Source organism: Coenobita brevimanus, chromosome 12, assembly GCF_032717465.1.
Source record: "Coenobita brevimanus isolate Jiangsu-jjx chromosome 12, ASM3271746v2, whole genome shotgun sequence".
NCBI lineage: Eukaryota > Metazoa > Arthropoda > Malacostraca > Decapoda > Coenobitidae > Coenobita > Coenobita brevimanus.
The window spans coordinates 6,758,310-6,825,000 of record NC_136965.1 but is presented as its reverse complement, the minus strand read 5'-3'; the positions used below and the strand labels follow the sequence as shown (position 1 = coordinate 6,825,000).

Here is a 66,691-nt window from a genome sequence, read left to right as displayed (position 1 = left end):
CGTAATCATAAAACTTCTTGAGCTAAAAGCATACGTAAGATCGTTTATTTATCATCGTACCCTCAACCACACAGCTACTACACACCTCACAACCGAACCAGAGAGACAATGACGCCTAATATACCCACTCTGCTAAATGGTTCTCGATGATATATAAATGCTGTGGATGTTTATGGTAAGAAATGGCCAGGATACATTCTGAATTCGTGCTCTCTTGTTTGACCCGTACACTGCCGGTCATTCAAGGGTGGCGCAGTGCACTTACCGGTAGTTCATCCAGTGTTTGTTAAGCGGTTTGGAAGGATCTTGACCCTTTCACCCCGAGCCAGACCTCTTCACTATACGCCATTTACTCTAACGTGGCCTAAAATTGTCACCTCCCTATCATGAATGCTGAGTTGTAACAGTAGATTAACGCAGTATATGATGTTAGTCACGAAGAAGTTATGTTGGAAAGATGCAGAGCCGTAGTATTGTCTTTTTCTGCCACTGAGCTCTATGAAGGTAGCTGCAGAAGTACGAGAATCTTGGCCAAGTTAAGATGAAAAGGGTAGAGTAGTGTCATTAAGCACTTCACTTTGGACACGTTCTTTGCTATTTTTTTCTTGCCATCTCCAGACGATTTTATGAAACTTAAGGAAACGGTCATACAGTGAAGGGGTTAATGAAGGCCATATCAACCCCTCCAGTTCGAAAGGCCTCACCAAACCGACCTAAAAATCGTCTGGAGGTGGTATGAATAAATGAAAACTGACTTATCTTTTTGAAGGAATTAAGATGAATACAGCGTTAGGAGAAACACACTGAGGTGGTTTGGCCATGTAGAGAGGATGGAGAGCGAGAGACTGACGAGGAGAGTGTGTGTGAATGAGGTGGAGGGGGGGAGAGAGGGGGGGAGGCCAAGGATGAGATGGAGGGATGGAGTGGAGAGGTATATGAGAGAGGGATGTGTGGGTTGGGAGCAGGGCAGTGAAATGGCGGGGGACAGGGCGACCTGGAGGCAATTTGTGTGTGGCCACCCCAAATAAATTAAGGCGTTTGGCAATAGATAGATAGATAGATTGATAGATAGACATGTAGCGCCAAGCAAACTAGGGTAAATGTACATCTTTGGGCTGAAGGGGTTAATGGACATCTTTACCCCCTTCAATTGTGGGTTTGATTTTACCCTTACGACCTTCTTACAATTCAGTCCCTTTTACGAACCAAAAACTAAGGTTCAGAAGAGATCAATCCAGTCTTCTCGTAAATCAAGCCCTCCAGTTCGAAAAATCTGTTGAAGCTTAATAGAATTGTCAGGTATGTTTAATTTAACCTGGCCTAAAATTGACGTCTCTATCACGATTGCCGAGCAGTAGTAAGAGTTTAACAAAAGAATTTCATGCTAGTTACGAAGAAGTGCTATGGAAAGGATGTAGAGCCACAGCATTATCTATTCACGCCACTGAGGTATGTGAAATAAGCTGCAAATCGACAAGAATCAGGGCCAAGTTAAGGTGAAGGAAGTATCGTAACAGAAATAATATCTAAAGTATGTCAGTATAGCACCGTGGTACTTGTTATGGCGTGTGACTTTAGATGCGGGACCTATTTGGGCGGCTCTAGGGACTGCGTAACATGTCTTTCTTAGCGATTTATTCTGCACATTATACCTTATGTGACCTCAGTATCCTTTTATATCTGGTAACTGCAAGCGATGTCGATACCACGGAAGAAAATATTTAGATGTCTTCGGCGCCGACTCCCACCGTCATCTGGTCAGTTTCTTTGTCTGTTAGGTAGGGGGTAAGATGGAAGAAAAGTAGAGTTTACTTATCATTCTGAAATTTTGCACATAGGTAGCTGGGGACCAAGGCGATTTGATTCAAACTAAGTCGAGCCAATTCGAGAGTCGCGCTATATCAGACACTTGTATCTAAATCTGCCAAGTGAAACGTGGCATGAACTTACCCAAGACTTTCATAATTGAGCTCTTGTTTTCTTTCAACATATCAAAACGAAGCAAAACAAGTGGCGATGAAACTAAGCCCTGTATTTTTTTTAATGTTGGGCGACTGACTTCGTTTAACCAACCTTTTCAGTTTTCAGGAATCAACCATTTCCATGCAGGATCACATCACTGTTGAATAAAAATGATTCTTCAAGTGATATGCATTGTGAGCAGCGGCGATTCCCACCTTCTTATTTTCAGGGAGTATGACTTTACTTCGTATGCGGAATAAATCGCTAAGGATGATTTGCTACGAAGCCTCCCATGCCGCCTTGAATACAACCCTGTGTCCTGTCTCAAAGGGAAATGGCATATGCCCTAAAAATGTCGCTGGTGATGTGTACAAAACCGATCTGTCTATCTGTCTATCTGCCCGTCTATATATCTATTATTTGTCTACCTATCTGTCTGTTTACCTGTCTGTCTGTTTACCCGTCTGTCTATCTATCTATCTATATCTATCTATCTGTCTGTCTGTCTATCTATTTATCTGTGTCTGTCTATCTATCTTTGTTTCTTTTTTCATTCTATCCACTTATCCGTCTATCTATCGAGGAAGGATGGGAAATATAATTGTTAGAGCACAATGCTGGCATGGGATTGTCAGCACACTTTTGCTTGTGACAACACAGTAAAAGTGGGTACTCACTCGTTGTCCAGCTGTCCAGTTATGATTGCTGTTAGATTAGATCAGCAGCGTCGCCCACTACATCAACTAAAGCAGCACCGTCAGGCTGTGGGAAACTTTAGCGGGGTAACACAAACTTTCTGGACTCTTCAAGGGACCCCGCTGTTCGTCCCAACAAACTTTAGTCTCTTCAATGGAACAGCCTCACGGGATGCGTATGACCCTTTCAAACTTGAGTCTCTTCCCTCTAAAGAAGCTTATTGTCCCTCCAAACACGAGATTTCGCAGTAATAGATGTGTGGGACGGTTATAATCCCTCCAAAGTCGGGTCTTTCTTTCCAGGTCCGGACTTTCAGGTAGTAGTGTGAGGGAAACTTATGGTTCCTCCAAACTCGAGTCTCTCCGCCCTAACAATTTCACGGGAAGCTTACGGTGTCTGGCCCCGATGTGAGGGAGAAGCGAAGCAGACGTAGTGTGGGAACCAGCTGCACCGTGAGACACACTGACCAACTATGCGGCGTCCCAGGCCCATCTGATTTATACAACTGGGAAAAATGGTGAGGTTAGAGCGGGAAGGCGGGAAGGGAAAGGACGGCCTTGACTCGGCTCCTCCTCAGGCCTCACCCCCCTCGGTCCCTGCAGCACTGGACGGCGAATCTTCCTGTTTTTGCCCCCGATGTAATTATCCAGGAAGAGTGGGGTGCTCTGCGGCAACCTCCAATCAAGAGAAGTGAATAACCACACAACCTTGGCCGTGTTCGCTAAATGTCTTTCCAATGAGTACTTCAGCATCTTGTTCCCCCGTCCTGTGTGTGCCCCTGAAGCTAGAGTTCGAGTTCTGAGCCATGGGGTAGTGTGTCCTTTCGTGAACTAAGTCATCCACCTGAACTTTACCCAGATTTTCATTCTTTTGCATCTTATTTAACGTAGTTCAGTTGCAGCAGAAGACAGTACCACTGCTTTCCATCATTTCCATAGCACTTCTTCGTGACTAGTATCATATTCGTGTTAATCTATTGCAACAACTAGGCATTCAAAGCGGAGAGATGGCAATTTTAGGTTAAGTTATGGGAGAAAGAAAGAGTATAGCATACTGTATTTTGTAGGTGGTGGCGACCATCATCCACTCACTTGATGTAGTGCTACCTAGTTCTTCCTTTACCTTCATCATTCTTTTGTTGTGCCTGCTCTCCTCTCTTCCTGTTTCTCTATATTTCCTGTAACTTCTTATTACTCTTCGTTCCTATTCAGGTGGCATTACATTGAGTGACCAGCCTAATGGTTTCCTTTAAGCCAGGAAACCATTTACAGCGCTGGTTGGTAACCATATAATCAACACATACTCGTACGTGTTCCCTACGTGTCAGCAAATGGGGCGGAGGGTTAGTGCCCCATCACGTAAAGCAACTAACCCAGAGTCAAACGGTCATTCCTTACGGGTTATGGCGTCTGGCTATAGATAGATGGATAGATTTTCCGCACCCTGTCGACTCATAGCGATAACCGACACACGCAGGCAGGGTTGCCAGATCCAAAGCCACAAATACCGTACACTTGCTGTGGAAAGCCGCTAGAATAACGCTAAATATAAAAATCTCTAGAAACTCGCTGGAAAGATATCAGAATCTCTAGAATATCGCTAAATCTTTATTATATCTGTAGAATTTGGCTTTTTTCTTCGCTAAATGTTAAAAATTCCCGCCAAATGGAGGTTAATATCTCTAGGCCTGGCAGAAAAAAAAAAAAACGCTAAATTGGCTGCACATGACACAAACAACCACAACGACACATCACCAGCCACATGCACTGCTCCACGACAAACACTCCTTCGCCATTCGTACTTTGTCAGCATTGGAAAGAGTAGTAGTAGTAGTAGTAGTAGCAGTAACTCATCTAGTCGTAAAACTGTTGGACTGTAGGCTAAATTTTCCTTTTTCCAGCAGTCCATCCTTCTTCTTTTGGTGGATAGAGATGGAGTTGAGCAGAGTTTAGGGACGTTTGCATAACCGTGGCTTGGAGTTGCCCGGCCATATCGTTGCCACCACGCGAAGGCCTCCCACACTAACCCCTTCGTTGTCTATGTTTCGGATCAGTGGTATTGTGTGTTCACCTTAACTTGGCCAAATTTTCGTCATGTTACTGTATATTTCACGTTGCCTAGTAGGAGAACAGTGCTACGGCTCCACATCCTTACCTTTAGCACTTCTTCGTGATTAGCACTATATTCCAGCGTTGCAGCTCCACATCCATTCCATAGCACTTCTTCGTGACTAGCACCATATTCTAGCGTTACTCTATTGCTACAACTACGCATTTAAGGTGGAAAGACGGCAATATTGGGCCGAGATAGAGTAGAGTGCGTTCGTCTTGTGGTTCGTGTTTGGCTCGAGTCTGAAGTTCGAAGCAAGGGCAGTGACGGACGTATGGAGTGGCTGTGGGTGTGTCATTTCGTATACTTGGTTATGTTTGGACTGTTTTTTGTATTGATGGTATGTTTGGACACTCTCTCTCTCTCTCTCTCTCTCTCTACACACACACACACACACACACACACACACACACACACACACACACACACACACACACACACACACACACACACACATTCCGATTCACCCGCCTTCACATGAACTGCCTTCACTCCATCACCCCTTCCCCAATCGTACTTGACGGCATGGGAAAGGATTAATTCTGGCCGTCACTCTCCCTGCGAGGAAGGTCTGGTCTTGCAGTGAATTTGTTACAGAAAAAGGGGGACATTATTGTAAAAGCGTTATAGTTGTCGTCATTTTTTTTTTTTATTGTTTTTTCTGTCGGTGTCACTTTTAATAAATTTCTAAACTTGCCTTGAAAATCCACTACCTTGAGGGGGATTTTCATCAGTGATGTAGGGGATTAATCAAGTCTGGATCCAACATAATCCGAAAAATCCCATCTAAGCTGAAGACATTTTGGTGGTGTTCGGAGTGGAGTACAAAGGGCGTCATCTCTGGAAGGGTTTGGTCAGTGGACGTGGGTGCCGAAAACATTACTTTCAAGATTTACTCTCACCTCCTTAATGGGTGGGTACAATTTTCAGGACACCGAGTGCTTTCTTCACGTTCCCAAACACTGTGCTCTTAAAATGCTTGGAAGACGTGGGGTGATCCTAGCCTGAATAATCATCTGAAGCGAGAATACAGGAGTGAAGTTGGCGTCGCCCTGAAAGAGTGAATTAAGACAGATTTAGAGGGATCTTTTTTAAACCCTAGGAAGGTCAGAGGTCATCCCCAAAGTAAATAAAATCGCCTGAATAAGATAAGCATTTTTTTTTTTATATGTGTCTCTAAAAAGATCAAGTCCTGCAGTGCATATTTTTTTTCTTACGACCCCAGAAGGCTGTATTTTGCTCAAGAGAGATTTTTAGAACTGGAGGGGTTTTATATGGTCTTCAGCAGCCTCTTCACTACTAGGGTGCACTCCTAAGCTTAATAAAATCATCTGGTAGTAGGGAGAAAACATGAGTAAGAAGGAAGTATAGATAAATGATGATCTGTACCGTATATTAATTTGCAACAGAGAGGTAAAAAGGTGAATGAGCCAAGAGACAGGTAGCGTGCATAGAAGTGTTATGGCGAAGGGGTCAGCGTGATTTCAGATGCAAATGTCAGCGTGCAGGATGAGTGTGGATACCGTTGCCTTGCCCATGAAGCCTGACGGAGCTGCGATATGGTTGAAGGCGCTTGAATACACACACTCGTCCTCCCCACCGTTTTGTGAACTGTGAGGACGTCTCGCAAAAATGGGGATTCTAGTGCTGGAATTTGGCTGCAAGGAAAGATGTGTTTTTCGTGTTACTTTCTTTTTTTCTTTTCTACCGCTGCTACGTACACATCAGATACATCCATTATCTTAAAAATTTGCCTCGACGCTTTGCTGTATGGCGGGATTATTTCGTGAGGCGGCACCGATATGCGCTTCTGTTGCCTCGCCGATGCTCATTCAGTGCGTATTTAGGATGTTTGTCTGCCGGTTCTTACTTCGCCATTAAAATTGATTGGATTTATGTATTCACCCGTGTCTGTCTGTCTGTTTATGTGTGTACCAGATGTCTTTAAAAAAGAATCGAATTTCAGTGGAATGTGGTGGATAGATGAGCAGTGGGTCAAGAAACAGTTGATTAGATTTTGAGTCGGATCCATGTCTTGATGAAGGAATAAATCGTGAATTGTATTAGCGTTGGTGGAGGTCTGCGCTCTGTAAATTGTTTCAAGTTATTCTCAGGATCATAGACTTTATAATATTTAGATGGAGAAGCAAGTTTATATTATTTTCTGTATTCATATTTACCAGGTATATACAGTATGCTTATATGACCAGGTTTGTCAGCGTGGAGAAAAAAAATCATGAAGCATTTTGCAATAGGCAGCGTTTGTGGTGTCGCAGTGTTTCATTCCAAGTGTGCACCAATACTTTTTTGATCAATTGTACACTGCTGATACGAATATAAACGACAGATCTCCAGTATATAATTGTGGGAATATAATTTTCTGTATCATGTGACGCTAATATTCCAGAATTGCTCACTGCAGCTGTTCGATCCTGAAGCTTGGCCATCCTTCGTACTGGGTCATCCATTACGCTGCGGTGCTTGTGTTGTAATTAGTAGATCTACTGAACGTTTATTTTTACATTTTGAAGAGTTTGGCCATGTATGTACTTGTCATGTATTTTTCACCTGTACACAGCACCTAACAGTGATGCTGGTGCCATGAAGCCGCAGTACCGCCTGTGTACAGAAACAAGCATTGTGTGCAAAATTGTTAATGGCCGTAGCTGTTACTGATTTTGCATTCTTCTCGGTGATCGGCCACCCAAGATTCACGAGTTGAGCCTACCCTCGGGTAGAGCGTGTAATTGTGCCTTATCTTTGACCAGAGTGACTGTGTAAGTGTGGTTGAATTCCCCGCCTGGGAGTGTTGCGCTGGGCAAGCTATATCGGTCTTGGCCCCACACGTCTCCCGTGGTAGTACCTCCTAGGGGGCAGTGGTAACCAGCCACCTCCTGTCTTCATTGATATATAACTCTGTCAAGTGCAGTGGTGTCATGCACTGGGAATTTCCTTTCAGGTGATTAAACTTTAGCGGTAGTCGGATGAAACTAGTGAAGTTGGAAAGGGTCCTCAGTGAGGTGTACCATGTTCCACTAGGTTAATCAGTGTAATGGCAAGGTATGTACCTGGTGATTGCAGAGGCGACAGGACATGACGGTACGGTGAAGACGAGTGTTCCCTCCCTCCTTTATCTACACCCCGTCCATCCCATTGGCCAGCACCCGAGGCCAGTTACCTCACCGCTGTATTGTGCCTGCCACACAGGACCCTCTGTCCCTGGCTATTGTGTCCACAGCCATGACACACAACTGCACAATGGCAGTTTACTGACCCAACATTATCAACAACATACTGGTCCACTTCCAAAACCCATAACTGTTTATCCTGGCGCCATTTATCATTACAACCGGTGGACACAAAGCTTTCTGTGCCAATACCAGTGAAAGGAAGAGTTAAAGGTGAAGACATCTTTATGTACTTACCGAGAATCAGCCTTATGCACAATCCGCTGGACACAGATTTCCAGCTTTAAGTTAGAACCGACGAAGGTATTCAAAGGATGCAAGAGTACTGCTACTACTACTACTACCACCACCACCACCACCACCGCCACCACTACTGCTGCTGCTGCTGCTGCTACTACTACTACTACTACTATTATTGGTAGTAGTAGTAGCAGTAGTGCTAGTTGCAACTCCAGACTCATTTGAATGTGAACCCAGTGTTTTGCACGCTAAAGCTGTCCTCCTCCAGCACTCAACCATCCTCCTTTCAGAGGGATAGTGAGGAAGCTGAGGGACGTTTGTATAACAGGGCAGTGGAGCCGACCGGTTATATCTGTGCCACCACATGAAGGCGTCCCTCTCCAGCACAGGGAGCAAGAGTAAAAGGAAAAAAGTGAAAGTGCAGTTACGTATCAACAAGTAATCATTTCGTTACGGGTGACGCGAGAACTTCCGGTGTAATGTTAGACGTATAAGTGCCATAGCAGGCTTCGTAGCACCTCCACCTGAGAGATTTATTTGCCTATTATATATTAACAGTCTCAGGGGGATGCTGAGTAGGTGTTATGAAAGACCCCGAAGACACCAAAAATAAAACCCAGTAAAGCTTCAGCACGAGAACCTACACAGTAAAATTTAGTCTTACTCTCTCCACACGATTTTATTCACGTCGGGAAGGATCTGTAGGTGTGTGTGTGTGTGTGTGTGTGTGTGTGTGTGTGTGTGTGTGTGTGTGTGTGGTCCGTAAGTAGCGCTCCACTATAGTCTGACAAATCTAAACATAGGGTTTGGGTGGAGTCACCCCCTCCCTACACTATTGCCATGTTTCCTAACCCTACGATGTATAACGCCTGTGGTTTGTGTAGTAGGAATGATACATAAACATAACTCATACTAATATAACTGTAATGAAAGTGCTGACATGTATCAAGGAAGAATAAAACTATTCTGCATACTATATTATACGATAATAGAGAAACGTGGCATAAAAATTTGGCAATGTTGCTCTAAAAATATTCTAATTATTATTTACTTCCCCAACACTTCTAACATTGCTAATTAATTTAGCAAGTATAATTGCAAGAAAATTTGAAGGGATAAAAGTGGGAAGAGGCGATCCTTTCATAATTAAAATAAATATATCAAACAGCTCTGGGGTGGCAGCACTCACGCGACACGTGTTTGTGTGTACGCTATGGGAGGTCACCAACCCCCTACAGGATTTAGGCCTATTGGGGAAACCTCTATAAAAAAAACGCGCCGTGACTTTTACCTCAAGGGTGGTGCGGAAATAAAGTCAAAATTATAATCCATACATAAAAATGGAAGTAAAAAACCATGGATGACACATAACAAAATCTAGCGAGAGAGAGAGAGAGAGAGAGAGAGAGAGAGAGAGAGAGAGAGAGAGAGAGAAATAATAATAATAAAACTTTATTTCCACTAAACAGTGGGTATTCTTATACATTATACAGTAGTACAGCATACAGTATGAAAGTTCTATACACAATATAATACAAGTTGATACATATGGTGGAGAATAGTGACAGAGAGGTAAATGGTTTAAAAGGTGTGGGGACACTTAGGTTAAAAATAGATCAATTAAGGGATTTAGGAACGAAGGCAGTGGGAAGGATTAAGACAGATGGGATTGTAAGATTAGGGAGTTTGAGCAATAGGGTAGAATGTATGCTCTCAATAAAAGTATAGCAATTATCAACGGCTAATTATTATACAGGTGTTGATGGTGGGGGTCTATATTTATAGGAGGTGTTGGTGGTGGAGGTATAGCGGGTGTTGTTGATGGGGGTGTTGTTGGGGGTAGGGGTATAGGGGGTGTTGGTGGCAGGGGTATAGGGGGTATTAGAAAAACGGAGATCACAAGAGGGAAACAGTGTCAAGGTCATCGCTGATGGAGAGGTCAGCTCGGAAACGTGGCAACAGTGCAGGGAGGGGGTGACTCCACCAAAACCCTACGTTTAGATTTGTCAGACTATAGAAACTCACTGAGTGTAATTTGTGTGCTGCAAGGAAGGCTAAGTCTGCTGGTGTGGGCGTGGGTGTGACAATGGGAGTAGGAAATGAAGAACTGGTGTAAGGTAGACATTGATAACGCTGACAGCCGTCCCCGCAACACACGAGACATCGCCTGGCGGAGTGGAAGCAGTGCGCTATATATGAACCACCCTGTATGGCCCCGCTGGATCGAAGAGTACCGTATCTCCAAAGCTGAATAAAATCGTCTGGAGATAACAAGACTAAACTAAAGAGTATGTCGCCGAATTCAAGAGGCAAAACACAAGGCATGGGGCCACTGCCATAAATGGTTAATTATCTCCATGAATGTATGTATGTATATATGTCCGTATGTACAGTATGTATGTATGGCCTTATGTATGTATTGTAACTGATGGACACACTGGTATCATCCCTATCGTTGCATAAAATACCAAAAATATTCATAGGAGTGAAATTTAATAGTAGTACTCGAAGTAGTGTTTGCATCCCCAGACTGATCTGAACGTGATCCCCGTGGGCTGCATGCCGAAGTTGTTTTTCTGCAGTCCACCATCCTTCTTTCGGGAGATGGGGAGCGACTGAGGAACGGTTACAGAACCGGACAGCTCCGACGTCCGGTCAGTTTAGCGTCACTTCATGAAAACGTCCTCAGTGAAAAGTAGAATTCCTTAGATGACATTTGGTTCAGGGCCTTGATTCTGGTTCTCTTTTGTTAAACTCTCTCTGGAAGGGACAAGATTGCAGCCACTCAGCCTCTGGTTCGTTCTTATTTGGAAAAAAAAAAAAGTAACATGCAAGAGAATACTAACTTGTATTATGTAAAATAAATAGCTATGGAAAAGGTAGTACGCAGTGCATTAATAGATAGAGCAAGCACTTAGCGGCCCTATCGGGCTGCTAAGTGCTTGCTTCTGCCAAGGATATTTGGGCTTTGCCCTTCATTTTAACTCTTAAATAGTTATCATATAGGTTTACATACACCAGACTTGACATGGACCTGCCTGGCATACCGGGCATGCCCAGGCAAAATTTCAGCTCATTCCACCCAGCGGTATGTCCTTTTGAGGGTTCCCAATGTCTGGTCAAAAATTAGGCACAAAAGTGCGCTTTGCTCTCGCGCAACTGACACCCTCGCCGTCAGGTGGTCGTTCCGCGTCTTTTAATGTACGGCAATGGAAATCCGCGAGAGGCTGATGTGGATCGGCACACACATAAACAACGCTTATTTGCAAAGCATTATTGATAAATCGCTATTGTAAATGTGCTCCGAAATCACACAGGAAAAGGTGTTACGAAGGTGCCTGCTGAGCAAATCAGATCACTAAAGAAGAAATATGACGAAACCTCCTGCATAAATCGCTCAGAAAGAAGTGTTACGAATTCCCATACTCTGCAATAACTGGGTAAGGAATATGTGGTCCGGAATCACCAAATACGGGGCTACGAGAAATCTAACATGTATGATAACCCGCTAAAGAAGAAGTGCTGCGAGGTCTCCTGCATAAATCACTAGGGAAAAGGTGTTACGAAATCTAGGGAAACAGTTATTTAAGCCTGACACTGATATGCTAATTAACGCTAGACGGTTTAAAGGGCAGATGGTGAGTCATAAAAGCCTGAGAAAGTAAGCCACTGACTGTTCTCCCCAGACGGTTTTATAGAGCTGAGGGTGTCATAGAGAGAGTAAAACACTGACTCTCTTCTCTTCAGACGGTTTTATAGAGCTGAGGGTGTCATAGAGAGAGTAAAATACTGACTCTTCTCTTCAGACGGTTTTATAGAGCTGAGGGTGAGCCAGAGGAGCCTGAGAGAGTAAGACACTGACTCTATTCTTTCCAGACGGTTTTATGGAGCTGAGGGTGAGCCATAGGAGCCTGGGAATGTGAGGAGGGGGGCGGTGTTTGCCAGGAAGAGCTTGAGCGTGTTTGCCTGCCTGCGTGTCGAGGGAGGGTAGAGCGTGGGACCCAGATACTCTCCCTAGGGCTAACGGGCAGCCAGGGAGAATGACCTTACCCTCATGCACACCCTCCCTGCGTGTTCTAGGAGAAGATTTGGACTTGGCATAAAACTGAGTGGCCATTTTAAGGACCTCCACCGTCGCTCTGCGTTGCGGGTCTTGTTCTAGAGGAAGGTGTGGACTTAGAAAAAAGCCTAATCGTCTCCCTTCGCATCTTGAATCCATTAACTTCCTTATTCCATTTTTCATGTTTATATTCACTCGGAAAGGTTATTCAGACTGTAAGGGTTAGTAATATTCTTCATTTACTCCGTCAATAGGTGCTGGAGACGCCTTCGTGTGGTGGCACTGATATAACTGGTCGGTGGAGCTGCCCTAGTATACAAACGTCCCTTACCTCCCTCCCTATCCCCTTGGAAGGAGGATGATGGACTGCAGGAGAGGGGGAACTTCAGCCTGCAGTCCACTGGGTTCACATGCAGATGAACTGGGGTTGGAACTGCTACTACCCCTTCAATATGAGGTGTTTCCAAAGTTTAATAATAATAATAATAATAATAGTAATAATAATCGTGGGACTCAGATGCTGTCCATCGGGGTAACGGGAAGCTAGAGAGAGTTAAATAATAATAATAATAATAATAATAATAATAATAATAATAATAGCAAATAAAGTAGTAGTAGTAATAATAATAATAATAATAATAATAATAATAATAATAATCGTGGGACTCAGATGCAGTCCTGGGTAACGTGGAGCTAGGGAGAGTCACCGTATCTTGAGGCACACTCTCCTGTCGTGTTCTAGGGGAAGGTTTAGACTTTGAAGAAAACGGAATGTCTGCTCGTACTCCTTGAATGAGGTGACGAATTCTAATGGTGAATTCTTGCTGCCTTCAGACTGTTTTTTTAGTTTGAGGGGGAAGTGATGATGATGGTGGTGATGGTGGTGGTGACGATAATAATGATGATGGAAATTATGGTGGTGGTGGTGGTGGTGACGAGAATGATGATGATGAAGATGATAATGATGATGGCGAAGATTATACCGATGTTGATGATGATGATGGTGGTGATGACGATGGGTGTGGTGACGATAAGGATGATGATGGTGATGATGGTCGTGGTGGCAGTGACGGTAACGATGATGATGATGATGATAATACTGATGATGATTATGATGATGGTAATGGTGGTCTGGCTTGGATGAGTTAGTAATTATAATCGATTTTTTTTTACAAAATTTTAAGTAACTGTATTGATGTAGTGCTGCCTGTTCTTCCTTCATCTTTTATCATTCATTTTCTGTGTCTGCCCTCCTCTCTTCCTATTATTCCTATCTTTCCTGTCACTTTTTATTACTCTTCTTGCCTTCTCAGGTGGCTTTACATTGGGTGGCAAGCCTAACGGTTTCCTGTAGGCCAGGAAACCATTCACAGCGCTGGGTGGTAATCATATAACCAACCCATACGTGTTCCCTGCGTGTCAACAAGTGGGTTTGCGGAGGGTTAGTGCCCCTCTACGTAAAATAACAAAATCAAAGTCAAACGGCCACCCCTTACGGGATTATGGCGTCTGGCTGTACTAGCAATAGTAGTGGTAGTAGGCTGGGTACCCTTACACTATGCACACATTAATAAACCGAAATTTCAAACCTCTCCCCGTGGCAACCCCAGAATAAAAGCAGCAGCAGTAATTAGGTTTTCTCTGGGTGTTGATAAATAGCTATTTATTACTGGATCAAATAAGTTAAAACATGTACGCTATAGTTGCAGCACAGTATATACGGTATACGTTATTTAAGTGGGCACCAAATATATTAGGCTCGTAAAAGGAACAAAACTGCTGCCAAAATAAACGTTTTTCACTCGATCTACAGATAATCACCGCAATTTAGCATCAGTTTTTAAACATTAAGCGGGAAGTAATCAAACAAAGAAGTTTTTATACAATTTTACAATTGTTGTAGATATCTTAGCACATTTTATGACGATCTTGCGGGAGTTTATGTATTTAGCGAGTCTAGTGTGTTTGGTAGCAAGTTTAGCGATATTTGTGACTTGGCAATACTACAACGCAAGGCATTGTGGGAGCAATACAAGTTTGAGGTTGTGCTGGTGGGAAGGATTTGTTTATTTACCATCTTACGGCGTTGTTACGAGCTTAATAAGGTAAGTTTACTCTATGCATTTGTATGAATAAATGTAGCTAATTTTGAGGAGAAAATGTAGATATGCTTATATAAATATATATAGCACAGGAATAAAGTTGTGGATCAACCCCATTCTGTCGAGACAAGCATGCCCATCAACCACAGGCAAGCATCCGCCACTGCAGGGTTGTCCCGGTCAATGAGCCGATATTCCCTTGCGACTGACAGCGTCTTATCACAGCGAGGCGCGGAGAATAATGTGGAGTAATGGTTCCCGGATGAAAGCCGCATTTGCGTTCCCTTCCTGTTGTCATGGGCACCATAGCAGGCTCCACTCCACCTCGTAAATTGGTTATATGGTTACCACCCAGCGTTGTAAATGGTTTCCTGGGTTACAGAAGCCATTAGCTTTGTCACTCAGTTTAGAGCCACCTGAAGGGGAATGAAGAGTAGCAAAAAGTGACAGGAAGGAAAGGAAGTAGGGTGAGAGGAGGGCAGACATAGAATGAGAAAATGGAAGGAAGAAGTAGGCAGCACTACATCAAGTAAGTGGATGATGGAATATATGTAATCCTCTGATAGCAGATTATCAAAACACGAAGAGAGAGCGTAGCTCGTCTCAGCCATCACACAGATAGCCACGAGGAAAGCATAAAGCATAAACAGTAACATGGAACACAAATTGTCTACAATCTACAGTACATACACAGTACATCAGTAATTCATTTTTACTTTCATGTACAGTCATTTAAATTGAATTTGTAATTTAAGAACATTCTGAACCATATAACTGTAATTATATTTGTAATCTAAGCCTAATGGTTTCCTGTAAGCCAAGAAACCATTTACAACGCTGGGTGGTAACCATATAACCAAACCATACGTGTTCCCTACGTGTCAACAAGTGGGTTGGTGGAGGGTTAGTGCCCCTCCCCGTAAAACAACTAACTCAAAGTCAAATGGCCACCCCTTACGGGATTGTGGTGTCTGGCAGTAGGTAGGTAGGTAAACTTTCATATTTAATCTTCTTTTAACCATAGGTGGAGATCATTGTATCCGTCATTATTTTTTCTGTTATTATTATTATTATTATTATTATTATTATTATTATTATGTCACTATTTGTTTCCGATTTTCATCATACACGTTACGGTATACAGCATCATGACGCTATTACACTGACCCAGTTTCAGTGACCCTGACCTTTTCAAGGTCACAGGTACAAGAAATTCCAAAAATCATGGATTTTCTACCGTGGTTTACTCCAGATCTGTTATAGGTACATGAATTTGAAAGGAAATCCCGTGATTAAATTATTTTTCATATATTTGTATGGAAAAGAAATGTGAAGGTCATTGATGCGTGCCATTACGATATTTCCGACACCCCACTGACCAGTTGTTCTTCCATACAGGACAAACCAAACCATAAACGAGGCACTTGCTGGACTCATGAGTTTTGCGTGGTCCTGGGCCAGGTCTGTGTACTTTTTGGGTGGCAGTTTGATCAACGGCTCTTGAGTTATTACGAAAAGACGACAGTTATGTCAGTCACCGGTATTCTCGTAGGTGGAGATCAGTAACTGTCTCTGACAGTTACATTCTTCTAGTTGTAACTGAAATTGTAATTGGCCTTGAGTAGTGTAATTAATCCCCGTGATGGTGGTGTGTTGGTGACCGTAATAACAACGGAGGTGATGATAATACTGGTGGTAATTATACTTGTGACAGTGATGATAACCCGCCAGTAACACAAAATCGACAGCCCTGCTGCCTACAGCGACGTCTTTTCATCTAGCTCTTCTCGACGCCACCAGACGATTTTATTCAGCTGACGAGAGACGCCTGGCGGGGGGAATGGGGCTACGAACAACCTCCCTTAACCCCTCCACGCCAATGGCGTGTGTTTAAAAATTTATCTTTGCTGCAGCCGGACGATTTTCCTCAGCTCACGGGAGGCCTCTGGTGGCGATGCCGTTACTGGAGGTTAATTCTTACTTCAATTCAAAAAGCCTCCAAAGTTGAATAAATCGTATGGAGAGACGAAGATGATGATGATGAGGAGGATAATGGTGATGATGATGGTGATGGTAATGGTGATGATGACGATGATGGTGATGGAACTGGTGATGGTAATGATGATGATGATGGTGATGGAATTGGTGATGGTAATGATGATGATGGTAATGGTAATAATGGTGATAATGATGATGGTAATAATGATAGTGATGGTAATAATAATGATAATGACGGTGATGGTAATGATGATGATGATGATGGATAAATGGGAGAAAACAAGGCTTATATTATTTTTCCTTTCAACTACATGAGACTCAGAAAGGCAGACATTCAATTTTTCCAAGTCCAAGTTTTCGCCAAGAACACGACCCGCAGAAACCTACTCATTTTACCTCCATGTCCCTAACTGTACTACTTAATGAGGGGGAGACAAACTGAGCACTAGAGTCTGACCGGCATGGGGGATTTATTTTAGTTATATTCACCTTTATAGCGAAATTAATTGTCTCAGATGGCAAAAATGTACACACACACACACACACACACACACACACACACACACACACACACACACACACACACACACACACACACACACACAACGAGAGAGAGAGAGAGAGAGAGAGAGAGAGAGAGAGAGAGAGAGAGAGAGAGAGAGAGAGAGAGAAGCAGCTTTCCACACACAACTGATCACACACAATACCAAAAACACACCTCCCTTCCCGCCAGTCATTCATCAAAACAACACAGTCAGAGTGCCAGTTAGCTAGGGCTCAGGCAGCATTTGGAGCCAACAGATCGCACAGTTATCGTGAACCCAACAAACAATACGATCAGATTCTCTAAGTCAACCATCACCAAACCGCTAAGAGCAATTTTGACTTCTGTGTCGCGAAATTTGGATGATACGGCTATGCTTTTATTACACGAAAATTATATCAGACACTCGAATAGGAAACTGCACGTGAAAATAATTACTATAGTTTTTTCACCTTAATTTAGCCCGGGTTTTCGTCCTTTTGCAGCTTATTTCACGTAGCTCAGTGACAGAAAAGATAGTGCCATGGCTCTACATCCTTTCCGTAGCACTTCTTTGTGACTAACACCGTAGAGTTAATTTATTGTTACATCTCAGCATTCATGATAGAGGCAGGGTAATTTAAGGCCAAGTTAGAGTGAAAAGAGTATAGCTGTATGAAGAGTATGACCGGAGTTCCTTTTCTATATAACTGGTATACCCGTTTCACTTGAACTTGGCCCAGATTTTCGTCCTCTCTCAGATTATTCCACATATCTAAGCGAAATAAAGAAAGAAAAAGATTGCTACGGCTCTTATCTTTTCCACAACACTTCTTCGTGGCTAGCATCATATTCTAGTGTTAATCCCTACCTACAGCTGAACATTCAAGGTGGAGAGATGGTAATTTTAGGCCAAGTTAAAGTAAAAGGGGTATAGAGCCTCGTGACTTGGTATTACTAGGCTAATCTTCCTGAAACCGATGTATGCACGGAGTTAGGTACACACTGATAGGCCAAAAACACACGATCCTACACCCTGGGAGGCGAGTTTGGATGTGTGTGTGTGTGTGTGTGTGTGTGTGTGTGTGTGTGTGTGTGCAGAATTCTGAGTAGCATAGGCATCTTCGCGGTACCTCTTCCTTAGCGATTTATTATACATATTACACCTAAAAATTCTCCTGGGGGGAGTGAGTTGGGGGAGGGCAGTCAAATGGTGGGTGACAGAGCGACTTGGAGGCGTTTTGTCTGCGGCCACCCTTAGCGGGATGAGGGCGTCGGGCTGTAGAAAGATAGATAGATAGACGTTATTTAAATCGCTCTAGTATCGACATAATTCTAATCACTGACGTACAAAGAGATACTGAGGCGATGCAGGATAAATCACCACGGAAAAAGTGTTACCCTCCAAATCGCTTAAAATACTGCCATGGTGGGTGTGTGGCGGTGTGTGTGGTCAGTGTTCTTGTTAGTTATGGAGACTCCCTATCGGCTCTTCTTGTCAGTCTCTTTTTGTAGTCTGGTAGGTCATGTTCTTGTACGCTACTTATGCAGTCTGTGTCAATAGATAGATAGATAGATAGATGAATAAATAGATACACAATATAAACATACGATCAGTTCCCATTCCTAACTCATTCAATTTGCAGGAAGTAGAAGAGATATCCATGGAATTTCTTTAGGCTCCTTCCCTCGTTCTTATTGCAAAAAAAAAAAAAAAAAAATTGGTTGATTTTTTAATGCAAGGAAGAAAGAACCAAAGGCCAGGATCCCGTTTTTTTTTTTTTTTTTTTTTTTTTTTTTTTTTTTTTAATAGGTTTCCTCTCAAAACTAAGATTATTTTTTTGCAGGAATGACAACAGACATGGGAAGAATTATCAGTCTTCTTTCCTCGTCTTTCCTACAAAAAGTAATTCCCCAAGTCTAAGTTTGTGCCCTTTTGCGCGGTTGGACCACGGCGGGATTTTTCTGTGTGTTGGTTCGCTTGGGTTTGTCAGCGCTCCAGATGGCGCAATATGGACCGATTTTGACGATTGGGGTGTTGAATCCTCTCCAGAGTTAAATTAATCCTCTCCAGTGTTAAATTAATCCTCTCCAGTGTTGAATTAATCCTCCCCAGTGTTAAATTAATCCTCCCCAGTGTTAAATTAATCCTCTCCAGTGTTAAATTAATCCTCTCCAGTGTTAAATTAATCCTCTCCAGTGTTAAATTAATCCTCTCCAGTGTTAATCCTCTCCAGTGTTGAATTAATCCTCTCCAGTGTTGAATTAATCCTCTCCAGTGTTAATCCTCTCCAGTGTCAAATTAATCCTCTCCAGTGTTGAATTAATCCTCTCCAGTGTTAATCCTCTCCAGTGTTAATCCTCTCCAGTGTTGAATTAATCCTCTCCAGTGTTAATCCTCTCCAGTGTTAATCCTCTCCAGTGTCAAATTAATCCTCTCCAGTGTTAAATTAATCCTCGCCAGTGTTAATCCTCTCCAGTGTCAAATTAATCCTCTCCAGTGTTAAATTAATCCTCGCCAGTGTTAATCCTCTCCATTGTCAAATTAATCCTCTCCAGAGTCAAATTAATCCTCTCCAGTGTCAAATTAATCCTCCAGTGTTAAAGTAATCCCCTTCAGAGTTAAATTAATCCTCCAGTGTCAAATTAATCCTCTCCAGTGTTAAATTAATCCTCTCCAGTATTAATTTAATCCCCTTCAGTGTTAAATTATTCCTCTCCATCTGGCGGTGTGTTGTCGGAGAGGCCAACACGCACAGAGCAACTTCAAGACGACAACAGCCCCATACATCCCTATTAAAAGGAATATAAGCTTAATATTGGTATCATTGGAAAGGACGCTCATATGTGTTACTTTACGCCCTACTGTTTTGAGACAACCCACTGGCAGCTGGTGGAGACAGGTAGAGAGGTAAGTAGGTAGGGAAGTAGGTAGGGAGATGAGTAAGAGGGACGGTAGGTAGGTAGGTAAGTAGGTAGAGAGGTAGGTAGGTAGGGAGGTCGACAGAGAAGCATGTATACCCTTTTTACTTTAACTTGGCCTAAAACTTCCCTCTGTCGTGAATGCTGAGTTGTACCAGGAGATTCACCCTAGGACTTTTTACTAGTCATGAAGAAGTGCTATGGAATGGAAGTAGAGCCACAGTATTTTCTTATTCTGCCACTGAGCTGTGAAAAGAGAGCAACAACAGGAGAAAAATCTGGGCCAAGTTAAGGTAAAAGGACTATACAGTAGTTGGGTAAGCAGGGAGGTAGAGGTGGGTAGGGAGGTAGGTAAGCAGGTAGGTAAATAGGTAAGGAGACAAGCAGGGCCGGAAGAGAAGCAGCTAGTTAGGTAGACAGCAGGGAGGTGGGTAGGGAGGTAGGTAAGCAGGAAGGTAAGCATGGACGTGGGTAGGTAGGCCAGCAGGGAGGTGAAGAGGTCGGAAGGGAGGTAGGCAGTTAAATAGATAGGTAGGTAAGCAGGAAGGTAGGCAGGGAGGTAGGCAGAAAAGCAGGAAGGCACTTAGGCAGGAAGGTAGGTAGGGACGTAGGTAGGAAGGTAGGTAGGTAGCCAGCGAGGTATGGTAGGTGGGAAGGTGTACAGGTAGTGAAGTAGCAAGTATGGAACATCAACAAGAATTTCAATGTATTCCTTTAAATGAGAGAGAAATTAATTGCACCGTAATGTCCACCTTCCTCGATTACTTAGGCTAGTTTTCTTACCGGCTAAAAAGCTCGCAAACACCTTCCTTTTAGCGATTATTTTTCCAAACTAAGTCGAACTGTTGTCTTATATGGTGTTTACGTCTTTTTAACGCCAACATAGAGGATGAAGTAACACAGAGAGGATTAGTAATGAGCTGAATGCAAATAATAATAATAATAATAATAATAATAATGATGATGATGATGATAATAATAATAATAATAATAATAATAATAATAATAAAATCATAATAAATAAATAGATAAATAACAAAATGAATAAATCTGTAAGGGAAAGGTGCTAGGGATAATACAACCAGTACACCAAAGACCAGACCATCGCATTGAAGGGGCAACAGCTGGATCTATAAATACGCATTTTTTTTTTCAAGGTATTTCCCCAGTACCTTTTCCCTACCACCTCATTTCTGCATCTGGTAAGGAAATATTATCTTCAAGGAAATATTATCTTCAGGGAAATATTATATTCAAGGAAATGTATTCAAGGAAATATTATCTTCAGGGAAATATTATCTTCTAGGAAATATGTTCAAGGAAATATTATCTTCAGGGAAATATTGTCTTCTAGGAAATATTGTCTCAAGGAAATATTATCGTTCAGAAAATACTGTGTTCATGGAAGTATTATCTTCAAGGAAATAATTACCTTCAAGGAAATATTATCTTCTAGGAAATATTTTCAAGGAAATATTATCTTCAAGGAGGTATTACCTTCTAGGAAAAATCTTCAAGGAAATATTATCTTCAAGGAAATATTATCGTCAAGGAAATATTATCTTCAAGGAAATATTATCTTCAAGGAAATATTATCTTCAAGGAGATATTACCTTCTAGGAAATATCTTCAAGGAAATATCTTCAAGGAAATATGATCTTCTAGGAAATATTATCGTCAAGGAAATATCTTCAAGGAAATATTATCTTCAAGGAAATATTATCGTCAAGGAAATTTTACCTTGTGTCATAGTTACGCAATTTACATCTTTTTAAATGACGTAAATAATAAGAGGAAAGTCAGGTGTAGAAAGTAATAATAGAGAGAAAAATAAAGGATGAAAAGCATAATAAATCGCTAAAGAAGAGGAATTAGGAAGCCCTGGTGTTCTCTGTGTCCTGGTATTTTAAAGCATTGCCCTGGTGTTCTGTCCTGGTATTTTAAGGCATTGTCGTGGTGTTTTGTCCTGGTATTTTAAAGCGTTGTCCTGGTGTTCTCTCTCTTCAAATCTGTTACTGGTCGAGCTGTACATTCCTCTCTTCGAATATGTACAGTTTCGGACAAAAGTAATGACTCAGTTCACAACGACAAATAACGAGACAGTGAACAGTAACTTTTGACACCCCCTGAAGAACTCCTCGCGGCCCAATACACTCTTCAAAAATTCAGTAAGAGTTTCAATACTGTTCGCCTAATATGTATACCGATTTTGCCCTCTTCTGTATCTAAAGTGGTCCACGGAGATCCTATTTCACGCAGAAGGCACGAAATCAAATCCTCGTGAGAACAGTAACAGCACTGGCGAAGATTAATGGGATTGGAACCAGTTTGTGACATTGTAAAGCTCTGAAATGTTAAGCAGGGGTATCCAGAACTCTTAAACGTTAACAGTAGTCATGGCATGTAAATTCCGAATGTGAGTGTGTGTGTGTGTGTGTGTGTGTGTGTGTGTGTGTGTGTGTGTGTGGCGTAGGTCAAACACCGCGGGTGTTATGGTAGCGGCACCTCAACTCCCACCACCTGCTTCCCTCACTCCTTCCCTCCCTCCCTCTCTCCTTCGTACCTCTCACCCTTCTTCCCTCCCTCCTTGCATCCATCCTTCGTACCTCTCACCCTTCTTCCCTCTCTCCCTGCATCCATCCTTCGTACCTCTCACCCTTCTTCCCTCCCTGCCTGCATCCATCCTTCGTACCTCTCACCCTTTTTCCCTCCCTCCCTGCATCCATCCTTCGTACCTCTCACCCTTCTTCCCTCCCTCCTTCCCTCCCTCACCAACAGTATCACTACAGGCCAACTCACTAGACTACCTCCTTTTCTCGTCATCTCTAATGTACTTTCCTCACCCTCCATCCGATGCAGTATTTTTCCATAATATTACTGCTATTTACAAACAGTTTTATTCAGTTTAGGACACACCTCTTAGTGAAGGGGTTAATAAAGGGTAATGTCCAATCACTCCAGTTCCAACAGTTTCTCGTAAGTTAAATAAAATCGTCTAAAATTAGCAAGGATAAACTTCAGTACACGATATCGGAGTGAAGATGTTAATGGGTGAACGTTTGCAACCCTGTCTAGGTAAGGTAGACGAAGACCCACGTGTTATGCATCTACACTACACTGTGGTCATCATGGCAGATGTTCTATTTATTCAAAGTTCAAATCTTCCTCTAAACACGCCCCACAACCATCGATGTTACACCAAAGTTCCTAATTTTACTACTGGGTGGACTGGGGCAAGAGGGATACAAACAGTGCCCAGGAGTGTGATCGGCCTGAGAATTAAACTCGGATTCTTTCAGTTACAAGCTGGACATCCCAACCACTACACCACCGACTGCCCCTGAGTGTGGTGGTGGCGGGTGTCAAGTACCACTACACCACCGACTGCCCCTGAGTGTGGTGGTGGCGGGTGTCAACTGAAGATGTATTGCCAAGAGGGGGCACAGGGAAGCACGTGCACCCATATAGTACTTATTTGCTTGTAATGCAGAATACGTTAGCTGATACACGTCTTTCTGGCCTAAAATTATGAAATGGCTCGTGATTATATTGTGCTGGATCACAAGTATGACTGGAAAAATATGGGTCTCCAATTCATATACGTGGTGTGTGTGTGTGTGTGTGTGTGTGTGTGTGTGTGTGTGTGTGTGTGTGTGTGTGTGTGTGCTTAAAATTCTGTTCCATAGGGTCCAGTAATTTTACGTACCACCTTCCTCCACACATCACCACTTCAGCGCAAAGATCCACTGTCCGTACTGAATACATGTTAAGGCTGTCTCATACAGATATTAGGGAGGGTGCTTTTATGACCTGTCGGTGGGCCTTTTGATTGGTCAGTAAAGTATGTTTTAACGAAATTCAGATACTTAAACAGTTCCCTGCCCCATCCAGGAATCGTACACGCGTCCATTAGAAAACACAGCACACTCGAAACTTAATTGAGATCAGCTCCTACCGTACGAATATATACGGCTTGTTGCACCAGTGTCACCCGTCAGTGATATGGTGGTGCCTCCCTCTGTGAGAAACGTTTATCCACACCTACTGGAAAAAGTCGTGTGGTTTATGCATTGATGACGTCACTGCTGATACACATAACCCATGGTTGTTGTTGTTGTTGTTGTTGCTGCTGCTGCTGCCGCTGTTGTTGTTGTGACACTAGGCTTATCCGGACGTGACCACAGTGGACTGCAGGATAAAGTTGCCCTTCTGCGATCCAGCATCCTTCGGGGGATAGAAAGGGGAATGTTAGCATGTTTGTATAAATAGGTATCAGCGCCACTTGGTTATATCGGTACGTGAAGGCGTCCCTCTCCGGCACAACACAACCCACACAAATCAACAATACGTACGTCCTGTCTGTGATTAACTTCCACAAATAATGTTACTGTAGATACTGGAAACATTTCATAATTATTTAGCCCATTTTTTTCAGATAGTATCCCTGTGGTAAGAAAATCGTGATATAAACCAAAGTATAAGTGTTGAGTCATCACCAGAAGATGAAGGGTTAACTGAAATTATTTATAACCTTCAGAAGCAGGAGGTTGCCCAGTGGTGAGTACAGTCGTGTGGCGTTAAAGAAAGTAAATCACCTGCCGAGGCTTGGGAGTAAACCTGGAAAACACAGCAACAGAACGAACAGCCTAATTAACCAGTACGAACCATCTAATTAACGTTTGCAGGTAAATAAGGCAACGGTAGTGTAGTACATCGACACTGTAGCTGTGTTGGCGTTAAGTAGGTACTTAAGGAGCTCATCGATACGCAACGAATGGTTAACTCTCAAAGGCAGGAAACACCCCGGAAATTCTGGTGCCGTAAGGAGGAAGTTGGCAGCGAGAACTGTTAACTAAATTTGTCTTTATCAGCACCTTGAGGGATCACGACGAGAGGCCGGAACGGAGAAGGGGGTGGGGCTGGGGAATGAGTGACAAGGCCTGTCATCACACGCACAGGGATGAAGGAGATGGCTTACGGCCGTATACTTAAACCCTTTATTATAATGCACTGCCGGCTGTAGTCCTTATTACCTAAAATTGTCTTTATCAGCAACGTGAAGGGCGGGGGTGAAGGGAGAGGAGGGAACACAAAGCCAGGCTGGTTAGGGTTGATGATAGGGAGTCCCCACCAGCACACGCACAAGGCCGAGCTGGGTGTATATATATATATGTGTGTGTGTGTGTGTGTGTGCCATCCATGAATCAAGCCTCAAAAGTGGAAGGAGCAGAAGGTCAGAAACTCTAGCAAAATATTGCGTGGGTTTCAGTTGTTTGCACACTTCACTCCAACAATGTATTTTTTTTAAATTAAATTCTTGTTATCGCGAGCATATTGTATTTAGTTCAGGAATCATCTCTTGTAGTGACGAGGTTAATGGAGATACAATTAACCCGTATCGCTTGAAAATATATGTATCCTGAGTACATGAAATCGTGCGGAGAAAGCATCATCAAAGGGAAATGAAATCCCGGTGACGAATAGATTTAAAGTAACGACAGACTGCAGGTGATAGCCTAATAATATTGATGATGATCCATCCATCAATCATCCAGTCCTACGTTGCCCCATGAGGAGCGTAGGAGCCCGGGACTAGGCAGTTGGTCCTGACATTTAAGATGAGAGTGACCAGCCTCACTTATCGCTGAGTGGCATTACGTGAGTAACAAACCCCAAGCACAGAATAATAATAATAATAATAATAATAATAATAATAATAATAACAATAATAACTAGAATGAGAACCCCACGTTACAGATGCTAATGCCACATTCCAGATTAAAATGGCAAAAGAAATCATCGCTTGTACATCGGGTATGGTGTACAGTTGTTGAAATATACACAGTATCAAGAGTGGTTGTGGTGAATGGTGCATTACTACTAATACATCATAAATTGAATGTGCAGAGATAAGTGACATGATTTTTGTTCTAACCAGGCTCTATATATATGTGAGAATCTATAATTTCGTGTAAATCATTAAATATAATTATATGGCTGCTAAGTCTTGGTAAATTATGTTCACACAAAATAGGCATTTTTAGCATTTAGAGCCACTTTTTGATGGTAGGTCCAAAAATCGCCAAAAAGCGTCAAAAAATACTGATTCGTCGTAATTGCTGTTGTGAAATCTTAAAAAGTAGACACTCTTGGGATTCAGAAAATACTTGTGTTATCATTGCAGACCCAGTATTAAGGGACTTTTGCTATGGCTCAAAAACTTTTACGAATTTTGATCTGTAACCGAAGGCCAAGGATGAGATGGAGGGGTGGAGTAGAGGTATATGAGAGAGGAGTGTGTGAGCTGGGAGCAGGGCAGTGAAATGGCGGGGGACAGGGCGACATGGAGGCGATTTGTTTGTGGCCACCTCTTACGGGATTAAGGCATCTGGCAATAGATAGATAGATAGATAGATAGATCTGTGACCTTGAGATCAAGGTCAGTGTCATTCATACTATGCAAATCATGTTCACTCATGACCCACTACATTTCCACCGAGTTTGGTCAAAATCAGCAAAATACTTTCCGATTTAGCACGTTCAGGCGTTAGGCGGCCATTTTGATTTTCCTCAGTATCTCAAAAAGTATCTGTTGGATCTCAGTACCCAGGTGCACCAGTATATGCTGACGACTACAGACTGCAACATTTGCAAAGCATTCGATTCAGTAGTTTTAGCAGCGCAGGAGAGCAAAAATTGACCAAAAAGCAAGAGGGCGCTAGTGTAGTGCTAGTGCTAGGAGAAAAAATGTGCCAAAAGAAGCCTGCAGCCAAGATACATCACTCCTGAAAATTTCAAGTCTATCGAACGGTCTTGGAATGCCAGCCTTCTAGATCCCCCTCCCCCCGTCCAAAAAAAGAAAAAAAGAAAAAGAAAAAAGAAATTAAATACATAAAGAATATTACAATATCAAAAAACTCCAGAGAAGGTGGAGTTCATAATAATAATAATAATAATAATAATAATAATAATAATAATAATAATAATTAGTCTTTCATTTCTCAAAAGCGCCAGTTCTTACTGCTGAATTCACTAGCGTTCGACACCCATTTACACATTTACAATTACAAGATTTTTAACGTCACTCGTACACAACACAGACTTCATCAGTAAACAAGCGACAGCAGTGTGGGAGAAGGGGGGCGTTTCAGTAATCACAGGGCGTGGTGGCACAGTGGTTAGAAGGCCCCGGTAGGAGTGACGGCCGCGCATAAGTTCAAAAAGTGACTGGGTATTTTTCTTGCGTGCTTCTTGCCTTTGGTTCCTTCTTCCTTGCATTAAAACACACACACACACACACACACACACACACACACACACACACACACACACACACACACACACACACACACGAAGGAAATGATACTGAATTTGCTTTTAATATAAACATCATTAGCCATTTCTCAAACTCTCAAGGGCTGGGGGTTGGCGAGCAGGTGGAGGGGTGGGTGGGTGAAGTGGTGTGCAGACAGGGTGGCTTGTGTGGGTGGGAGTGGATTTATGAGTGGGTGGGAGTGGGCTAGTGAGTGGGTTAGTGAGTGGGTGGGAGTGCGTTAGTGAGTGGGTGGGAGTGGGTTAGTGAGTGGGTGGGAGTGGCTGGACTGGACGACAATCTAGGTAGTGTTATACTGTGCTCAAAGGAACGAAGTCAGGTAATTTTCCACAGTACTACACATGGACATCGACAGACAGACAGATAGATAGACAGATAGATAAATGGGTGGACTGAGAGAGAGAGAGAGAGAGCTATACAGGCAGATAGTAATAGGTATATATATATATATATATATATATATATATATATATATATATATATTTCCACATATTCCACCTGTATTATGTAGTTTTCACCATCGTTAGGCAGGTCCGTGACTTCTGGTTTTGTTACTGTTTCCAATGCACTTTTTCCTCCTGTTTTCATATTCCTTCCCAAATATCCCCTTAGTAAATATTAAACAAGATATCACAGTTTTAAGGGAGTGGCAGGTCATGCTACGGTCCTCTCATGGATGAAGGAACACAAATAAATGCAACCAAGGCATATCCAATCACTACCTTGATATAGATATATATAAATAGATAGATTGATATTTTGTGTTTATAGATTGATAGATAAGATAGATAAATAAAAATAGATGCTGGTACAGTAAATAAAAGTGAGGTAATTTAATGTCAGGATGGCACACGTTGTTTAAGTTGTTGTTGTGACCACAGGCTCCTCTGAGATAGAACCTGATGAACTACAGGCTGAAGCTGCCTTCTCCTGCAGTTCTCCGTCCTCCTCTCGGGGAGTTTGGGAGTTAGCTGAGGAACTGAAGAGTGTTTGAGGTTGAGAGTGGGAGTTGCTGGATCCAGGGTACATATTGTGCAGTAGGGGTGTGTTGGGTGTGGCGGATGAAGTGTAGCAAAGCCTGTGCTCACACCACCACCCTTCCGCACTGCCATTAGGCTTACTTCCGCTCAGGCTTACATTCCGAGGCAGTCATTAGGCTTCTTAACGCGTAAATCATCCTGCCCAGGTGAGAGGGGAAGATATTTACCTAACTGTCGAAGCACCTGTGCCGGAAAGGGTCGAGTTGCCACACGCTGGTAGCTTTAGTAATAATTGCCGTACTGTCGTTGGCGTAGGCCTTTGGTGCTTCGCAAAACCTGTTCATCTTTACATACCTTGAAATTCTTACAGTACGTCATGGATGTATACAGATGCAGGTGCTGTAATTGGTGTCAGATAATATAATTTACCTACTCCATTATACTGTGTTTTTTATGACTCATTTTATTTCGAGTCTCCGACAGTCGGATCTGCCAATCATCCTGACGTTAGTTCACTGCACCTAAGATGGACGTTTAAGAGGGTGACGTCCTTACATGCGTTCACACATTCACACCTGTCAGGCCTACCTTGAAGACTTAGAAAATTACAAACTCACTCACAAAAGCATCCGCTCCAATGGCACAAGTTTCCACGAGTTCTTTTCACCTTGCACTCAAGTAGTGGACGGGATTTTTTTTTTTTTTTTTTATGTATCCGATTATAGGCAAAGGCCTCAGGGCCGATACCAAGACCCAGTAGTCCTCCACATGTCACCACTTCGACTCTAACATCCACCGTCCATATTGACTACATGCTAGGGCTGTCTCATACAGGACTGGTGTACTGGTATTAGTGGGGGTAATTTTACGACACTTCGGCGGGTCATCTGGTAGATCAGTAAAGTCGGCGTCTGTGAAATTCAAATCATTAAACTGTTCCCTGCTCCAGCCGGGATTCGATCCTGGGTCCATTAGGACTGCAGACTGACTGCCTACCGAGTCAGCCACCGCCTCCATTAACATAATATCATTTGCCCCTCGGAAACCGCAAAACATGGCGTGAACGTGTACAGTAAAGATGACACTCCTGTCAGGTGTGTGCAAGGTGCCCACTACACTACACACCACACATATTTCGCGTATATATATATATATATATATATATATATATATATATATATATATATAGATAGATAGATAGATAGATATACAGTAGATATATATAGATATATAGATAGATATAGATATAGATAGATATAGATAGATAGATAGATGGATAGTATGGTACAGTAGGTATAGTTGTGTTCCTGTAGACGCTCGTTGGTGTTCCCTCGATGGCCCTCAGCAGTGTGGGTGGTATAGGTGGGACAGGAGTGAGTCGGAGGGAGTGAAGTGTGGATAGACGAGAAGATATGAAAGTGAGTAATACTTTTCGGGAATAACGAGAAATAGAAATAAACTCACGTGCTGACGTGTGTGTGTGTGTGTGTGTGTGTGTGTGTGAATAAGCAGTTTTAGCCAACATGGTCTGTCGTCAAGTAAAGAGAGTCCAGGTCAAGTCAGGCTAAAACTGCCATATCTCCACAGTGAACACAATTTAGTGTATGGATACGCTATTGGTCTTCCATATAACCAAGCCATACCACAGAGATCAAGACATCTAAGAGAGAGAGAGAGAGAGACTTATAACCTCTTCAGTCCTACTCTGATGTCGTATCTTGTATTCTTGCAACCTTCATAATTAATCAAACTTAATTAAACTCAGTAAGGGTATTAATGAAGCCTCTATCTGACTCCTCCATATACACAAATCTTTCCAAAACTGAACAGTCTGGAGAGAGCGAGAAAAATAATAAAAATACATCCTTCCAATTAATATCTTAGCCAAAAAAAATCGTAACATATATATAAATCAGGATATTCTTAAAGTAGAGCAGGTTGTTAGGGATATCTGTTACTGTGAAGAAAAGGGTACAAGAAAAGGTGATTGCTCTCTCTCCGTCTGCCCGCCCACTAAAGCCTCAGTCCCAAAGTAACATGAAAAAGTACTCATATTGCTTGTCATTATTATTATCATCGTTTTCATTCATCATCATCATCATCATCATTATTATCACATCATCATCATCATTCAACATCATTATCATCATCATCATCATCATCACTACCATATCATCATCTCTATCATCTCCCAATCATCGTCATCATCATCATCATCATCATCATTATCATCATCACCACCACCACCATATCATCATCATCATCATCTCCCAAGCATCTTCATCTTCATCATTATCATAATAATAATCATCGTCATCATCTTCATCATCATCATCATCATCGTCATCATCAAACTCTTTTTTTCTCATGTAAAGACCAGGTGAGGTAAGATCCACAAAAGGGAAAGTAAAGGCACACAAGTGGGAGAATTAAGAATAGCCTACCTTTACCTGGTGTGTCTTCATCTGAGCAAAATGAGCCACTTCCACAACATGCATACAAAGTCGAGGGTGCATGAAATTGGATGGACTTAGATATGGGGCAGGAATGAGTCTCTTTGGTTACTAGTCCAATCAACCCTCCAGTCTGACTACACGTGGCCATCAACTGAGCCAAAAGGGATTACAGATATTTGTCAGATGGATGCAGACTATAGAAATATGGGTCACACAATCATTCACTAATTATTCAAGCCCACGGAATCCTGGCTTCACCTCACAGTCCTGACCATCTGTGCATATTTTTTTCATTTTCTTTATTTATAGATGCTCTTCGAAAACACCTATGAGACTGACATGTATCTTTCTACTTGTCTATAACCAAACGTCTTTGTGCAAGAATGGGGAGAAATGGGAGAAATGGAGTTCCCCCGAGCTAAGCCCTGTATTGGACTATATAGCCCCGCTAGGGTTACAGGAGCGAGCTACCACTCCCGGCACGGCAGCCCGGGCGAGGCTCGAACTTGCAATCCCCCGATTACGAGTCCGGCGCGCTACCACTGTGCTACCGCGTCCCCCTATGTAGTATGTGCAAGAATGGGGTAGCCACAAACAAATCACCTCCATGTCACCCTGTCCTCTGCCATCAGGCTGTCCTTCCTGCAACTCATACCACCCTCATATACCTCTCCACTCGATTCCCGCATTTCATCTTTGGTCTCCTCCTCCCTCACACCTTCTCACTCATACACTGTTCTAGCCAGACTCTCATTTTCCGTTTTCTTCACATGGCCCAAACATCCTTCCAACACGTCAACATCAACATCACAACGTTACTTTTCTTCCTCATTTGCCTCTCTGCCTCTCCACGTAACTCCTCATACTTCTTTCAAACACCTCGTTACCACACCTCACATTTTTAACTTTATTCTGTGCTCCACTTCCTTACTTTACAATAAGGACAATAGTACTATCATCAACGCCATTTTCTTACTTCCATGCATACTTCTCGTGTCCATACTACTGCCCTCAGAGTACCTACAATCTTTGTTCCCTTCTGTAGGCTGCTCGATCTTGCAGTTCATCCTCTCAATTTCCATTCTTGCTCATCAACTACCTAAATATTTGAAGGCACTATCGTTCTCCATTTCCTTACTAGCATCCTCATTTTGCACTCCAAGGCTTCATTCCCCTCAAAGTCCTTAACTTTACTCTTTGTTACTTTCACTTTAAGATTTCGTTTTTTACGCACACTTCCACATTAAGATACCTGGAGTATGACACTCAACTCATTTTCAAGGACTAGATACAAGACATTAAGAGACAGTCTACTTCCAGACTCAAAGCACACGGGGTACTTGGAGACAGACATTGAGCAACAAAAATCTGTTCTCTACGAACAATAATTATTAGACCAGTGATATCCTGTCTCCCCGGCATGGCATCCTATCCAACGTCTATCACCTTGCAGTCCATACAGAACAATGTTCCGCCCATCATCATTGGCTGCACCAAAACCATTCCCGCAGATCAACCACACTTTAAAACTAAAGTCCTTCCTGTTAGAAAATAGCCTGACATGAGAGGTTCTATGCGGCAGCCTGTACTGACGGACAACACGCCTGTCATTACACGTATATGACGGCCACCCAACATTCCCAGACCCTCTTCAACAACATCTTACCTCCAGACATTCCGACATCGTAAGTAAACACCTATATACCTATTCCACACACAGGGGAATACAGCATATCAGTCAGAACACTACAAGCCCCCCCCCCCAGAAATACGCTAATCAGAAATATTCTTAAATGGAGCTGATCGAGTACACCCTGCCAGGCTTAGATCAGAACATCACCCAGCTTTCCTCAGTTACCAGTGTAGATTTGGGATGGGTGGATTCACAGATGACACGTGCCCCACTTGTAGAACAGGTACGTACATTCATAATGAGCCACTGCACGACACATGCCACATTAGGACACAGACACGATAACAGCGGTGTAGGGAACTAATTGAACTACCCCGTAGTGGCAGTTGCTTACCTGCACTTTATGGGTCTGGTCAGTTAGACAGCCCGGGGCTAAACAACAACAACTTCCAAATTCAGTCGCCAAGCCTTGCAACTCCCACTGACCTTCACTAAAAGGAAGAATATCATCAACAAACAGTACAGGCAATTTCGAAATCTTACCCTCTCTCACTAAGGACATTTCAACATCCACTGTCCTCTTTTGAGGCGGAGCCTACACGTGGTGGTGCTGTGCACCCTGGGTGGTGCAGCTACAGCATCCACCTGGGAACCCTCTCCATATATCCCTGCACCTTGCTGTTGAAAGGGCCCTGGTCAGATTCTGGTGAAATACTGTCGACCGCAAGGGGACGCCAGATCCCTGCACGGTGTATGTACAGGACTGTACCTGAAGGACGGTCCTCAGAAGCAGTTGCGTACATGTAGTTGGTGGGTCTGCTCGGCCTGACAGACTGGGGTTAAATGACAACAGAAACTACAACTGTGGAGCCATGACACATCCCTGTTTCAGTCCTGTCTAAATAAAAGATTTCAGTTGATTTTCCACACCCACCGCCATCCTTGAAACTTTGTACATACCTGTACTCTTACTTTCATTTAACAGTACTTAAATGTACTTTTCCTTGCCTATTGACAGATATGCATTTTGCATCTCACAGTGAATACCTGGTCAGCACATCCTTTTCCCTTCCTGAATCCCCATGTTCCTTTCTTCAGCTTTCTCGCCAACTCTGTCGACAAGTATCCTAGTGTCTTTCCTACTAAACTGAAATGACCAGTATCGTTATGACTGCTGCACACTTCACTTTTCCCTTTACCATTTTACAGGGAAACTATTATACATCTGATGTCAAAAATTCTTATTTGAGACTGGTTTGCCCCAGATCCATAAACAAACAGATCTGCAAGATGGTGGACTACAGTACAAATGTCACCTGGATTGTTTATCATGCCATGTACAGTACAGTCTACATAATTAAGAGGACCGCTCCCTATTAACTTCTTAATTTATTTATATCCCTTTAGCCTCATCTTCAGACAATCGCCTCTTTCCATATAATACTATTTGTACTCAGGGATGAGTGAGGCTGGTCACTCTCATCTTAAATGTCAGGACCAACTTGCTTACCCCCGGGCTCTTACACTTCTCATGGGGCAACGTAGGATTGGATGATGAATGGATGGATGGATGGACCACATTCATCAGATTGCCATATTTATAACTCACTTCAGCTGCTCCCTTCCCTACCGCTGCCTGCCCAGTCATACGAACATTGAGCTCTCCCTCCACCATGCCAAAGAGGTTGTCCACACCTCCACCAAAACACTTCATTAAAATAATCAACACCACCAACCCAACATTGACAGCCTCGTGCTACAAGATGCGATTGCACTGACCAACAAAATGCACAAGTTTCAGATTGCATACCCAGTGAAATGTGTCATACTGGCTTTCAGTCATTTGAAATTCTAACTCCACCTTACAAGCAAATCACACAACACGTTTTGTTCTCTGCAGTGGTACTTGAAAAAAAATATGGCACAATACACAGGGATATGTACCGTACGTGTATAATTATATAGTTTACATGGGGAATATTTCCTTTTTTGGCTGTGACTCACTGCTAATTCAGGTCACGTGCACCCCCCCCCCCTCCACACACACACATTCAGTCCCTGGAAAGACATGTGATACTGGATTCACCTTGAAGGGCCAAATACAAGACATCAAGAGGCAGTGCATCCCCAGATTCAGTGCACTCAAGCCAATTAAAGGGACAGACACTGGACAACAAAAAGAATACCCTTCTTACTCTGCAAATTAAATCAATGATGTCTTAACCTCACTGGCATGGACACCACCTATCTATCAGCCACTAGAACACCTTGCAGACCATACAGAAAAATGCTCTACACAGCTCATTTACATTTTTAAACAAAAGTCTGTCTTGTCAGAGAATACCTTGACATGACAGGCACACAATTCTGCATGCCAGCCTGCACTAACACACAACATCCCTATCACTATATGATACAGCCACACAGCACAGCTTGGCACATAAAATGTTCAAACATTACCAGACCCTTTTCAACAGTATCACACCTTCTCTCCTCCAGATATTCCAAAACTAACAGTAAAGAATCACCTACATATGCATTTCATGTGCAGGGCAATACCAGGACAACTTATACTACAAATTCCCCCCTCTTGCCAGTCTCCACCCATCATAGCTCTCCTTAAATAGAGCATAGAAATGGGTTGGGTGGGTTCACAGATGACGATGTGCCCCACTTGTTAAAGAGACCCACACACTGTAGCTCACATTATGGAGCACTGCATAAAACATGTCACACTTAGATGCAGAGAGAACATCAATGTATGGATCCTATGGGATGACCCAATGGGCGCAATTGCGTACTTGCCGTCAACAGGTCCACTGGGCCTGCCATGACCAGGGTTGAACAGCAACTTGTTATATAACATTACAATAGTTGGACTTTCCTACAAAATAACATGGGCATATTATTTATACTTTCAGGGTCCTGTGCCACATTCTTAGCCATATAAAATCTGGCCTTACCTACAGCAGAATACCAAGAGTTGTCCAACTACAAGAGGATTAACAACGACAGTATTAACAGTCTCAGACACCTATACTCACTCGCACCTAATAAGCTGCTCAAACTTTTATTGTCAGCCACCTCATCTTAAAAGTTACTCGCTTAATGTAGCTCTTTATTGATCTTAAGAAGGAAGATATTCAGCAAACAAAAACTAAACATTATTATTTTAAACTCCATATATATTTGTAATCAGTGTAAATACAGTCACTCAGAAGTACCATGTCATTATTGTTATTGTGCCCCAGGGTCATCTGGGTATGAGCCAGGTGGGTTGTTTTTCTTTTGTAGTCCTTCCTCCTTTTTGTGACTGAGAAGTGTTCATATAACTGGCCAGCAGAACCACCTGGTTAATATATATCAGTGCCATCACATCTGAGTATCCCTCTCAAGCTTCAGATACAGTAATGTCCTAATGATCTTGATAGAAAAAATGACTCCAAACCAACACACACTAATACATCCAAGAAAAACTGCTTAGATATCATTATTTTCATATCAGTTTATTTCCTGTCACTAACAAAAGAAACACTTTACAAGTATTAAAAGACTGATGTAAATAACAAATCAATTTTAAACCACTGACTCTGGTGCTGTCTTTTATCATTTTGCTCTTGCTACTTCCAGACTATGAGACACTTTTCAAACAGGAGGGGTTAGAGAAAGCATTCGTTATGCCTTTGAATCCTAGGATGTCTTTCAGTGGATGTTAAGATGTTTTTTATTCAGCATACATGAAACCTTTCGAAATGATGGGATAAGTGAAAACTATAACTAAGCCTTCCAGTCCAAACAGTCTCTTTTAAGGAGAATTACATGTCGTTTTAGGAATAAAAAGGGTGTCGTTCAGGGGAAGGGTTATTATGACAGGTCTTTCATGGAGTTAACCCATTACATCTGGTGTGTTTTTCCATTTTAGTCTTGCTAATTATAGAGAATTTAATACAGCTTAGTGGATTTTTTCATTCTGGCGTAGTTTTATATTGCTTCCATTATCCTTTCACTACAAAGCTGTTCTCAGACTGAATAAAACACTGTTGACAGCGAGGATAAAAAATACTTTAGTGGACTGAAAGACCCCTCAAACCAACTAGCTTAAAAAAAAAAAAAAAAGTTTATCATTTAGTGTTCAGACACATGAGCTAGAAAATTAGTGTTATACATGTACACAGCCACAAAATACAGAAATTAGTAAAGTTCATCATAACCAATTCCATCTGGTGACTCATTTTCTTAACTTTATTCTTGCTGCCACCAAATGAAGATATTCAACAAGGATATGTCTACTATTGAAGGGTTAATGAAGGCCAAATTTAGCACTTCCAGTCTGGAAGGTCCCCCCAAAGCTGAATAAAATCATATGATGGTAACAACAAATGTGGTATAAAATGCAATTTTACCGAAAGAGTAATGACACTCGCTCTTTATAGCAAACTTTTTTTTTTTTTTTTTTTTTTCCAATGACCCCCATAATTTATATTTTACGCCTGCTACAGCCAGAAGAGTTTTATTCTGCTTATATGACCTCTGCCCTGAGAGGATTGGTGCTGTCTTTCATGTGGTGGCACTGATAAAACTGGGCAGCTCCTCTTCCCAATTATTCAAATGTCCATGAACTCGATATCTCCTGAAAAAAGGATGATGGAATTCAGGAAGAGGGCACTTTAAGCCAGCACTCAACTAGGTTTACAATTCAGATAAGCCTGAGGTCACAACAACAATAAACTAAATGGATCTGAAGCAGTCAGTCCATTATTACAGGTAGTACTTAAGTAAGGCATATGTTCCAAAATATCACATTCTTCTTTACAAATGGTACTGTAAACTGGAATACACTGGCAAAATTGCTTGAATGTAAAATATTTTTTTAAGTCAATTTTTTTCTTAAATTCATCATTACTGTGGCCCCATGCTCATGTAGATGTGAAATCAGTTGACTGCTGGCTGTCATTGTCCTTTGCTTGCAGTGCACCATCCTGCTACCTAGATATAGGGAGGAAGCTGATGGGCATTTGTATACCCAGACAGTAGAGCCACCAAGTGATATCTGTGCCGCTGGATGATGGCATCCTTCTTTTTCAGCAATATACTGCACCCCTTTGGGAGCCCCAGAAGGCTTGGAGTGCATTCAATCCCTCCACTGCAAAAGGTGCCCCATCCATTTTACCATCAAAGCCAATTTATATCATCTAAAGGTGCCAAGAATATAATATATACACATCATTACACTGAAAGGGTCAGTGGATCACAAATTATATCCGGCGACATTTTAAATTTTATTCTTACTATCCCAGACAGTTTTACTCAACTTTGGATAGACCTACTTCAGGCAGAGAAGGTATTAATGAAGGGTACGTTTAACTACTCCAGTATGAAAAATGTATCCTAGGCTGTGCTCGTTTCCTCATATGAAGCGATATGCAGGTCACCCCTGGCCATGCTGATCACCTCGTATGAGGCGATGGGTCTCCGCGCCATAATTTCAAGCATGAGGAAGCATCAATGGTTTCCATGGGAATGTTGAGTCTCCCTCTACTCCATCAGAGCAGTTGCCAAGCCCTGCCATACTGCAGTTACCCAAAACTGCATATTTAATAATTCATTTCTTGTTTGTAGCCCAGCAATGGCAGACTCATGCCTGTCTACCTCCCACGGTGCTGGCGACTTATCGCCACCCTCACATCCACCCAAGAGATGTAAATTACAAAAAGATGAGGGTGATGAAGAGTTCAAGCTCAGAAACACTTGACCAGATGACAAAAAATCAACTTAATGTAAAAAAAAAAAAAAAAAAAAAAAAAAAAAAAAAACAGAGTCTGAAAACGATGACTCAAGGAAGGTAACCAGGTTGATAATAATTAGTGCAGTGGGGGTAAAATTGTCTGAAGGAAGTAAGAACAAGTTGAAATATACCTAACAGAACTGAAGGGGCTAAATGAAAAAGGAACCATTCAGTCCTACAATATTTTCGTTAAATATGATGACGGATGTAAGGAGGTCATATAGCTATATGAACTGTCCTACTAAAGAAATAAAGGTGGTTTCTTTGTACTTTACTGAGGAATAGATAAACACAGCTTAAGTCTGTTATAAAATGCACATAAGAGACATAATATTCACAGTCACTATTTGAATAAATAAGAATGACAGGATAAGAGCACGTTCTAGAATCTGTAATATACTGTAATGGCTAAATTTACATTCCTGTAAATAAAACAATGACTAGTGATACTGCAACACTAAAAACAGAATAATATACAACACATCAATCAGTATACTTGATTTATACACTAACAATGCCATCTATGAATTATTAACAAAGGACTGGGCATTGACCAAATACTCTACTTCAGCTTTTTGAAGGAGATCAGATTCCACATCTTTGAGGGCCCACTTATGCTCAGCAATTTCCAGAGCTTCCCACTCTGCCTTGAATGCTGCCTTAGGGTCCTGGGGCATGGCCATGGCTGCCCCTGACATCTGTTCTTCCATGATCCGGGCTTGGTCAGCAGCTGTAGGAAAAACCAGGCATGTAATGTGTAAATGATAAGTACAGTAGACCCTCTCTTTAACAGACTCATTGGAGGGAAACCTGATCTGAAAAAGCCAATAATCCATTATATCCAGTGGTCCCCCCCCCCCCAAGGTGGGATTTAAAACACGCTTGAAATTAAATGAGTACAAATGCATATCCTAGAAAGAAAAATGAAAACCATACCCATTTTACACTAACATGGCCCATAACTTCACTGTTTTGCAACCAGCACCAGTCAAGGCACCACTCCTGAGGCGGATGGCAAGCTGGTGACAGGGAGAGCTGCAACCCTCATTTCATCAGTTCTCAGGACCTGTTCCTGACCATCTCCTTTTGCACAACATTTTTTGTTTTCATTAACAGAGAGAGAATGCCAGCATACTCTTATAATACCTCTACCTCCAACTGTCTGCATCACACTACATGCACAATAGATATCACATCTATTTCCATCCCCCCTTAGCAATGACCTTTGCAGTATTACTCTATTAGCATATCTGGTGGTATCTCGGACTGCCACCACCAGCAGGGTAGGGCCGGCAGCACAGGGTCTTCTTGGTCACAATCAAGCGACTGTGCTGACAGCGGCTGTTGCAAGCAACTTTTCACGTTCGTCAGCGGAGAAACACAGGTTCGACCTGATGTTTCACCGTATTTGTGGTCTTGGTACCAAATTGAATTCCATTCACTTTTTCTCCAGTCTGTACCCCTCTAGCCCTGTTCCTCACAGAACCCCAGATCTCTTCCTCTACTGACATATCCCCATTTTGTTTTCTGGTTATCTCCTCTCAGACTTCTGTAACAAGGTTGGCACCTGTTGTTATATCAAATCTGAAACTTAAGTTGACACTGTTTTGACCTTAACTTCAGCTATGTTTGATTATTCATTATATAAACTACAATACCTAAATATTACCAAATATATCTGTATTGTTTATCACTCCTCCAATGCTTCTTCTGAACCCAGTGTATTTGATTTCATATCCACACAGATGATCAACCTTAACCTCACCGTTACCACTGAAATTACCATTCTGGGTGATTTTAACATCCATAATGTAGAATGGTTGTTGCATTCTGCCAGGACTGATGATACTGGTCTACAATGCAAGCAGTTAGCAGACTTGTTTAATCTCACACAATTGGTAAAACAACCAACCAGAATACCAAATAATCCTGACCATAATGCCTATCTCTTAGACATATTCCTGACAAATGGCCTAGATCAATACAGGAAAGAAGTACTATCACCACTTGGATTCTCTAGCCACAATCTCACCACAGCCTCATTAGTCTGCTGCCCTCCTCGTTCTGAACCTATCAGGGTGACCTTATGGCACTTTGATAGGGCAGACTGGTATGGATTTAAAAATTATCTTGTTGATATTCCTTGGCAGTGTTTCTTCTCCTGCGACATCAATTCTACCCAGTCGAACATTATTGAATTAAGAGAAACTGGAATGGAACTGTTCATACCTAGTCAACAGTTTACTAAAAGATCAGACTCCCCAAAATGGTTTGATTGCAACTGTACAGGGACGACCCAAACGTCCTTAGCATATAACTTTTACATAAAATCAAAAACATTTGAATCGCTCAGTCAGTTTAAAACTGCTAGAAACCATGCAAATGCAGTGATAAAACTCGTTAAAGCAATCTTTCCACACAACCAAGCATCCAAACTAGTATATAATCCTAATGACAATAAAATATTCTGGTCAACTCTCAGTTCTTTCAATATTAACTTTAAGTCATCATCCATTCCCCCAATAAAACTCCAAAAAAGTTGCAAAGGATGGCTGTAAAACAGCAAAATTCCTTTTTGCGTTCTACGAAAAACGGTAGGGACTGGTCAACAGTGCGGCAAAAACTTCCACCAAACACACCACCACGTACAGCTAGCCAATCAGTAAGCGAGGCCTGTGGCCTGGTTGCATTCTCACTGGTCGCAACCAACACGCACACACAGCCTAGGCGTCCTCACGGCCAGTCCTGGGCAAATGGTGAGCAGCTAGAACAGGGGTGAGGTACAACAGTTTTTATTGAAGAACTTTCAAACATATTTTCAGTGGTGGACGGTATTCTCATCCAAGGCCACATGATCAAGTACAGTATGGGTGAAAAAAGTGTTAGCCAACAAAAATGCATTTTTCGGCCAGTGGTCTGTGAACCCTTTCCGTCGCATGAACCCTCAAATGAACTACCTCCCCTATATGTAAGAAGGAATGTTGCTTCCTTTGCATTATTTTACAGATACCTTTATGGCAAATGCTCAGACAAGTTGCATCCATTATGCCAACTCTCCACGCCTTCCCCCGTGCTACACGGGCATCTGGTAGCACTCATGACTGAACAGTCAAGTTGCCATACTGCAGAACTTCTGCCTATCAGAATTCTTTTATTCCCTGAGCTGGATCTCTTTGGAACTCACTTCCTCTGAGTGGTTTCCCCCCAGACTTTAACCTACGGCTGTTCAAGGCCAACTGTTACAGATTTTTTATAAATGGAAGACACTTGTAATATGGCATATGGATTATTTTTCTTATTCATTTGTTTTTGTATCCTCTGTTTTTCATCTGTAAAAAATAAAAGTAAATAAATAAATAAAATCGTAGTCATTGTACTTCATGAACCACATGTATTGCGACCCACTGCGCCCTCATTTGTCGGACACTGTTAGTTATCGCCGATGGAATCCCAGTGGCTTCGCAGTGTCCACTAAATCCGACATTCGGTCTATCGAGGTATGTTAAACCGAAGGTCTACTGTATACCCTTTTACAAACAAATAAATACTGGTATATTCATCATCTCCTACAGTATGTACGGAATCCCTAAGAGCAACTGAAAAAGCACCAGCATGACAAAAACTGTGATTGTCATAACACTAGTCCCCTGAAATCCTGCTTCGGTTGAGGTACTGTGTCCCAGTTCTGCAACTTCTAATAGTTAAAAGTTTTACTATGATAAACTTTATTAATTTCATATGAACAACTTTAACCTTCTAATATTTATGTGATAGTTTCTGTACCGTATATTTTGTCCATTCCATTACTAATTTATTCAATACATTCTATTAAATACTATACTCCACAAAGCCTCTTAAGGTTCCAGTGTGCATTATTTCTATACTGTCTTCAGCCACAGTGTACACTGATACTAAAATAACCATACTATTTTAACTTATGTACGACATGGTGAACTGAGATTGCAGAAGGCTTTACAAAAGAATGATGTTGATGGAAAACTGATGAATACTGAAGCTTTTATGATAGTTGTGTTGCTGCTTAACCCTGGTCTGTCTGGCTGAGTAGACCCACTGGCCACAGGTAAGCATGTGCTTCTGTGGGGCTGTCATATGAGTGCAGTACAGTACATACATGGTGTAGGGAACTTGCACCCCCTTGTGATACACACCACCTCACCACGGTTGGAATGGTCCTTCCCCATGTTGAGGTGCAGAAATACACAAGGTTTGGCTTCTGAGTGTGCACCACAGCTGCCCAACCAGGGTACACAAGGCTACCACGTGTAGACTCCTTATCAGCACATTATGATGGTAGTGAAGCATGAGTATGAACAAGACTAGGTCTAAGTAAGTGATTCAATACCAATGCTGCAGTCAGTCAAGGGTGTATGATGCCCCTGTGACTATTCAGTACATATATGAACGAGTAAATGAGAGGTTGGTGGAGGATTAGTGCCCCTCCCTGTAAAACAATTAACTCTAAGCCCTTGGCCACCCCGTTTGGGATACATGGCGTCTGGCAATGAATGAATGAAAAATGAGAGGTTGGGTGAGTATGGTAATACAATGGTGAGAAGTGGAGTATCTGAAATATGATGGCTGCAGATGATGCAAAGCTGCTTGTCAGCACTGACCAAGAGCTCTACAGACTGGTGCAAAGCTATATGCATGTCTAACAGCGCAATGTTCTGAAATTAAATGTAAAATGAGTAAATGATGGTTGCTGAAAGGAAAGACAACTCCCACTGTGATGTGTTGATGAATGGAAAGAGAATTAACTGGAGAGGGAGCTTAAGTGCATAGGTAGAGTAACAGAAGAGGGAGATAAAAGTACTATATGTACAAAAGAAGTGGCACTGGGAAGGCACGTAGTTGGTGCTATGAAAGCCTTGATAGTAAACAAAAGTCTGAATGTGAAGGCTGCAAGAGGATTACACGAAGATGTGTTGATGCTCACATTAATGTATGCATGTGTGTGACTGGTATGACATAGGAATGAAAAGTCTGGAGTAAGAGCAGTGGAAATGGAATTACAGTTTTATGGAAAATGTAGTGTGGATATGTGATTCATGAATGATCTGACAAAAGGAAGGCTATGAGTAAAAAGGCTGAAGCGAATGCTTAAATGGTATGGTCATGTGGGTGGTAATAAGTATAAACATGAGTTAGTCTGAAGATGTGAGGAGATGAAACTGGTCAGGAAACAGGCAGATAGATATGGTAAATGGGTGTATAAGAAAGTAAGGGATGGATGCTGATGAAGTTAGGGAAGTGACATGTGATTCAGTTGACTAGATGACCTATGTAAAGAAGAAAATCTGACAAGAGTTTGGCACCCCCTTGTTAACACTCCCACACATAAGCAAGCACTGTGTGTGTGTGTGTGTGTGTGTGTGTGTGTGTGTGTGTGTGTGTGTGTGTGTGTGTGTGTGTGTGTGTGTGTGTGTGTGTGTGTGTGTGTGTGTGTGTGTGTGTGTGTGTGTGTGTGTGTGTGTGTGTGTGTGTGTGTGTGTGTGTGTGTGTGTGTGTGTGTGTGTGTGTGTGTGTGTGTGTGTGTGTGTGTGTGTGTGTGTGTGTGTGTGTGTGTGTGTGTGTGTGTGTGTGTGTGTGTGTGTGTGTGTGTGTGTGTGTGTGTGTGTGTGTGTGTGTGTGTGTGTGTGTGTGTGTGTGTGTGTGTGTGTGTGTGTGTGTGTGTGTGTGTGTGTGTGTGTGTGTGTGTGTGTGTGTGTGTGTGTGTTTTTGTGTGTGTGTGTGTGTGTGTGTGTGTGTGTGTGTGTGTGTGTGTGTGTGTGTGTGTGTGTGTGTGTGTGTGTGTGTGTGTGTGTGTGTGTGTGTGTGTGTGTGCGTGTGTGTGCGTGTGCGCGCGCGCGCGTTAAATAAGAACTGTGACAGAGTTAAGAGGTTCAGCTTGGATTTCAACTCTATGTACAGTCGTGGTCATACATAATCACCTATCCTCCAGTACCCTGTGCCTCAGGTTGGCTCCTTTGTGCACAGCAAGTCACAGTGTAGTAAGAGGGGCTGAAAGGAAGGGGCCAGAGGGAGAAAGGAAAGTGAGTGAAGGGATGAACGATGGTGCAGGGGTGGAGTGAGGGAGGGGAGGTAGGGGAGGAAGAATGTAATGCGAAGTGGTGGTCACATTGTCTGTATTCTTTCATTCAGGCCATGATATAAAGGAATTAATATTTGGTTGATAATGCTGCATTACACCTTGTATAGCAAAGTCAGATAACAAGCTTTAGATAGGTGATGATATCAAGGGCTGGTTCATGAGAGAAATACACTGACGTGACAGATCAGACATTAGTACGGAACCAGACATTTGTGTTTATCCATGTATTTTGATTTCGGATGCAGAATGGAATCTGGATGGCTTTGACTTCCGTAATGTTTGTGTAAGAAACGTCCTCTACACTTCAATGTAATTAATTTTTTAAACTAAATATCATATGCAATATATGACATGGCTATGTCCACAGTAAATATGATCATCCTTTCGGTTTATACTTCCTCGGTACAATCATGATCATGTCAACTATTTCATGGCATCTCCATATGAAAAGGTTATTTAAAATAACTGTGCATAAAAGGTAATTAAATTTGATGTCTGTGCATATGGGTGGATATATTAACGATATCTTGCGTAATCTGTTGCTTGGACTCCGTGCCGTTACGGGTTTAAATGGTGCTCCAACAACCCCAACACCCTCTCATCACCTCGGAATGATATTTTCCTCCAACAAAAATCACCTAGTCACAGATTGGTGGACAAGGCAATATAGTGTACTGTGCTGGAAACTTCTGGCTCCGCATTAATGTCTGATCTGTCATGGCAACATATTTCTCTCAAGAGTCAGCCCTTGATATCAGCACCTGTATATATATAAAGCTTGTTATCTGACGCTGCTATACAAGGTGTAATGCAGCATTATCTCCAAATATTAACTCCTTTATATCATGCCCTGAATGAAAGAAAACAGACAATGTGACCATCACTTGCATTTCATTCTCCCTCGCCTAGCTACCCTCCCTCCCCTCTCTCGCTCCACCTTCGCACCATTGTTCGTCCCCCCACCCACCTTCCTTTCTCTGGTCCCTCCCTCTCAGCCCTTCTTACTCAATTGTAACTTGCCGTACATAAATGGGCCAGCCTGAAGCACAGGGTACCGGAGGATAGGTGATTATTAATGATCACAACTGTACTTGTGGCTGAATATTTCCTGTCTGATGGCGACAACTGTGTAATTATTTATCAAGCTTGTAGTTGCATTTCAATTTCATGCTAAAAACTCCCAGGGTGAACAGTAGCCACCCACCTAATACCTCACATCCTGAATTTACAAATATGAAACATCAGTACGCCGCAAAAGTTGAAAGTACAGTTACTGTAGTATACTTTTTGAATATGTTTTTCATATAGAAACTGTGTGCTCTATAATAGATTGCTGTACCTGCTTTGAAAGGATGTTTTTTATGCTTTGTAGCAGCCAGCTTGATGCTGGTGAGGGATGCCTTCATATGGTGGCAGTGATATAACTGGGTAACTAGTTATACAAACATCCCACAACTCCCTATTCCCCAAATGGAGGATGGTGGACTACATGAGATGGGCAACTTCAATCCACTAAGTTTAAATTCAGGCCATGAGCCCTGGGTTACAATAACAACAAGAGCACCAGCAGCAGCAGCTGCCTTGCACATGCCTGACATGGATGAGTACCCCTACTCTGTATATATTCAGACCATGTTTTATGGATCCTAAGGGCAAATGATCCATAAGGCTGAAAAATACATTTAGTATCACCAGAGAAGTAATCTAACCCCAGTGAGAACTTCACCCTGGGGATATAAATGTAAATGTTTTGGAGTGTGATGTGAGAAGTGGATGTGAAAATTTGTGATATAGGAGTGGTTGTTTGAGAGAGGCTATACCTAGTGGATATTTGTGGTATGGGAATAACTGTGTTTGAGACAGGCTATATCTAAATGTTAATGCAGAAAAGAATTACATGGAGAGAAGGATTAAATACTAGATGAAAACAGAAGGTAAATAAAAAAGGTAATTACAAAGTACCAGAACTGTGCAGGTGGTAGGATGTGGAAGCAGTAAAGGCAGTCACAATAAAAAGAGACAGAGATAATGACAGCAGCATACTGACCTAAATAACAACAACATAATACATTAATATCCCAGTATACCAACCATTGTTCTCTCCCAGGACTAAGGTGTATATTGATCGCAGGCCAAAGACGTTGAGGAAATACCACGAAGCTGATGACACCCATGAAGCGTCCAGTGAAACCAACTCTATGCCTCGCTGCAGCATAGGCTTGAATCGCAGAGTTAGGGGAAACGGTACTTTAGCTGGAAAAAACATATATAGTCTTACAAAATAATTTTAATTGTCATTGGATTGAGCCAGTGCAGGTTTATATCCAAAGGGTGGTTGGGGTTTAATGCTCACATAATGCCACACAGGGATGAGCGAGGCTGGTCACTCTCATCTTAACTGTCAGGACCAACTTGCCTAGCCCCGGTATCCTATGCTCCTCATGGGGCAACGTAGAATTGGATGATAGATGTATGGATGGATCACTAGCTTAACTCGGTTCCCGCATTTGAAAAGTGAGGAAATATTCTTACAAATCAATCTTCATTATCAACATATACCAAGCCCAATTTACCACATTTACTACTATGGTGCCCTTGTTAACATGGAGAGAGGCAAATATGGCCTCCAACTGGGAATCAAACCTCAACACCAGGGCTCTTGCTAACTGCCAATGGTTGTGAGCCATTTGGCTTCTGAGGTTTCAGATTTACGAGCCAAATAAATTTTTAGTAGCCAAACTGACTACGAGCCGAAATATTTTATGAGCAATAAATATATTTATTTATTTATTTACACATTGTCTATTTTTAAACATTCACATTTACAACAAGGAAAGACTTAATAATCGATCACAACATGCTTTTTTGTTCATTTAAGCGAGATTTACTTTTTTTGTAGTTTACTGGGTTTTGAAGTGGATATATTTTCTCCTCACCAAAAGGTGACTTGCATGTAAAATTTGTTCGCCGAAGGGAAAAAAACACTTGCATTTGCGAGTTGTGCCTCGCCAAACAAGAGCCCTGCACACTCTTCCTCATGTCTTACTGTGAGGAAGCGTTGTCTACTGCAAGAGAGCATAGGTCCACTGAACAGACAGCCCTGCAGGGGCAACTGCTTGCCTGTGGTTGGTGGGTCTGCTTGGCCAGGCAGACCAGGGTTACTCAAAAACAACAACATAGAAATGACACTCTGGCTAAATATAAATAATAATAATAAATGAAAAATTAATATCCATCCATCCATCCATCATCCACTCCTATGTTGCCCCATGAGGAGCATAGGAGCCCAGGGCTAGGGAAGTTGGTCCTGACATTTAAGATGAGAGTGACCAACCTCACTCATCCTTGAGTGGCATTGCATGAGCAATAAACCCCAACCATCCCCTGGATATAAACCTGCACTGGCTCAATCCACTTAATTACCCACTAAACCACCAGGTGCTGTAATTTGATTATATGGTTACCACCCAGCATAGTAAATGGTTCCCTGGTATACAGGAGACCATTTGACTTGTCACTCAGTGTACAGTCACTCATAGGCAGGAGGAGGAGGAAAGAATGAAGGAAAGAAAGATAGAAGTGGGAGTGTAAAGTCACTCACAGGCAGAAGGACAAGGAATGAATGAAGTAAAGAAAGACAGAAGATGAAGGAAGGAAAGAAGGAAGGAGGAGAGGAAAGGGCAAATACCGGAGAACAGCAATACATCGAGTCAGTGGATGGTGAGTGCCCCCACCTACCACCCTTACAATATGAAAATCAATGTCCAACTAAACATTTATCAGGATCAGCATCTTCATCTAATTTCCCACATATACAATCAGTCCACACAACAAATCTGCAATGTGTTTTAAAACATTACCACTTCCATATAACTGGTACTGCAAACTGGGGGATACTGGCAAATCAACTTTGTAAGTAACACTGGAACTTTTAAGTTTACACTTTAACATTCCGGTGATTTTACTCAGCTTTGGGGACCTTCTGAACTCGAGAGGCTGGATATAATCTTGTTTTACCCTCTTCAACACCAGGGATCCTTCCAAGTTTAATAAAATTTTCTGGACAATGAATAAAATACAAAATACATAACTGAGTTAAAGGGGTTAAAGCATAAAAGAACACTACATAGGAGAGGTGATTTACATTGCGCAGTTTTTTCAGAAGGATAAGATGCACGATACTACTCGAGGTCACATTATTCTTATTTACGAGGGCTCCCTACGACATTTTCCTTACAAATTTCTATATAGTATGTCATTGTCATACACGGGAAAATAAGCAGCAAGAGACATTCTGTACTGCAAAAACTGCATACTATTAATCATGTGCTCATTGTATTTCTGCTCTGTGGGTGGCATCTCCCTTATGATTTTTTAAAAATTCCTTTTGACAACATTTATGACATCAGAGGAGGTGTTGATGATTTCTGTGCACCCAGTAATTTCTCCAGCATAAGGTGAATTGCTAAGAAAACAAGACAAAAACTTACTCCTACGGCAAATGTAAATATTTTGTTACAGTACATAAAACTCTTCTCCCCAAACAGGAAACAAGTGGGGTTTGGAGACCTTTTGTTAGGTAAGATTAGATGCATTATAATATTATACATCTTTCCCACCACTGAACACTCTTTGTTGCATCTACTGTATGCTACGCTATGTGCTGAACAAACTGCTTCCAGGAATAGCTCATTAAAGACAGTCCCTATTATATGTTCCAAAATATCACACCACAAGAATACTACGTAAAAAAATTAAATTGATATGATGCAACAGATCTTTATCATATATTTTTAAGTAATTTACTGTGGACTACATGTAAAAGTTATATTAAAATAAACAAATAAAAAAGAATAACTTATAAGGAAACAGATTTCTTCTCTTGTATTAGCCATCTTATACCAAAACAGTTATACAGAACAACCCTTACTTGTCACAAATCCGGAGAAAGTCCAGTTGATCCATCCCCCAATTGCTATCATGGGCAGCATGTTGGTTAACTGTCCCTTCAGCATCTCCACCATCATGTTTGGATCAGTCATAGGTTGTGGTGCTGAGGCTCGCTTCACAGTTTTCAGGTACCCTGCAATACACTTAACTGTAGCAGTTCTCTCTCTCACTCTCTCTCGCTATATATACTGTATATCTATCTATCTATCTATATATATATATATATATGTCTGTACTGTACTATAATGCAAAGTCAGCATTTGACAATATACTTCATCATTATGCTGACCTATTTTTCCACCCATGAACAGGTTGAGGAAGGATCCAGAAACTCGATAGCCAGGATAAAGTATACAAGCAGAGCTATCAACTACGGTACAAAGTACAGTAAAACCTCAATATAACGAATGTCAATAGACTGGAAATCACTTATATTGGAACTGAGGAGCTATCAGACTAAATTCTTATATATCGGAAAAGTCGCATAATGCCAGAAGCAGTCCGGACTGCCTGACCACTTCAGCTATGTTCACCACAATATGGCAGTAATAGTAGTAGTTGTTCCCTACGCAGTCTGGCCGAACAGCCCCGACAATATGGCAGTTAAAAGACATGCTTATCAGTGTACAGTATAGTATTATTATATATATTATACCATCTGATTATTGTAGTGAACAATACTGTAATGGTAGTGAAAACAGTTTAAAAACTGGACAGATGTCCGATATATTGGAAAAAGTCCGGGTTAGCAAGGGGAAGTCCGGATGACGTTTTTAGCAGAATTTTGCTTTTTTCGGAATGGCTTGGGGCCCCAGTTAGTCTGTTATAGTGGGGTTTTACTGTATGTTATTCCCTCAAACTTAGTTTCATCATCATCACCCGGACCTCCTTTCGCACCCTAGGGCAGGGTGAGGAGTAGCAATGTCCAGACAGCCTAAATTTGCCCAATTCAATTAGCCATGCATTCATTCACTTATCATTCAAGCCCAAGGAATCCTGGCTCCATCAGATTGGCCAAAAAAATTTCACCAAGTTCTGTAGCTTCACATATACCTATCTGATAGAGTCAATTTGAATGCTGTCACGTTAAAAAGGGATGCCAAATCCCTGGTTATGTGCTTCTCCACACAAAATTCATCCAGCCAGCTCGGTCTCTTGTCAGTCCCTTTGCCTCATCAACTTCTATACCTCTCTTCCTCACACACTCATCCACCATATCCCTCCATCTTCTTCATGGCCTACCCTGCCTCCTCCATTCTTCAAATTCATTCAGATATACCTTTTTCACCACTCTATTGTCATTCATTCTCTCCACATGACCAGACCATCTCAGTACACTCTCTTCGATTCTGGTATCCACAGACTTCCTCACTCCACATCTTTCATAAACCATATTATATCCTATCCACTCTCTGTACTCGACATACATTCCTCAGCAGTCCCATCTCCACTGCTCTTACTCTTGACTTTTCATTTTCATGCCACACCATAGTTTCACATCCATATGTTAATGTTGGCACTAACACTTAGTTTCATTAATCAAACTTAAAATACCAGTACTATACACATACTGGGATATTAACAAGAAAATCTGGACACAAAAGGGCATAGCAGACTCTCAAGAATAACAACTTCAACAAAAACCTTTCTGCAAATAACAGCAACTTAAAATCTGCACCTAATTTTGCAAATAACATTAGGCAACATTTGAAAAATGCAATTTTGTGGGATGCATTAGTGTGTCAGGGGGCTGGGTGCAAGTGGTAGCCATCAGGCACGGCATCAAAACATAAGTCATCACACCAAACACCATAATGACTGCTCTGCTTTCGGCGATTTTGTCTCTGTGAGTTTGGAAGTGTGAATATTTCAGTCATGCCAAGAACATTCTCAATAATAACAGTACTTGGGGGTAAGTCAAAGACAAGGGACTGCAGAATATACACAATGTTTCAATGTCACACCAAGAATATTTTTATGAAAAACAGTATTATCTGGGGAACTGATTTGACATTACCCATGACAGCCTACTGTTTCACTTATCTAACAACAAATGACAAACAAGTACATGCAACATTTCCATTGTTGAAAAATATAGAGCGCATGAAGAAAAAAGTTTTCCTACTATTCTGTTCCATATGACAGACACTTTGGTTATGTCTGTCACTTTCCTCCCTCATGGATCATATCAAAGAGCATCTTCTAGGGGCACAGATATACTGTTACCTATATATCAAACCTCTGTTTGCTTGATAATTTTTGTAAGTTGAGGAAAGTGGCTGGAAAACACAAATTAGGTGAACTTTTGCCATTACCTGTACATGCATCATTACCTGATTCATCATTATTGAAGAAGTGTCGGCGCATGAGGAAGGACTGCTCGGGTATATATTTTCCATTCTCACGCAGCAATCTAGCCCTGATCATAGCTTGGCTGAAACCAGTAAAGAAAAAATATTCAGATATAGTATACTTGAACACTGTAACTTAAGTATGAGTTATACGGTACTACCTTCTTTTAAACCCCTTCAGTGCAGTACTATACCTTCTTTCATAGTTTGTTACTGCTATTTCTAGATACCGTAATTTTACTTAGCATAGGAAAGACTTGCTAAAGAGAAGGGGATGGATACAGCCATTGTTAACCCCTTTCACTAAGAAAACTCTATGAAATCATCTGCAAAAAGCACGAATGAAATATAGAAAATGGCACTTGAGAAAACTCTATGAAATCATCTGCAAAAAGCATGAATGAAATAGAGAAAATGGCACTCGTTTGAAGTGGTTAATGTCGTTCTTACAGTTTCACACAAATAGTTATGAGGTGTGATTTACTGTTTTGATTGTAATTTCTGTTGCAACTGATTTATTTCAGAATGAACCTAGCCTAACCTGGCCCAACACAGACAAACCTGATCTACCCTAATCTACACTAACCTAACCTAATCTGAATGGGACAAACCTAATAACCTTTGGATGGGGCAACTTTCCTGTCCTAATCTGATGCCCTTACAAATCCTTATTAAAGACCTGTAATCTCCCCATCCTAACACAGCAGGTACAGTACATAAAGGGCCATTAATGTGGTAAAAACAGTCAAAATGGCAAACCCTGTGTGGGATGCAACTGGCAATGTAAACAGACATGGATATTCTAAGGGTATATATTTAGACATGTGGTGAAAGAAGTGTATAGAAGTAACAAGAATTTATTTTATTACACAAACACACTGCATATTAAATCCATCCATCCTATTATATATCATCCAATCCTACATTGCCCCATGAGGAGTGCGGGAGCCCGGGGCTAGGCAGTTGGTCCCGACATTTAAGATGAGTGACCAACCTCAATCATCCCTGAGTGGCATTACATGAGCAATCAACCCCAACCACCCCTTGGATATAAACCTTCATTGGCTCAATCCAAATGGAGTGCAATAATTACCCACTAAACCACCAGGTGCCAAAATTTGGTTATATGGTTACCATCCAGCATAGTACTGTAAATGGTTTCCTGGTGTACACGAAACCATTTGGCTTGTCACTCAGTGTAGAGTCACTCACAGGCAGAAGGAAGAGGAAAGAATGAAGGAAAGAAAAACAGAAGAGGGAGTGTAAAGTCACCTGTAGGCAGAAGGACAAGGAAAGAATGAAGGAAAGAAAGACAGAAGAGAATGGAAGGAAAGAAGGATGGAAGAGAGGAAAGGGCAGACACCCGACAGCAGCACTACATTAAGTGAGTGGATGGTGAACGCCCCCACCTACCACATGCATATTATAAACACTGCTAAATCTAAGTTTGTGTGAAACTATGCACTAGCCAGTTCTTTAAGGCAAATGCTTGGTCAGAAATTCAGGATGACTGAGATGGGTTATGGTATTGTGTATCTAAAACAACTTTAGTATTGGTAGGTCTAGTTTCCACCCATTACTGATCCAGATAACTGATCTGAATAATTTGGGAGTGTTCCAGATCTCGCCAGAACAAACAGTGTTTCTTCTAAGACACTTCTGTTGTAAATTAATAATAATGGATATAGCTTTCATAAAAAATATCTGCAAGCCACCCACCTGCCTTGGAATGCTTATGCACCAATAATCTCACAACCATGTTAGGAAAACATTTTTCTTGTAGTCAGTTGCTGACCTCAGCCTTGTCATGTGACTGCTTAAGCCAATCACTGACTAATTTGCCGTTGCTCATATATCCTGATTTCCAGTTTCAACCAGCTGTTCTACCTTGGTTTCTCACATTCATGCGTGCAGTTTCAGAGCCTGTGTTAAGTATAAGTATGCAGCCATAATCTTCTGAAACTGATTATACTTATCTATCTATCTATCTATCTATTGCCAGACGCCTCAATCCCGTTTGGGGTGGCCACAAACAAATCGCCTCCAAGTCGCCCCGTCCCCCGCCATTTCACTGCCCTGCTCCCAATTCACACCCCCGTCTCTCATATACCTCTCCACCCCATCCCTCCATCTCATCCTCGGCCTCCCCCTCCCTCTGCCCCCCTCCACCTCACTCACATACACTCTCTTCGTCAGTCTTTCACCCTCCATCCTCTCCACATGGCCAAACCACATCAGTGTGTTCCTCATAACGCTTCCTATCACATCCACATCAACACCACAACGCTCCTTTATATCCTTATTCGTCAGCCTGTCTCTCCTTGTGACTCCACAGGCTCCTCTTAAATAACTCATTTCCACTGCTCTCACTCTTGACTTGTGTCCTTCCAATAATGTCCAAGCTTCACTTCTGTACGTTAGAGTTGGTATCACAATACTGTCATGTAGTAACTTTTTCACTTCCATGCTCACTTCCCTGTTTCTTATCACTGCTTTCAAAGAACCAGCAACCTTTCTTCCCTGCTGTACCCTTTCAAGCACTTCACCCTCCAAACCTCCATCCTTACTCATCACACTACCCAAGTACTTAAACGTACTCACATTTTCCAATTCCTCACCATCCAACCTCACTGTACATTCACTAACTTCACCTCTCTCACAGACCATCACTTTACTCTTCCCTACATTCACCTTTAGATTCCGTTTCTTACACACTCTCTCAAACTTATCCACCAAGCCTTGCAGCTCCCCTTCGTCTTCACTCAGCAACACAGTATCATCTGCAAACAACAGTACAGGGAGTTTCCAAACACTATCCTCTCTCACCAGGGCCACTCCAACATCCACTACCCTACCTTGTACCTCTTTTATTACCCCATCCATGTACAGATTGAACAACCATGGAGACATGACACATCCCTGTTTCAAACCAACTTTCAAAGAGAAAAATTCACTTAGTTCACCATCCACATGCACTGCAGCCTTCGCACCATCGTACATACTCTTCACAGCATTCAACTACTTCCCATCTACTCCATATATTCTTAACACTTTCCACAATCCTTGTCTATCCACCCTGTCATATGCTTTCTCCAAATCCATGAAAGCCGCATACAACTTCTTTCCCTTCTCTAGAAACTTTTCCACTAAAGATCTAAGAATGAATATCTGATCTACACAACCTCTTCCCTTCCTAAAGCCTCCCTGTTCTTCTCCAACTAATTTCTCTGTTCTTTCTCTAACTCTGTCAATAAGTATCCTACCATACACTTTTCCTATTATACCAAGAAGACAAATGCCCCTATGGTTACCACACACTTCTTTTTCCCCTTTTCCTTTGTACAAGGGAATAATTATACCTGACTTCCAATCCTCCGGGACTCTACCTTCCTCCCAGGCCAATCTGCACATCTTTCACATCCATTCTACTACTATCTCTCCCCCATGCTTCAGCATTTCACCACACACTTCATCAATTCCTGGGGCTTTCCCCGATTTAACTTTCTTCATTGCTTCCACAACTTCTATCCTACTGATTTCTTCCTGTCTTCTCACCTCCCTCCTCCCAGCCATTCCCCAGCCACTTATACTCGCATTACTTCCATCCTCTACGTTCAACAATTCCTTAAAGTGTTCTCTCCATCTGCTCACTTTTTCTCCCTTCTCCACTAATAATCTACCATTTTTATCTTTCACTTCCCTGCTAACTTCACTTCCACCCTGTCTTACTCTTTTCACTTCTCTCCAGAACATTTTCTTACAGTCCCTCCACTTTACACTCAAATTCCTTCCAAATTCCTCATCCACTCTCTTCTTACTCTCTCTTACTAATCTTTTCACCTCTCTCTTTCTTTCTACATATAACTCTCTCTTCCGCCTCTCAACTTCTTCCACGCCCCTATTTCTCATCCATTCATTGTATGCTTTCTTCTTTTGTGCCACAGCCTGTTTCACCTCTTCAGTCCACCACGCTGTTCCTTGCACCTCCCTCCGTCTTCTCTTCCTTCCACACACCACATCACATGCTGCACATATTTCTTCTGTAAATATCTTACACACACCTTCCACGTCTCCCATCTGCTCCAATTCATATTTGCCCAATCGTTCCTCCACTTCTCTCTTATACTCTGCCTTTTTCTCATCCTCTTGTAACCTTTCCACTCTCCTTGCAACTACTCCTTCCTCTCGTCTTCCCCTTCTTCTATTCCTCCATCTTACTTGCATTCTAATTCTGGCCACCACCAAGTAGTGGTCAGAAAGTCCACTTCCCCAACCTCTATACACTCTTGCATCCTTTCATCCACACACACATAATCAATCATTGCCTTTCTTTCATTCAGTTCACCACCCACCCTTCTCATCACTCGCCATGTATACCTGTGGATCATTTTATGCCTGAAGAGGGTATTGGCTATCACCAACCCCCTCCCAGCACAAATGTCCACTAACGCACTCCCATTCTCATCTATCTCAGCAGGCACACCCCCACTCACCAACTATTCCATCCACCTTCACATTCCCAACTTTACCATTCATATCACCAATCAAAAACACTCTCTCATTCCTTCCAAACTTTTCCATGCACACTTCCACATTTGTCCAGAACTCTTCTCTCACTCTTCTAGCACGATCTTGCGTTGGTGCATACACACACACAATCGCCCACATTTGTATTCCAACTTTCAACTTTACCCACACAATCCTTGACCCAACTGATCCATACTGTCTTATGTTCTTCGTTCATCTTTTACTCACAACTATACATACTCCTTCCTTTGCCTTCTCATTCTCATTCATTCATTCATTCATTGCCAGACGCCATGTATCCCAAACGGGGTGGCCAAGGGCTTAGAGTTAATTGTTTTACAGGGAGGGGCAGTAATCCTCCACCAACCCCACTTGACACGTAGGGATGCCAACAGCATCTGGTGTTCCCCGGCGGTCACCCATCCAAGTACTAACCAGACTCACCTACTTATAATTGTATGAATACAGAAAACACTGCTTTTTTATTTTATTTATGAATTGTGGAGAACAAAGGGGTCACATGATGTAGGCTACATACGGTTAGGTTAGGTTAGGTCAGGTCAGGTCTGATTAGATTAGATTTGGCCAAGTTGATTGGTTTGATAAGGTTAGGTCAAGCTAGGTTAGGTTGTTTGGTTGCATTTCTAACAATTTTTTGTGTGATTAATGCAGTTTTTAGCTTCAGTTCCCCTGCAGATGACCCATTTTTTGCTCTTCCTCCACCCTAAAACTCCTGAATCCCCACTGGTATCCAATATCAGTCGGAGAAAGCAAGGGTATATCTCAAACTAAGCTATATCCAGTGGAAATGAGTTTCAAAATTGCATGAATCACACACAGATACCTCAAGAAAAACCTAATCACAGTGAAAATCAGTATGGGTTGACACTAGAAATTTACCTTGGTAATACTTCAGGAGACAGGACTAACTTATTATGCATTTTGCTTTTTTTTTTTGTTAACCTTTGATTTTGGTGGTATTCTTCGAGTAGGCCTATTTTCTGATTGCATTTTCCAGTTTCAGTGTTCTTTATTTCTTTTCAAAGTGGAGCAGCATTTTAAAAGCGGAACTGAAGACAGACAGGCCACATTCGAATGTCACTTTTGAACGAAATTACCCTTATCAGTGCCTGATTGTGGCCATCCCTTATGGTATTAAGGCATCTGGCTATAGACTGATAGGTAGATAGTAAGGTACCTATTTATCCAAACCTAACCAAAATTTTTGTAACAACCTTATTTTCATGACCTAACCTAACCTACTTTATGCTACCCAAACTTATCCTAACCTACCCTAACTTATTCCTTATTTAATATTATTTTTCTTCTTTACACAGGACCAACTTGCCTAGCCACGGGCTTCTATACTCTTCATGGGGCAAAACAGGATTGGATGATGGATGGATTTTTCTTCTTTATTCATGGCTCTTCTTCATACTCAAAAATGCACTTCTGTACACCTTTACAAAGACAATGAGTGAATTCAAAGGTAAGTTTTTTTCATTATTATTATTATTAATTCTTTATCAAACAAGCAACGCCTTTCCATATTTTCTATGGAAATGAGTCTTTCACAGATTACCGTATATACTTGTTGTTTATGTTGGATTACCACAGCTACTGGGCATTTTTATAAACTTACCTCTGAAAGCTATAAATGAGGATTTAGAATGCATTAATATTCCACTGACGTCTACCACTAACTGTCAATATTTAGTGTTCCTAAAGTATTTTCTAATTTGAAAGCAGGCTGTCATATGCATTTTGGTTAGGCTGGATTAGGATTGGTTTGGTTAGGTTAGGTTAAATCATTAAGTTCCCCATAGCTTTGTCATGGGTTACACTGATGCATCCATTCGGAACGATGGTTGGTAAACAACACAGCCAGTTGGAAAGATCATTGGTAAACACTGTCACAGGCAACCTGGCCACTTCCTTAAATGCCTCAAAAGAGGAATATAGTAAACTCTCAATTATCAGGTATAATTCAGCCAAGCTCTATGCCGAACACTGTACTGTAGTGTGAAACGCCATATACTGTACTCTACTGTATTGCATTGTAGCTACCCCCCATACTGTATAGGGTACTAAATATCCATCTCGACCCTCTATCCCAAAAACTTCCCTATGAATGAAAGATGAAAATTAAGCATAAAATCTAATAAAGTAATGATGCAATACAGTAATACCACACCATTTGGCTTCCTTTTATGAGCCGGTTGATACACCTTGATGCCGGATATTGCATAAAACTGCAAATTATGCCCTGTTTCAGCACCAGATATTGCATAATTTTGCCAGATATTGTTTTAATAGAGCTGAGCCAGCAGCATTGTATACAGATATACCTTGATATACGATACCCCTAAATGCGATACCCAGGCTTAGTGACGGTGATAGAAATACCACCGTACCCCTCCCAACGATATCCAAACCCCGATTTAACAATGGGTTTTGAGTTTTTAAAAACCAATTTTGATGACATTTTAGAACTAAATTAGTGTGTTTAGGTTGACTTTTAAACTGTTTTTAGATTTACAGTAATGTGTTTTAGCCATAGGTGGGGTAAACATTGTCATTTTGGGGTACAGTTTACTAAGCTTAATCTTTTCCAGACATATACAGTCACTACTTGTTTTACGTTGATTCGGTATACGATAATTCGCTACAACGATAACAGAAAAGTCTCACCCCAAAATCCGATTTCTGATGAATTTCCCGCTATAACGATATTGCCCTCGGAAAATTTCGTACGAAGTGCCAGGCACACGCAAGGCGACAGTTGCTTGTCTCAGGCAAGATGGCGGCCCCAGCGTGCAGAGCATTGTTTTGGTTAAGTTGCGGCCCTGCTATCCTTTCAAAGCCCTGTCTTTTCCACTCGTTCACGTTAGTTGTCATTTTTATTTCAGTCTTGGGTAGGTGGTTTGGGAAGCTGAGTTGACGTAACCCCCCTTTTATAATGTGTTTCAATCTCCCAATTTACGATAATCGGTATACGGTACGATATGGTTTGACCTGATGTAACCCCATCGTAAAACGAGTAGTGACTGTATTTGATGAATTTCATATTTTATTTGTTGGTTTTAGTGAGTTATTTACAGGTGTCAGGCTTTGGTCAGATTGGCTTTAAATTCGTTTTTGAACCCATTTGTGTGGGTTTAGGATTTGGTTGAGAGGGAAACCCAAGACTCAAAAACACATCCCTATACCGTACTTTACATGTTAAATCTACCCTGAGATATGATACCCTGCCAAACGATGGGTTTTTGCATAACCAATTGCATTGATAAACCAGGGTATACCTACATTGCATTGGGCCGGATATTGTGACGAGGTATAAGCGACAGTTTACCATATTTTGTTTTTTTCCACTCAATTCTTGCAATCACAGTTCAGAAGTTAACTATCTGTGTTGCATATGTACCGTACCAAAATTACGTACCTTGAGATCGTGTCAACAAGTGGGTTGGTGGAGGGTTAGTGCCCCTTCCCATAAAACAAATAACTCAAATGGCCATCCCTCACGGGATTATGGCATCTGGCAATAGATAGATAGAGATTGTGAGTGTTATAATACAGGTAGACTCACCACAACCGTTTGGTAAACAAATACCATTTTTATTTATTTTTTTTTAAGAGGTTGTCCTATGTCTCCTTATGGATTACCTTTACCTTTTCTTTACAAGGATGACAAATTCCCATGAATCTCTGAATACTCCTGATGTGAAAATGTATTATTATGCTGTAATATGGTGTGCTTTCACAAGTTCTCTTCTTAACTTCCTTTGGAATATTGTCTATCTCTATCTACTTATTGCCAGGCGCCTTAATCCCATAAGGGGTGGCCACAAACAAATCGCTTCCATGTCGCCCCGTCCCCTGCCATTTCACTGCCCTGCTCCCAGCTCACACCCCACTCTCTCATATACCTCTCCACTCCATGTCATCCTTGGCCTCCCCCTCCCTCTTTACCTCACTCACATACACTCTCCACGTCAATCTCTCGCTCTCCATCCTCACCTCATGGCCAAACTACGGTACCTCACTGTATTTTTCATACCATAACACATCCTATCACATCCACATCCACACCACAATGCTCCTTCACTTTCTCATTTGTCAGTCTGTCTCTCCATGTGATTCCACATGCTCCTTTCAAGTAATTCATTCCCACTGCTCTCACTCTTGTCCCTCCAACAAGGTCCAAGCATCAGTTACATCCTTATTTCTTCAAAACACTATTTCTCAAAAGAAGTCAAGGTCAGATTTAAAGAAAACAACTAAATTGAACCAGCAAAGTATATTTTCACGCTAAAATCAAGGAAGTACCAAAGTTAAACTGAATAACAACAACAGATTTAAACAAAAACTGGTGAAGCAAATACTGTAGAGCAAATATTACCTATCCAGCCTATCCACCTTCCTTGAGACTTTGTTCATTTTCAGTACTGTCTGATGGTAACTATACGTTTTACTTCAAGCTGCAGGAGGGCCTTCCGGAGTCAATTCCTGTTACTCCAGTTATTTTCTGTTTTTTTTTCTAACCATTATGGTGGTAAATAATTTTCTGTTGATATTTTCTTTCCCCTTGTTATCATCATGCTCCTTATGCCACACTGACATTTATATTGGCGTAATTGTTAAAACTTACTCGAATATTGGTTGTCAGGTTAGGTTAAATTGTTAGGCTAGGTTGGGATAAATTGCTAAGTTAGGTTAAAAGGTAAGGTTAGGAAGAGGTACTAAAAGGTGACCAGAACATATACTGGATGTGTCCCCTGTTACACTTGAGAAATAATTGACACAGCAAAAGGAACACGGCTGAAAACAACTGAGATAGAAATTTAACGTGAAACATACATTTACCATCCCAGAAATGGCCAGAAGAATTGAAAGACTACAGGGAAGAACTGATATGGTAAGGTGCATCTGCCGCTTGAAGTGTATTTTTACCATTTTGACTTAAGGAAAATGAAATCTAAACTTGGGGAAAACTAACATCCTCCCAAAACTTCTTACTGGCATTGGCCTATCACTGAGTGAAATGCAGATCTACCAAGACACTAGTGTGAATGCAAGATAATTTGCAGGTGCATACTTCATTCCAGCTGCTTTTAACACTACTACCGTCCGTGTATTTAGAGCCTCAGTCAAGATAAACGTTAAATAGCCTAAGCAATATGTAAAGGTGTTTGCACATCCTGCATAAACTATTGACAAACACTCACCTATCTTGGAGCTGCGTGAGGTCTACTTTCTTCTGTGTTGAAATTAAGACGCTTACATAATGTCTTAGAATCCCGCAGAGGAAAGTGATCAGTACTATGGGCAAAAACACCCATATTCTGATATCCGAGTCCAGCAGCAACTCCGCCATGTTGACAGTAGTGAGTCACAGCGTTGCCAGAGCCCACAGCACAAACTTCGCTAAAGTTTAAACTTGTTCTCAAAAAAAGAAGAAGAAAAAAAAAAGAGAGAATATCATCAGTATATAAAGTTCCAGGTAATCGCTAGAAGCAGACGCAGAATTTTCTAGTGTTGCTCATTCGTATGAAAAGTCTTTAAAAAAAGCACTATATTTCTTTATACTTTTGGTTCGCTAAATTGTAGTGAAAAAAACTTTATCACAACACTGATTAGCAACGTTGAAACCTCCAGCAGGTAAGCTTTGTTTATAACTTTTTTTGGATTCTTCAATATTTCGACAAAACAGCAAAATACTTTTAGAACATCTCATTTTATGCGTACGTTCAGAATAAATGGTGATTATACCAATGCTCATGGCTCAACACAAGGAAATGTATCTAATCTCCTTGGTTCAGCATTACGCAATATCGAACCAATTCCCCAACAGAATCATCCATTTAATCCTTGTGTGTATGTGTGTCCGAAACTTGGAAAAAAAAAAAGATTGATTGATTGAATATCTATTGTTGTAAAGGGTACAGAGCACTTACAACAAAAGGAGGTGGCGAGTTCTTGCCACACACCTCCTTCAGCAAATACAGATTTATGGTCTATAATAATCGATGGCGTATCTCTGTCAAAGGTTCAGCAAGGGTTTGGTTGCAGGGAAAGTTCTCTGATGAAAGAGAAATTGAATTGGGCACTCCACAAGGTGGACTGGGGAGCCGAAAAGGGAGGAGGGTCAACTTCAGTCATTGCCTTGGGTGTCATGAAGTCGGTTACGCTGCTGATTTACGTGCATATTCAATTGCCCTGGGTGTCATGAAGCCGGTTACGCTGCTGATTTACATGCTTATTCAAGGAATGAGGTGCTTCCGGTTAACTGATATCGATTATCTTCTACCCACTGGAACGCATGGTCACTCAGTTTGAAAGAAGAAAAAAGTCGTGGCTGTATGGAAGTCAAGGAGCTTGTTATGAGGTAAGAGTCTCCTCGGTTATATCTGTGACCCAAAGTTCGTCTAGGCATGAACCGGGTGAATTAAAGGTTGTAAATGCTCTTCTGTAGTCCACTGTCCACCTTCTTTCAAGGGACAGGTATGGAACTGAGTGATGTTTGCTTAACCAAGGAGTGGGGCTGCTTGGTGACATCAATGCCGGTGAGTGAAGACATTTCTGTGTAACATCCTGGTTATTACTCAGATCAGCCGTCCAGTCTGACTGTACTTGGCCGTCAACGGAGCTGAAAGGGGTTAGAGATCTTTATCATGTTAGGAAAAATAAATGCTATAGTGGTCAGTCTGATGACAGCATGCGTGCCATAATTGACCTCCATATCTATCTTGCCTTACTTTAACATTTCGGATAATGGGTATTCCTCCAACCACTATTATTAGGAGAGAGAGAGAGGGAGAAATGGGGAGGGAGGACGATTTACAGCTCATGTATGTATAGGCAGCCATTGACTATCTTCCCTTCATATCACCATCATCATCATGTGAAATTTTAAGAGCCTTATAGAGTACACGCTTTTAGGTCAGAGGGAAGAAACGGAATGGTAGTATAGAAATGACGTATGAGGACTTGGCCATAACAAGAATTTAGGTTAAGGAGCCAGCATTGATTCGGTGACCCGTTGTAATGTGTGTCCTATCAGAGTATTGAGGGAAGGGGGCGAGGGTCGACAACAGTAACAGTTCCTTCACTTTACGTGGGACAGATTTTCGTTCCTTTGAGGCTTGATTTACGTTGCTCAGCAGCAAAATAAGATAATGTAATGTTATGACCTTATTACCTTAACCTGTCCTATCACTCCGGTACGGCCTGTGGACCCTCCAGGGAAGCGTCGTCTGTAGCTATTTCTGTAGCTATTTCTTCTACTGATAAAGCAGATCTCCGCACAGACTTTCTCCTCCAATTCCACCTTAGACGATTCCGGTGCTGTTCCTCCATCACTTCCCCCCTCTGACTTCCTCATGGCTGACATTAAAATTTCTTCAGTTGATGTATTTTCTGCCATCACTGGCCTCAGTACTAACAAGGCATATGGGCCTGATGGGGTCCCTCCTGTTGTTCTCAAGAACTGTGCTTCTGTGCTTACACCCTGCCTAGGCAAACTCTTTCGCCTTTGTCTGTCAACTTATACCTTTCCTTCTTGCTGGAAGTTTGCTCTCATTCAGCCAGTCCCAAAGAAGGGTGACCACTCCCAACCCTCCAACTATCGTCCAATTGCTTTAACGTCCTGTATTTCCAAAGTTTTCGAGTCAATTCTTAATAGAAAAATTTTAAGGCATCTTTCCTATCACAACCTTCTTTCCGATCGTCAGTATGGGTTCCGTCAGGGACGCTCCACTGGCGATCTTCTCACCTACCTTTCAGACTCCTGGTCATCCTCCTTTCGGGACTTTGGCGAAAGCTTTGGCATTGCACTTGACATCTCAAAGGCTTTCGATCGAGTCTGGTATAAATCTTTAATTTCCAAACTGCCCTCCTACGGTTTCTATCCTTCTATCTGTGCCTTCATCGCTAGTTTCCTTTCTGGTCGTTCTATAGCCGCTGTTGTAGACGGCCATCGTTCTTCTCCTAGATCTATCAACAGTGGTGTTCCTCAGGGCTCTGTCCTATCACCAACTTTCTTCCTTTTATTCATCAATGATCTTCTAAGCTGTACATCTAACCATATCCACTCATACGCTGATGACTCCACCCTTCACCTTTCCATTCGGTTCCCGCAACGCCCATCTCAACAGTTACTTCAACAAACAAGGGATGAGGCTATGGCACACAAAATGTCTGACTTGGCTCGTATCTCTGACTGGGGTAAAAATAATATGGTTGTCTTTAATGCATCTAAGACTCAGTTCTTACACCTATCAACCCGACAAAATCTTCCACAGGTATACCCACTAATGTTTAATAATATTCAGCTTAATCCTGCATCATCCTTGAACATGCTTGGGGTTTCATTTACTCGGGACTTCTCTTGGAAAAATCATATTACATCTCTTGTAAAATCTGCTTCCAAGAGATTGGGTGTGCTAAGCCGACTCCGCTCTTTCTTTACCCCTGCACAATTGTTGACTCTATACAGGGGTTTTATCCGCCCCTGTGTGGAGTACAACTCTCATGTGTGGGGAGGCTCCCCACATACAGCTCTTCTCAATAGGGTGGAGTCAAAGGCTTTTCGTCTCATTAACTCTCCTCCTCTTACTGACTCCCTTCAACCTCTGTCTCTTCGCCGCTCTGTTGCATCTTTATCTCTTTTCTATCGCTACTTTAATGGTCACTGCTCCTCTGAACTGTCTGCTTGCATTCCTCCACCTCTACGACAGGCGCGTAGCACCCGTCTGGCAGCAAACTCTCATCCCTTTTCTGTCCAACTCTCTAATGCAAGAGTTAACCGTTACTCCCAGTCTTTCATTTATGCAACAGGTCAGCTCTGGAACTGTCTCCCTCTGTCTGTATTTCCTGCTGCCTATGATCTCCAGTCTTTCAAACGCAGTGTGTCCAGGCATCTCAAAATGATCGGATCTTGAATTTGGTTTTTATTATATTTTGTTTTTCTCTTGGAGGGAACTGTTACCTTGGGCTCATGGCCTTTGGTTCCTTCTTCCTCGCATAAAAAAAAAAAAAAAACTTTCCACTGCACTTCTTCGTGACTGGCATCATATTCTAGTGTTAATTTTTCATTAAACTTAGTATTTAAGATGGAGCGGTGATAGGTTTATGCCAAGTTTAAGTAAAATGAGTAGACTGAATACCACTTTATGCTTATTATGCCTAACTGGTCAGCTCTGGATATGTTCCTTATTCTGCCTTACACATTGCCTGCAACCTTCAGCAGTCCAAGTTCAATGCGTCTGGGTATCTCGAAATGAATGGTTCCTGACGGTGGCTTCCATTTAGTTTTCTGTGGAAAGGACAACTTTCTGCAGTGTTTCAGACTTTCCTTCTTTCTTTAAGAGAGAGAAACAAAAGAGGACCATGGTTTAGCCTTTAAAGAGAAGAGAACATGACGTAAAGCAGCCTGGGTGTTGAGTGAATGGACAGCAGACACTGATGGACTACTCGCGTGTGATGGACAGGTGGCTTGATGTGAAGCTCCTTAATAGTGGCCGTTATGTAGTGTATCAATCAATCTGTCTATCTTTAGGTATATATATCTATATCTATATATCTATCTATATACATATGTCTATATCTATCTATTACACACACACACACACACGGCATCGTCGGAGGAAGACGTCTTTTACCGGCTCTCCATACCAGCTCAACACGGCCAGAGGCATTACCTAAATAAGTATCTTTGAATGAGTCAAGCTCTGTACCAGGTTAGACTAAATGATTTTTCATTATTAAAAGGAAAAGAAATAATAAGTTTAAATAAGACTGATCAAACAACAAAGAACCACGATGCGTTGAGTCAGCTGGGTTTGTTTATACTACGGCAACACGCGGAAAGTGTAAGTGCATACTCTTCATTTAGTATTACAAAATGGATACATACTTCAGTAAAACAAATTTGGAAAAGAAAAGGGATAAAAGTAAAGAACAAAATGATGATTTCTACCAAGAACTGGTTGAAGTGGAGACTCACAATAGACTGGTTGAACGTGTACACAAACTAGAAATGGCTTTCAAAAATGAAATTGATGAAATAAAGAAGCAAATGCACTTGCAAAAGGAAGAGATAGAAAAACTGGGAAGGGAGGCCAATAAGAAAGACACAACCATCAGTGAACTAACAGTGGAATTGAATACCCTTAGGAAGAAAGTGAGTGAAATGGGAAGTACAGTAGTTAATCACGAGAGTGTTATGGAAGAGTTAAAAAATGACACAGAGACAATTAGACAAGCAAGCAGTCTTATGGACCAGAGCAGTGATATTGAGGAGAAGATAACACAGGTGAATGAAGCTGTGCAAAGCTACAAAAATGATGTAGAAACCACGTATGCTGAAATGGTGAAAGTAAAGAAAGACTTAGAAACAAGGGTAGAGGAAAAAAACATTAAAAAGGAAGTGAAAAGAATAATCCAAAGCAATCCAAAGTTAGTCAGAGATTCAGTAGAAATAAATAAATCAATAGTAATCACTGGTATAGAAGAGGAAGAAATTAAAAACAAAATCACTAGAGACAAAAAGGAGATGGCAAATGTAATGAGCTTACTGAAAGAAGTATCAGAGGAAATCTGTAGTAAAGACATAGAGGAACACAAAAGGTTAGGGAAATACGAGAAAAGCAAGACAAGACCTCTAAAGGTGACTTTCCAGAGTGTAAACACTGTGGAAGAGATACTAAAAAATGCAAAGAATCTTATGGAAAAAGAGGAGTTCAAAAATGTATGGATAAAAAG

At 41.7% G+C, this 66,691-nt stretch overlaps 1 protein-coding gene across 1 annotated transcript; it reads right to left on the bottom strand.

The window, feature by feature from the left end:
* Positions 1–38,016: 38,016 nt before the first annotated feature.
* Positions 38,017–61,309, bottom strand: EMC3 (ER membrane protein complex subunit 3). Its single transcript, XM_080282285.1, has 5 exons — positions 61,156–61,309; positions 51,383–51,483; positions 49,030–49,182; positions 46,191–46,352; positions 38,017–38,717 (listed from the first exon to the last, which is right to left on the bottom strand). The coding sequence occupies exons 1-5, from the start codon at positions 61,302–61,304 to the stop codon at positions 38,509–38,511; spliced, it is 774 nt and encodes a 257-aa protein (XP_080138411.1). The 5' UTR covers positions 61,305–61,309; the 3' UTR covers positions 38,017–38,508.
* Between the last annotated feature and the right edge of the window lie 5,382 nt (positions 61,310–66,691).

Coding starts and splice junctions, on each gene's coding strand:
- EMC3 (XM_080282285.1), bottom strand. CDS start 61,304: ATGGCGGAGTTGCTGCTGGACTCGGATATCAGAATATGGGTGTTTTTG. Junction 51,484..61,155: donor CTCACGCAGCTCCAAGATAG/GTGAGTGTTTGT, acceptor TACTGGTTTCAG/CCAAGCTATGATCAGGGCTA. Junction 38,718..46,190: donor AGTCCTGGGAGAGAACAATG/GTTGGTATACTG, acceptor TTTTTCCTACAG/CTGCTGACCAAGCCCGGATC.